The sequence below is a fragment of the Lampetra planeri genome, chromosome 17, assembly GCF_965212315.1.
Source record: "Lampetra planeri chromosome 17, kcLamPlan1.2.h2, whole genome shotgun sequence".
NCBI lineage: Eukaryota > Metazoa > Chordata > Hyperoartia > Petromyzontiformes > Petromyzontidae > Lampetra > Lampetra planeri.
In genome coordinates this window covers 7725889-7797977 of record NC_136123.1, presented here as the reverse complement: position 1 = coordinate 7797977, position 72089 = coordinate 7725889, and positions in this window count along the sequence as shown.

The window sequence follows — 72089 nt, the reverse complement described above, 5'->3', positions numbered from 1 at the left end:
AGATGACTCAGATAAGTCTTTCTTTTTTATTATCAAATTTTATATATATGGGTCTCAGAATTTGGCTCGATCTAATTTTTTGACAAACCAAAGCGGTGACCAGGCAGATACCATGAGTTTTTGTTTTTACACTTTGAAATCCTCCTTTTTAATCTCCAATGGGAAGCCTGTGATATTCACCAAGGATCCCAGCAGTGCTGACTCAGTGCACTGATATGAGCACAACATTGGCCCCCTGAGCCACGAAGCCAGAGTCACTCAGCCTGAGTCAGCCAGCCACCTCTCCTCAATCTGGTTTGAGTACCCATTGCATTCTTACTGGGAAGCCCAAAGACCCTGGAACTAAATAAGATGCAAGAGCCAGCATTGCAAGTGAGCCGACTGACTGTCAGTGTGTTTCTATTCTTGCTACGTTTGAGAAATCCAGATTGTCTATTCATGTCAGGGAAAACTGACACACACACAAATTGCTTGTCTCCTGTGATGGAAAAGTACAGTTAAACAGGAATATAAACTAATGTGATAAATAAACTAACACAAAAAGCGCAATGACATGCAGTCAACATGACTACAATAGTATAATCTCCCAACAGATAATAATACAACCGTACGGTATTTAGCGTGTGTATGTCTGTGTGGAGGTATTGTAGTGGTTAGCAAGCTGCGCTACGAACCCGGTGCCCCGAGTTGGATTCCCGCTCACGGCCAACATCGGTGACGATTATCTGAACCGGTCCTGGTTCTCCCCTAGGTCGACTTAGCCTCAAATGAGTACCTAATGTTGTGTGATGTTGGCCACCCACCTCCTCGTGTGCTGTGCCGGCCTTTATATGTGCTTGCGAACAGCACTTGCCCCAACAGTCTGTTCAGACTATAACGGGGGTTTGTATCTCTGTACGTGCATGTGTGTGTGCTTGGAATTGTGGGATAGTGGTTCATGCCTTTCGTTATAAACCCAATGCCCTGAGTTTGATTCCTGGCCATGGCTAATGTCAGTGATAATTATCTGAACTTGTTCCGGGCCTCCCCTAGGTCTACTCAGCATTACGTGACTATCTGAAGCAATGTGTATACATCTGTAGGGGTGTTAGAGAGAGAGCCCGTTATGCATGGCAGCCTATGGTAAACAAACACAGTAGGCGGGGCTACATGTGTGCACGAGCAGGTGCCCTCTGCGACGTCCGCGCCAGACACCCTGGGGGGTCGATTCGGTCATTATGATCCCCCGGGGCCCCACCCCTCAGGGAGGGGTTGGGTATAAAAGGGGAATGTATCGAAGGGCTCGGGAGTGTTGTGTTAGCTAAGAAGAGAAGACGGAAGACGTCCTAGATAGAGCCCTGGTCTCCCCCTGGCACGCCGTCCTTATCAGGACCGCGCAGGCTCGAGCCAGTGGCGTGGTACCAGAGCCAGAGCCAGTGCTGGTCTGGACTCTGGGTACCGGGCCCGACTGACCAGTGTCGGGCCAAGATAGCCTCCCCTAGCCCATTAGAGGAGGACTGAGAGGCAGGCTAGGGTTAGCCTAGAGGTGTGTCCTCAGATAGACGGGTGAGGGGTCCGATACCCCCTCAGTGTGTATGTCACAACGTGTGGTGTTAAATAAACAAGTGTGCCTCCAACTCCGGTGTGAACGAGTCATAAGCGTTACTACATCTGGCGTCAGAAGTGAAACAAAGTACGAACATGGATACACGCCGGACGACTCGAGTCGGGGTACCAGAGGCAGAAGACACCACTGCAGTCGGAGGGCCCGAGACGGCTGAAGATGCCATCGACCAGCCGGGGCTGGGCGCATCCACGCCACAGCAGCTGGAGGAAGGGGAGCCGTCGATGGAGGGGCTGAGGGAGGCGCACGCAAAGCTGACCGAGCTGCTGTACGCCGCAGCCGCCATGCTCGACACCATCACGCAGCTGGGGGCTGCGGGACCGCCACGGGGCAACGGCAGCCGACGATCACAGCGCCTTCCCGCCATTTCCACGGAGCAACATTTTGAAACTCCCGCCATCGCCGCAGCTGCTGTTGAGGGCGTGGCCGCTCTAAGCATCGCGTCCAACGGCGGGAGTACAGTACCTGCCGCGTCACCACCAACGGGCGGAACGTCACCACGGGTGCGACCGGCGATGCCATCGCTGGTTCGTGCCGACGCTGACTTGAGTGAGGCGGACGAGGGAGTGCGTTCTTCCTCTGCAGCAGCTGCCTTACATCAGCGGCTACCTCCACTCAAGGAATTTGTGGGCGAGGATGGCGACTGGGGCGGCTTCCAGCGGCGCTTCCTCGCTCACCAGGAGATGGCACAGTGGACAGACGCCGAGGCTCTCCGCGCGCTGCCAGCACTTCTCGACAGCGACGCCCTCGCCACTCTAACATCGGCTTCGAAGGAGAGGCGCTCCACGCTGCGGAAGGCGATGCAGGTGCTGTCGGCGGTATATGGTCCACCATCGGACTGTCGCCAACTCTTTTACGATCGCCAGCGGGGGACGAAGGAGTCGCCCCTGGCGTACCGCACAAGCCTCCTGGCACTGGCGAAGGAGGCCTTTCCACGAATGGATGACGAGGGTGTCGACGCCATGGTGACAGAGAAGATACTTTTGCTGGCGGACGACTTAGACATCGTCATTGTCGCACAGGACGATGCAGAGATGTGCTCCCTCCAAGCGGCCCGTCTTCTCCACGCAAACCTGTCCTCTCAACGACGGAAGGCCAGCAAGGCGGCGAGCGGGCGTGCCGTCGCTGCAGCCACCCTCCCGGCGGAAGAGGTTTGCGCCATCGACCATCAACGGCAGCATGGAGCGGGAGTACGGGAGGACCGGGCCGGTTCAAGCCGTCTACAACATCCATCGTCGTCACCAGCGCTTCCACGCTGTTACAACTGCGGCATCCGGGGCCACGTCGCCTCGGGGTGCCGCTCTCCTGGGCAGCGCAGGACGACACCTCAACGGGACGCCGGCCCTCGTCACAAGCTCCACCATCATAATCCGGCGAGTCGCGGCACCCCTCATGCTTGGCCCACGCACACGCCCGTCACACACTCAAACACCGCAGCGAAGGGGGGGCCAATATCGCGTACCATGGCACCAACACGCACCGCTCTGGGTACTCAGATTGAACCCAGCCAGTGGTCCGTGTTGGCCCATCGGGTTGTAGCCGCGTCGTCAGGGTCGTCGGCCGTTGTGGGCCACATCGATGGGGTCGAGGTGCGCATCCTGGTCGATACAGGAGCATCGGCGACCATTATTTCGGAGTTGATTTATAACATTCTCCCTGCCCAAAGCCGTCCTTTGATGCCTGTTAACGTGCCATTCTTTGCTGCTAACGGGGGTTCACTTGGCATCATCGGACAAATTCGTGCCCAAATTTGTGTCGGGGATATTAAATTGTCTGGGCCGATTTTTGTTTCCTCCTCGCTGGCGGTTCCGTGCCTGCTGGGGACGGACTTCCTGGCCAAAATGCCGATTAGGATATTAATCGACCAGGGATGCATTGAGCTCCCATCGGGCCGACGCATGGCGTTTCTGCCATCCCCCGCTACGAGCCGGACGGCGTTCGCGACGGTGCCGGCGTTCGTAGATAGAACGGTGCGCGTTCCTCCGGGGGCGCAAATGTTGATTCCTTTGAAACTTCGGCGGCCCTTCGCTAAGGGCATTGGGGCTCAAGGGGTTCTGTTGGGACCGTCTAGGGCCGGGGTCAGTGGACCTGATTTACTCCCGGCCCAGACCATAGTGAGAGGGGAAGGAGAACCCTTCATCGCGGTCCTCAATGTGGGCTCGCAGACGGTGGTGGTCCCACAGGGGACCGTGCTTGCTCACGCAACGCCGGTGCCCTGTGAGGAACCCGCCGCGAGTCATGTCGGCGCTGTCCCTGCACCGCGACCACATTCGGACAGCGATGAAGGGTGGCTCGAGGCGCTTTGTGCGGGATCGACGGACCTGTCAAATTTAGAGCGTCAACGTCTTAAGACACTACTAAGGGAATTTTCCGACGTTTTCAGTCGGGATAAATACGATTTGGGCTGCACTAATCTGCTGCGTCACCATATTGATACGGGTGACAGCGCGCCAATACGCCAGAATCCTTTTCGGTTGAGTCCCGCCGAAAAGGACCATGTCAAATCGGCTGTTGATGACATGCTAGCCGCCGACATCATTTCTCCCTCCAACAGCCCTTGGGGAGCGCCGATCGTCCTGGTTAAGAAGCAGGACGGTTCGTTGCGGTTTTGCGTTGACTTTCGGCGCCTTAATAAAATTACGGTTGCCGACGCATACCCGCTCCCACGGATGGACGAATCGCTTGACGCCTTGGCGGGAGCGCGATTCTTCTCCACATTGGACTTACTTTCGGGATTCTGGCAGCTTCCTCTGGACGATGATTCAAAGCCTAAAACTGCTTTCCGTACTCCGCACGGCCTGTTTCAATTCAACCGGTTGCCGATGGGCTTACACTCAGCGCCGGCAACTTTCCAGCGGTTGATGGAATTGGTTTTGGCTGGATTGCAATGGGAGTCGTGCCTGATTTATTTGGATGACGTTATTGTCTTTGGCAAAACTTTTGATGAACATCTCCAGAGGTTGCGGGCGGTTTTCCTAAAGATGCGGGCTGCTAATTTGAAATTTAAGCCCCAAAAATGCCATTTGTTACGCGAGTCGGTGCGTTATTTGGGGCACATCGTGGGACGCTCAGGTATTTCTACCGATCCCGCCAAAACGCAGTGTGTAAGCTCCTGGCCGACTCCCACCTCAGTGGGAGAGGTTAGGAGTTTTATTGGGTTTGCGTCGTATTATAGACGCTTCGTCGCTAATTTTGCGACTATAGCAAAACCCCTACACGCTTTAACATCAAAAGGGGTTCGGTTCTGCTGGGGTCAGGAGGAGGAAGCTGCTTTTTGCTCCCTTCGGGACGCTTTGGTAAACGCTCCTCCCCTGATTTACCCTGATTTTTCAAAACCATTCTTGCTCGACACCGATGCGAGCAACACGGGTATTGGGGGCGTGCTCTCCCAGGTGGTTGACGGCGTGGAACGTGTGGTTGCGTACGGCAGTCGGGTGTTGTCTCCAGCGGAGCAACGATATTGTGTCACCCGTAGGGAACTGTTGGCAATTGTCCATTTCATCCAACAGTATCGCCCATATCTGTACGGTCGGCATTTCACCGTCCGCACAGATCATGCGGCACTGCAGTACGCCCTGAGGGTTCAACAGCCATCGGGACAATTGTCCCGATGGTTGGAGGTCCTCCAGGATTACGATTTCCAAACCACATACCGTAAGGGCGTTCGCCACACCAACGCGGACGCTCTGTCGCGCTTGCCAACCACCTCCGAGTGTGCATGCCTCCTGGGGTCTGGACGTTGCAGACCTCCAGGGGACACATCGGTTCCTGTCTTGGCGGCCGCCAACGACGACGATACAGTAGTTACTAATTCGATCGAACAACAGGGCAAAGATTCCCTGTTGGGGTTGCCCGTCATTGACTGGGGGCGCCTCCAGATGGAGGATGTCTCCCTCCTCGGGTGGCGACGTCGCGTTGGCGGTGCGGCGGGGGGAAAAAGAGGTGGTTCCGACGCATGGGAAATGTGCCAAGGCCTGCTGATGCATTGGGACGGGAAGTCGCGTCGACATCGGCTGGTGGTCCCTACTGGGTTGCGGGGCAGGGTGGTATGGGCCGCTCATGAGCGCCTCCTACACCTGGGGACCCAAAAGACTCTCGCCTTGCTGCAACTTGATTTTTATTGGCCTGGCATGACGAGGGATGTTGGGGATTTGTTGGGATCATGCCCTCGATGTGCACAACGCAAACCGCCGGCACGGGAGTCTAACCCGCCCTTGCAATCGATCAAAGTGTCCAGGATAAACGAGCTGGTCGCTCTGGACATTTTGGGACCATTCCCCGCCACCCCCAGGGGGAATAGATATTTGTTGACTGGTGTCGAGTATTTTACACGCTGGCCTATGGCCTGGCCTCTGGCCAACCAGTCGGCAGCAGCCATCGTGGAGGCCTTTGTTCAGGGTTATGTCCTGGACAAAGGTGCTCCGGAGAGGCTGCTGACCGACCAGGGCAGAAATTTTTCCGGTAAACTACTCAGACAAGTCTGTGATCTCCTGGGCACAAAGAAAATTCGGACCTCCCCATATCACCCACAAACTGACGGGATGGTCGAACGGTTGCATCGCACCATCACGTCCATGTTATCACAACAAGTTTCGGACTCGCAAACGGATTGGGACCTACAAATTCAGGGGGTCTTGGCGGCGTACCGGATGGCACCCCATGCAGCTACGGGGTTTTCTCCCTTTTACCTCATGTACGGCCGAGAACCAGACCCGCCTGTTCGTGCCCAGTTGCAGATCCCCGTGCCGCAGGGAAAAACTAATCTGGCTGACCACGTTAAATTTAATCTGGACAAATTGACCGAGGCACGGGATGCTGCAATGCAAAACTCTGACCTCCGTCAGAAGGCGAATGAGCGCCTCAGATTGAGTCGAGCGCACATGCTGCAGTGGAAGCCGGGGGACAAGGCATGGCTGCACTGCCCCCAGGTGCCACTGGCAACCTCCTCTAAACTGGTGCGGCCGTGGCGGGGCCCTGTGGAAGTGGTGGAGGTGTTACGACCGCAGTGCGTGCGCATCAAGTGGGGGAAGCGGCGATGGTTCGTGCACCCCTCTAGGTTAAAACCCTTCTCTGCGGTACACAATCACACTTCACACGCGCGTGGCCAAGCATGTGGGGGGTCGGCCGACTCGCTGGGTCCGTCTCCGTCGCTCTCACCTAATGCCTTGCCGGCTGTGCCACCTTCAGGTGCATCAGGAGTGACGGGCTCACGCCCAATCACCCCTCCTGCGGATACCGAGGGTCACGCGGAGTCGGATGAATGCTCACCCCAAGACGGACAATTGCCACCTGATGGTCCGCCACGCGCGGTTACCCCGTGTGAGGGGCCCGCTGCAAGGACGCGCGCTAAAATGCGCAAACTGTTGTGAGGCCGGAAAATGTGTACATAGCTGTTGTGTTCATTGGATGTTGTGTGGGTGGTGTGTTCCCCACTCCTCGGATGTACATATGTTGGCTTCACCGTGTGTTGTGTGTGCGTGGTGGGTTCCCTGCTGATTGTATATAGGCTGTTTTTTTTACGGAATTCGTATTTATTCGGGGGGGGGTGCGACGGGTTGTTTTCTCATCTTGCTGTTGCGTTCTTGTTCTGGTTCCTGTTATTGTTCAAAAATAGTGAGGCACACGCGCGGTCAGGGGGTGAAGGCACCTTTATTGTCAAATTTTTGTATGTTGGCAGCCGGGACGGCTGCATGCTATGCGGGGGGGAGTGATGTAGGGGTGTTAGAGAGAGAGCCCGTTATGCATGGCAGCCTATGGTAAACAAACACAGTAGGCGGGGCTACATGTGTGCACGAGCAGGTGCCCTCTGCGACGTCCGCGCCAGACACCCTGGGGGGTCGATTCGGTCATTATGATCCCCCGGGGCCCCACCCCTCAGGGAGGGGTTGGGTATAAAAGGGGAATGTATCGAAGGGCTCGGGAGTGTTGTGTTAGCTAAGAAGAGAAGACGGAAGACGTCCTAGATAGAGCCCTGGTCTCCCCCTGGCACGCCGTCCTTATCAGGACCGCGCAGGCTCGAGCCAGTGGCGTGGTACCAGAGCCAGAGCCAGTGCTGGTCTGGACTCTGGGTACCGGGCCCGACTGACCAGTGTCGGGCCAAGATAGCCTCCCCTAGCCCATTAGAGGAGGACTGAGAGGCAGGCTAGGGTTAGCCTAGAGGTGTGTCCTCAGATAGACGGGTGAGGGGTCCGATACCCCCTCAGTGTGTATGTCACAACGTGTGGTGTTAAATAAACAAGTGTGCCTCCAACTCCGGTGTGAACGAGTCATAAGCGTTACTACACATCCATACAGAAACCCTCTCGTTGGCCTTAATAGGTGCTTGCGAACAGCACTTGCCTCAACTGTTGCTATATGGCTACGTGGCAAAATGAGACACGTGTGTGCTCATGCATGTGCACTTCTGAATGCAAGGTGATTTTTTAAATGATAAAAACACCTTAACTTTTTTTTTTGCTTCAAAGTGATACAATTTTACATGAAGACGGCAAGTATGGCATTGCAATGTGAATGGGTTAAACAGTTGAAAAGTGACAGGATCTTTCATGCATGGAATTTTCTAATTAAAAATAGTTGATGGTCATTATCAGCAAATGGGAAGGGAAGGTTTGAGGATTTAGGCAATACACTTTGTGCATTAAAATGCAAGGGAGATGTATTTCAAGGTTCATTAGCATTTACAATCTTCCTTTATACACTTTGCTAAAACGCACCAATTACATATACCTGCAATAAAGGCAATAAACTCTCAGCCACATGAAAGCTCTTCATTACAGAATCGCACATTTTCGTGCGACGTGAATGATGCACTGCTCTTGACAAATCGCATGCAAATATATACTCTCCGCACACTTTTGCATACATTGCAAATGGTGAATTAGAAAATTAACTTTGAGCAATGGCTTTCATTAATTCTAGGCAACTGTAATTCATTACCATCATTCAAATTTGCACATTTTTGTATTCCAAACTGTGATTATCGTAACGATGATGAAAATTATTATTTGCCTTTATTTATTTAATTCATTGACTTTGCTCAAGAGTTGGACAAGGTTGTTGGGAATCTTCGGGATGTGCTTTGTTTTCTGACGCTTAATTTTGTCACCACGGCCGCTTTGCGTTCCCAATGGGCGTATCAATGAGAAGCGAAGCGATTTCGCATTTTCTCTTGCGCGTACAGATATTGGCCGGCTCGCTGAATAGTAGCGGAGTTCATTCCGACAGCGTTAACGCAACTAGCCTGTGCCGCCATGTATTGACATTTGGGGTTCAGTCGCTTCGTACAAGAAGAGCATGTGTACTCAAGATGCTGGTGTTTGCTATGGTATGGGGCCGTCCATAAATGACGTCACGCAATTTTGGACGATTTTTGAACCCCCCCCCCCTTCGTCACATGGCGTCACAAAAAGTCAGACCCCTCCTCAAATATAAAACATGCTTCAAATCGCTTTAAACTATTGTCATTGTAGTGCGTATTTAATGTGGAGCTGCACTCTGATGTTGTAGGAGAAAACATTGATTAAAAAGTCTATTTAATTAACATAACTAGCTGTTGTCTATATTTATTTAAAGTTGCGCATTTTGATGGGACGTCACATTTCTCACCCCCCCCCCCCCTCTTCACACATCGTCACAAATGTCTGACCCCCCCCCCCCCTAGGTGCGTGACGTCATTTTGGACGGCCCCTATGCGAATTGTTAAATGCGTCCTCCTATTTGAGTGAGACCTGCAGCATCCCCTTGCTGTTGAGGTTTTTACATGGTTTTTTTTCTTTCTGGATGGGCATTAGAATGAGCAGAGGCAACATCTGCTGCGAAATATCTGTCAGCTTCGGTTTGGCATCGTAAGCTCTCGCGAAGATCAGCGTCTAAGAAAGGCTGAGGTTGAAGTTCCCAATCGGTGCGACTGAGAGAGGTGGTTTGTGAAAATGTAGTAATGGCGCATCGAGCCATTCGTACTTTAGATTCCATGGATGTGAAGAGAGAGGATAGTCGTGAAAACAAAGTGAACATTTCACCCAAGAAAGATCAACCAGTCATCGATATGTTGAGGCAATTATATTACATGCGATATAATTATATTTCCAAGAAAGCGTGGACTCATATTATCAATGTTAATTAAATACAATGGAAATGCGTATCCTCAATAATTGGTTACAGTAAATGCATTTTACCAAGTGTAGCCTGCCAATTAGACTGAGATTAATCCAAGTAAAATTATGAAATGTCTGAATGTATTGGGTATAGGTAGATTACAGCCATTTGTCAATCTTCTGCTGGATGAAGGCACCCCAACACTGCATTTGTTAGTCATTTCAGAATCACAATCTTTATTATCTCGTATAAATCTGATGAGCTATGAAGCTCTTTTTCACAGATGTCCACCATGCTTCACCACACTAGTCAGTGCAAGTTGTACATATATACATATATACATTGTACTGTGTAAATTTCGATTTAAAGCTTTCGTGACTGCATAGATTAATATTCTTGGTTCTTTCGGTAAAGTCACGTAGAAGGGAAATAATAAAAGCTTGCGTTGTGGCCGAAACGTCGTGAGAATTTTATCGTATTATGTTTCATTAGTATTATTATATTATTTCCCTTCTACGTGACTTTACCGAAAGAACCAAGAATATGTACTGTGTAAGTATGCATTTTACGAGACAACGCTGCTAAAATTCGCAGTCCAGTCATTGCTTCGTGCAGGCAAGACCTTGTACTGCAATGCAACCCAAGTTAAGGGCTTCTCATTATGCTAAAACTTACCTATTTACATTCTCAAGTGGCTGCTGCTGCTGCTGTGAAGACAATGTGGTTTTCGCAATGAAAACATGAATTTGAAATGTGTGATTCTCCGACGTGTGTAGGACTACCTGCAGCAGGAAAGGTGATGGCGATGGACAAATTGATGGGAGGAAGGGCCACGTAACATTTGATAAAGATATGAAAGCTGACAAATTGAAAATATTGGCTGTCACTTAGCCTCTCTGCAGAAGGTATTGTCGTTTTATAGTACAGAAAGGAAAGCACTTGGGCTTGCTCAAGGCAATAGGGGTTTGAACGGAGAGCAATGCAGTATCTCCCTTAGTTTGAAAGGCAGATGCCGCTTTGCTAGAAATACAATTCCGATTTGTTATGGGGCAGGGGGGTTGATTTAAACCGGCTTATACAGTCCACGGCAAATGAAATCCACGGATTAGACATGTTGCAACACAAAAGCTTGATTGTTGAGTTAATTGTGGGTAACGTTAAAAAACACACGTCCAAATTTTGGGTGGGAATTTTTTTTTATTACATACAAGGCAATAATGTACATTGGTTAATGTTTAATGAATAGGGTCTATTATGACTCATTTGACACTGATTAATGTGTGTACACTTAACATTGCCTAATTTGTCACGTATAAAACTGTGAACTTTTGAGTTAATGATCATTTAGAAAAGGAGTTCCCTACTTAAATTGGAAAAGTAACAGATGCATTCTCTTGGTTCTCTGCAGTAGCAGCCACAAAGACTGTAAACATTCATCATTAAAATGATAAAGAAACATTCAGATGACAATCGACATGATTGAATGTTCAACTGTTTTTTTTATATTTTTAAGAAAAGTAACATAACCTGGGGATCAAACGAAAGCGATTACCTGATTACGTTTAATAATTAACTTTTTTCATCCTATGGCTAAATACTCTTAATGACCATCTGTTACGGTCAGCACACGAGTGTGGTTTAAGGCTGCATTCCCCCCATGCTCACTCAATATTCGGCTGCTCCAGTTCGAAAAATCGGCACGTGGCTGATATTCAGTTCCCAAGGCAGCCTCATCTAGCAAAGCAAGCTGCAATCGGGCCACACGGTCCACTTGTACTGGGACGCGTCGTCAGGAATGACACGAGGCATATTCAAATTAAGCCAATGTTCAGGGCCCCAAGCAGCTCATGGGGGCCCAGGATTTCTAAGACAAAATCATCTTTAATTACAGAAACATTAAAAAAAGCTAATTAATGCTCATCTTGTCTGCCATATATTTACTTCACTGTTGTAATTTATTTGTTTACATTTTGGCAACCCAGGTCGTTCTTGCAAAATTTAACTTATCCTGGTCTCTTGAGTTCCAACCTGGTTAAACTAAAGTAAGCGTAGCTTAAATATTGACTTAAAGCTTTCGTGACTGTAGGAATTCATATTCTTTGGGTCTTTCGGTAAAGGCACGTAGTTAGAAGAAGAAAAAATAATAAAAATATCACGATGTTTCGATCGCAACACAAACAAATCGTCATTTTTTCACCTGACGACGATTTGCTTGTGTTGCGATTGAAACATCGTGATATTTTTTTTCTATCTACGTGGCTTTACCGAAAGACCCAAAGAAAATTAACTTAGCTTGAAACTCGTGCCATGATTCTCTCCACATCTCGCTCTCAATTCACCGCATCTGTCTCGTGTGTATCTTTATCTCTCTCTTCTGTCTTCTCATTTCTATTTCTGTTCTGCGCAGTTGCAGAACAAGCTTGACAACAAGCACATTCAATTGCTTTTGTTAATGTTGATGTTTCGTGTAAAACTAATTATTACTCGCCAAGACTAATAAGTGAATCTATTGAAATTGAGAGAAATAAAAAAATTTAACCGTTCTCATAGCTGCAGGCTTAGTGCTGCTTGGAAGCGTATTATTAAACAATACACTGTTTAATTGCATGCCTATGTAGGCTACCAAATTTCATTAACTGACTAATACAACCGGTATTATGTACTGTATGTTCTCATATTCTTTCGCACCATGCATGGCCAACTCTGCTAATCGGAGGTGCGGGGAGGGACAACACACTAAACATAAAAGCATCCCACTGTATGTTGATTAACTGTGAGTTACCCAACGAATAATGTGCTGCATATTATCTGATTAACATAATCCATTGTCACTTATTTTACATTTTATTTCAAACTACATTCACGTGAACGGGCTCACAGTGATGACATCACCTTCACTTTATTTAAACCGAAAACAGGAAGATTTCTTCACAATTCTCGCAAACCACCTTGTAAGCCATACATTTTAACAGGAAGGAATTTAATTGAAATGCTTGTTAGATGAAAAAGTGCAAATTAATAGTTTAACACGTAGGCTTTCGCGACCAATATTAATCCATAATAAAGTTTTTTGTTGGGTTAGATTGCGTAAATATAGATATAGTGTTAAACCTGCTACCAGCGACACAATCAATTCTGGATATTGCCTAATGAAGCTGGTTGTAATCATCAACTCAAATTGTACATGGTGTGGGTTTACTCTCCAACACACCGGTGTGCTGAAGTAATAACTATTTTTTGTTTACGTGACAAACCTTACTCATTGGCTGTGTTGGGTTGTGCCGGGTTATTTTTTTATTTTACGCAATCTAATTATAAAAACCTTTATTATGGATTATTCTGTACGCGTTCCATTCCTTGGCTGCCATTCCATCGTTCTTTACATTTTTGCCATATATTTTCCCATCAGTTACCTTATTTTCGAGCAATGTCTCATAGACGGTAATATCCACTGTTTTAAACAATTTATAATCAAAAACCTCCAGTCGTGGAGCGAAGGAAGGGGGAGTGGGTGGGCAGGACACAGGCGAAGTTCTGAGCTCGCCAAGATCATAAACGAGTCATGCACTTAATTCTAGATTTGAAGCTTTCGTGACTGCAAGGATTCATACTCTTAGTTTTTTCTGTAAAGTCACGTGATACAGCAAATCTAGCTGTGACGGTCCCACCTGATGACGGAGACTTGTGTTGCCTCCGAAAAGTCATGATTTTTAAATCCTTTATATTAAGTTCGCTTGCTTGCTTGCGTGCTTGCCTGCTTGCTTGCTTGCTTACGACCGTGCAAATCTTTCGGTCGTTTTTTAACCCACTTTCCGTGATCCAATCGAACTGACATTTTGCACACAGACTCGTTGTGCGAGACAATTAATGTTCGTGAAAATTTTTTTCAACAATTTTACACTTTTTAGGCAAAAAAAAATGTGTTTTACATTTATTCAAATAGAACTCATTCATGGCTTTGGCTGAACGTCACAGTGTAGGAGCCCAGAGCGTAACCCCTCCACAGGCCGTGGCGGAGTAGCACAGTTGGTAGCGCCCTCGCTTCCCATGCCAAAGGTCGCGGGATCGATATCCGTGTCCTCCACAGGCGAATATATTTTTAAATCCTTTATATTAAGTTCGCTTGCTTGCTTAGGACCGTGCAAATCTTTCGCTCGTTTTTTTAACCCACTCCCCGTAATCCAGTCGAGCTGACATTTTCCACACAGACTCGTTGTGCGTGACAATTAATATTCGTGAAAAAATGTTTCCAAAATTTTCCACTGTTTAGGGAAAATTTTTAAAATATTTAATTACCAATTGCTTAATGCTGGCAGACAATCATCTGACCCATACGTGGCAGCCATCTCAAGCCAGAGGACGAGAGGACTCTAGCCGCCACGCATATAAAGGATTTAGAGTGAAAAACTTTGTTTTTACGGGTTAATTTTTTATTATTTTATTTCTATTATTACGTTTATTAATTTTAATTTCATTGTTTTACCTACGTGACTTTACCGATAAAACTAAGAGTATGAGTCAAGCACTGACCGTGTTCAGGACCAACACGCCACTGGTCCGATCTGGTTTGTTAATGCTCGTGGAAACACAGTCCGTACTTTCTCACTCTTTCTTCACTAATTGAGCTAAAATGAGAGCTACGGGATGTACATTTCAGTTGCGGTTTCCACCTCGTCCATCTAGTGCAATCAGGAATCAAATATAGGTCGTGATTTAGTGCAGCACTTCAACACGTCACGCCCCTTCACGCCTGGAAGGACAAATCCATGTTTATTGTTATACACTGTTGGAACAAGTCTTTTTTTGTTTGTTAGCGAGCACCTATGTCTCCCCATAGCTGATGTTGGCACATTGTACCAGCTGCTTAATTTAGTCTGAGTTGATCAATGTCTGGCACTATACAGGATCTGGTACGAAGGGCCACTGATGCAGTCTCTTGAGTAGAACCCAGGTGACTGGTTCGTTTAGAGCACAGTGCAGGGTGCTGAAACCTTAGTCCTTAAATGTCATTTTGAGGTAAATGCTAATACAGCAGGAGTTGCTAGAAATGCACGATTGGTCAGTCAAAAAAAAACGAAAACTTTATTTCATGTTATTGTAGATCATTTTTACGGAGGTATTGAATTGTCTTAAAAGAGAAAATAAAGTTTGACGTTCTTGGCAACCTTGTATGATTTGTATGCGTGTAAAATCATGTTGGTTGCGCTCGCAGGGGGAAATGACCGATTTGTGCCCAAGCGATCAATATGCATGCACCTATCCATGAGCAGCATTGAATTACACGTGTGGATGCACCACACCACTTTAATTTCACAAACAATGCTCGAACGTGCAATACGCTGTGGCCCGGTCTCTCTCTCTCGGTCCACGGGGAAGGAAAAAAATACCACGTATAGTGGTGTAACTTTGTTTGAGGTGCTTTGCTTTTATAAAGTGGCGAATTTGTGTTGCGTTGGGAATGTTTGTTTGTAAAGCTCCAACGGATTTAATGCAAAAAAAAGCTTTGAGTTTACCTTTCTGTCGACTTCAAATAAATATCTATCAAAAATAATCTTCAGAATTTCTCTTTTCTATATTGGAAATTATGTTTCTATTTTTTTGCAATAACACGAGTCTGTATGGTGACGTGCGAGCAGAATATTTGCCATTTCAGTTATTTTCATAATGTGAAATGTGAAAATAGCAGTAAATGTAACTGACTGTAAACACATCAAACACCCAACCCGTTTCAAAAGAGGCAAACTGCTATCTGCAGTTTACAAATGTTTAATGAAATTTGAAATAAAATATGTTCCGCACAGTTTTCTTTCAAAATACATCACCATAATAGTAAACATAGCTTTTTTTCTCCAAGTTATACACAAATATAGCATACATGTTGCTTGTGTAGTGGCACTCGTCTGCAGACCGAATAATTGCAGTTAGGTTTGGTGAATCGTACGCAGACAGAGATCTCGTGAAACAAATTCACCTCATCGTTTAATCCACTGCTGGATGACGGCCTCCTCATACCATGTCGATCTTTGGGGGAAGAACTGGTTGGGATGTTACTCGCTGTGTGATGGATGTTGTTAGTCATGGCCTGGAATTGAACTCCGCAGGTAATTGAGTTCATAACACCATGTTTAGAAACTACTACGTCATGAAAACACATTCCTGCGGAGGGAGCTGGTAGGAACGTTGGGTTGCTCGGTCATTGGCCAGGGTCAACGGCGGCGTGGTGTATTCCGCAAATATGCCCGGGCGGGCACAAGCCGGCGTGAGTAGGTTAAACGTTGAGTTTTATAAGGGCACCACGGGGTGACCCTCCCACCCCCACCCAGCCCCCCCACCCAGCCCCTCCACACCCTCCCCACCCAGCCCCTCCCCACCCTCACCTCCCCACCCAGCCCCTCCCTGCACGACGGACGGACACAATAATCCCCTGTGGGCTGGTGGAACCAGTGGGTTCCTACCAGTATATGCACCCTGAAGGCTGATTTGGTGTATGCACGTGGCTGTCCAGCAAGTAGGTTTACGGGCTATAGACATAGTTTTGATGTCCTTGAATGCGTGCATTTCCTCAATTTATTTTCTCGTTTTCTTCCGCACGCAAAAAATACTTCCATGTATTTTAGGCAGGCATCCCAAACAACCTAAGTTGAAGGTGTTCAGTAAAGATATTTGTATATATATGTGTGTAACTTTCGTTTTTACAGAATGCATACATATGTCACGTATGTTGTTGAACCTTTTTTTCACACCATACGTAGCCGACCATGCTATTCGGACACTTGAAAGACGTTGTTGTAATTAAACACAAAGGTAGGTTACTATCAAATGCTGTACAGTCTTCATACATGAAAAAAAATGTTGCCCACTGATGAATGAAAAAAAAACACATTAGCTAGAGGGTTAAGAAGTGATTCATGAACCTAGGTTTCCTGCTACAGCTGGCTGATGGGCGCTGTGGACGGTCTCTTGCATGTTGTTGTGCTGTATCTTGTGCATAATGCGCAATGTGCCTTTGGACCGCGGTTGGAAAGCTTGCTGCCGTTGGGAGGCACACAACCATCCGAACGATTCTTTCCCAAAGGTCATGGCAATGAATGCAGGGGTGGTGCAGATGATGCTGGTTAGCAGTTATGCCGTGTATAGCCAGGAATGCATGGAGGTTTAAGGGCAGGGGTGGGGGGGGGAGGTCGCCTTCTGGCGTGACCAGGCTGCATTGCTTGCTTCCCGGACGTGACTACAGGAGCACATGTACAGCTTGAGCACTGGGCTACACCAGTCTCACTCCATCTGGCAGCCCAGTAGATAATGTTATTTTACCCCAATTATTTTCAAAGCTGCAACACAGACCAGCTTGAGCGATGCAAAAAAAAAGCAGTTTTGTCGTTGCCAGAAGAGTCAATTAAAAGTAGGCATTTGTGATAAGGTTAATTTACTGGGTGATTCTGAATAAAAAAAAACACATCATTTCGCTCCATGAAGGTGGTTGTTGGATATGAAAGTGTCTTACTCGTGTACACGATTAGATAAATCTTGAGCTACGCTTTTCAGTCTCCTGTTCTATGTTCTTCAATCATTTTGTGTAGTTTATTTTTAAGCAGTTGTGCTTACCATCATTTGGAAATCTAAGACGGTTAACGTTTCTCAATTTAAGTCGTGTTTTATTTCTCCATCTTTGAGACTCCGGATCGTATGGATATCACTGTGACGAACTGTGGCTTGCGGGTGATGTCTTGTCTGACGCCCTTTGTGATGTGTGTTTTGGTATTTGCACAATTCCCACGAAGCAGTTCCATTCTTGCGGGGTTTTTATCCCTTACATTAATAATGAAGGTCTTGGTTTATGAGAGTAACCAGTGGAATAAGAACGACTGGAAACAATTCAAGAACCGTTTGAAGAAAGCTTGCAAGCTTGGGCTCAAGATAAACACGAGCAAAATAAAGTCACCTGCAGAAAGTTCAAGAAACAGTTGAAGGTATCCTGGAGGCACGCACCTGAAATTTGGACCGGAATATTAAAAAAAAACTTTAAAATAAATAGGTGGGTGAGAGTAGGTTGAAATGCGTTAAAACAATTAATGTGGTAAATGAAAAGCAACATTGTTCCTCCATATACTTTTTTTTACCGGTGAATATTACCTGCAATGACATGGATCAGTAATATCGACGTTGACAAGGAAAATGTAACAACATGAAAAGTGTACAAAGAAGCATGGAGGGGTGAATGTTGGGGATTCCACTGAGACAGACCGAGGAAGACATGACTCAGAAGACACATACAAGTTATAGACATCGTTTACGAAAGGTGAGCTTGATCAGGATACACCGGGGATGATGGCAGGTGGCCGAAACTAACGATGGAACGGCAGCCAAAACGGCGAAACGTGCTCGAGAAGGATGCCCCATGGGGAGCTGGAGCAATGATTTCAGCTCGTGTGCAGGAGCAACGTGAATTGTTGCATCACGAGGCAATGATAAATGATGGTGGCTTAAGGGATGCCTTCATCCAGCAGTGGCTGCTGATGATGGTAAGACTATTAAAGGATGCTGTAACGGCCACTCCTTCACCTCATCTTGCATATATATATAAAAAAACATTCCATTACACATGACGTAAAAAAAAATAGTAATAACCAGAAACCTTTATTTTAAAAAAACAACCCTGATATAACACGTGCTCGGCGTTTCTAGACCTCATGCTGCTGCTGCGTACAGATGTAAGCACCGCATTAGTATTATGTAATGAAATAATCCGACATGGCAAACAATGCGAAGTGACTATGATTGTCTTCGCCTGCACGATGTGACTCGGCGCTTGTCAAGAGCGTTAACCCCCCACCCCCCACCACCCCCAGGCTGCCTTTGGTTTTGACAACCAAGCCGATTTGTGGAAAACGGTGGCTTGGGTCTTTTGATTTCTAAATATCCAATGCTGGGGAAGGACAAGCACCTGTGTGTCCCAAACCATCAAATATTATGAATCACACGTCATGCCGAAATAAATAACACGCTTCTTTATCAGACCACCTATATGCAAATGCACGATTTAGAAAATTAGTCATACAGCTGGTAATTTTTTTCAAAATATATTTATCTATCTATCTATATATATAAAACAACAACACCCGATATATATCGTATAAAATGCAATATTATATATAATCATTTATACTTTAATTTATTTTTTGGGTCTTTCGGTAAGGTCACGTAGATATAACAATAAAATAAAAATGAAAATAAAGTGAATAAACTAAATAAATATTCTTTTTATTTTATTGTTTTATCTAAGTGATTTTATCGAAGGACCCAAAAGAATATGAATGCCTGCAGTCACGAAAGCGTTAAGTCAAGATTAATACTATAAGTTATTATATATAATATTACAAGGCATTAGACACAAATATAATTATATAATGATGAAGGAATTGGAAAAGGCACTCATCTTTACTGTGCCAATTCAGATTTGCATGGCTACATTGTGTGCACATTCTTAGAGTAGTTGAGCATAGCACAACCAATGCATGGACAATGCTTTGTTTATATTTTCACACACTAATTATGGTCATAAACGCGATCATATTTGTATAAATAAATAATTGGAAAGCTCAATTGAATAACTGCTGTTTAGTTTGGGATTATTTTTTTTATATATTTGCCTTACAGAAATTCGTATTTGCATTCCTCATATTGACTCAATTATTTGTGTTTGATAATTAGTGCTCTTTAAAGAGAAATATTTTTCGTAGTAAATATTTCATGGTGGCTTTGAATGTAAGTTATTGAGCTCATAATTTTACATTTGAATGCTATGAGTTGGAGTGGATCGGTTTTTGGCTAATTAACTCAATGACATGTTCGAATTACGAATTGCCAATGTGCGTGGGTGTTATCCACATGATAAAGCAACAGTCTCGCCCGCTGTAGAGGTGCTTTGTAATATACAGAATGTAGCGCACATCCTGACGTAAAATTATGTTAATATTTGAAGGTTCTCATTTGTATGTTAGTTATGGAATGTTCACGCAAGTACTCTATGACCCAAAAGCAGTTACGGAGAAAAAACGCAAATTTAATCTCGGGAAACATTTAAAGTGCTCGGTGATTTAAAAAAAATGTCTTGAGAATGAAAAGCACAAAGACCCCTCACTCTTCTAGTTTTAGATAACTTTATAAGTGGATCAACCGCGCTGATAATTTAATGGCTTTTTTTTTACACATTCATATTAGTAGACCTTACTGCATGTGGGAAAAAGTAGCGGCCACGTGTTCAGTTTCCAATTTGATCACTTAGACGGGGCTGAGATCATTGTGCACACACTGACGATCTTATGATGTGGCATGCAAGTCGCGATGGGAGCTGTGTCTGCCTTGCTGATTGTGAGGACACCGTTGCGTATTTTAAAATTTTAATGCGAGGTTTTTGTGCAATTTATGACTAAGTATAGCATTTCTAAGCTAATTCCAAGGTTGTAAATAGATTTTTAAGGTTGAGATACTTGCTTCAAAATCCGGTGGGCCATCATGTGTTTTCATTGTTTGTGTGAAATGAGTTCACGTGATACATCCAGCGACTAGAAGCTGCTTCTGCTTCAGCTTCATTCGCCGTAATGTAAACAAATGCACACACACATATATATAATTCAAACGAATTGCATTATGAATTGGAACGATTCATTGAATTGGTTTGGGAGCAAATAGATGCACCCTAAGATTATTGTTCAGGCCAGTTAACACACAATGTCGACTACAATCAGTTTTGGTGCAAGTTTCTTAAATGCACCCCCCACCCCCCCGACTATGTCCATCCAGCAGCATAAATCCCTACACCACAGTTAGTTGTTCGGCATGGCACGTTTGGTGGGGTAAAGTGTGGGCTCTGAACACCTCTCCCAAAACAGAATCAAAATACCGTATGTATTTATGCTGGAGGAATCCGATTGTCTATAAAGCTCTTTTGCACAGACGTCCAGTAAGGGGGGGAGGTCAGAACGTGACAGCAACAAACAGCACAACAAGAACAAGACATTGGGCCAGTATTGAAAAACAGGGCAACAAAAAATACTTTTCACAGGGGCCTGTCTGGAGGTTCCTCGAGTGGAGGACCTTTTGCCAGCCAGTTTCGTGAGCAAGCAATTGCAGGGCACCACCACGTAACGAACTTCAAAGTCGGTGGAGAAATGTTCACACCGGATTACCCATCAGATGGGCTGAGAGACAATTAACTGAAATATGAGATTACCACTTTCCAGTGTTGGTTTAACCACAGCGCCGCCTGCATGAAAATAAAAAATAGTCTCTCTACAAATACAAAACAAGGAATGTATTTTATACTCTTTGTTTTTGTCGGTAAAGTCAAGTAGGTAAAAAAAAAGGAAACAAATAAATGTTTTAACCTATGTGACTTTACCGAAAAAACCAAAGAGTATGGATCCTTGCAGTCACGAAAACTTCAAATCTATAATGTATTTGAGTCTGTTGCTTATGGTGGCCAGTGCAGCTAGAATAATTCAAAGAAAAATAGTTTATGTTGCTTTGAACTCTTCTGGGTTCTGTTGAGTACAGTTCAATGCTGCGTACCTGGCAATGCTGCCGAGTGCATCCGGTTCAGCATGGCACATCGCCCAGATCTGCAGGAGTCCACCGAAACAGTCGTTCACACTCCCTCGTGTTTGTTGATGACAATCAGCCCTGGGCTGGGTTGAGATCTTAATAAGGCAAGTCTGCCAAGCTCCAATTTCGCAGCAGCCAGGATACACTTTTTTTATCGGCCCAGTGCATGCCAAACATATGGAAGGGCTTGAATGATTCGTTGGGGGGGGGGGAGCATACTGTGAACTTTGTATCAGGTCTACGGTCGCTCTCCGATGCGTTTTCAGGTTTCACCGCGTGTTGCTCTGCATGACCTCTGACTTTTCCCCATCACGTGCCGTGAATTTCCAGCCCTGTGGCGAGAAACAACGGGCATCTTGCTGAACAACAACAACAACGCTATGCAACCCGCAAAAGGCGTCGGAGCTGTACAGCACATCCGACAAAACCGACGCGGTAGTCACGTCTAAGAACACATCAACCCAGGTCTGAATTCAAGTTGGCGTGCGTGCGTGCGTGCCTGTGTGCGACCAGTGCTGGTTGAACAAATTGTCCATAAATGGCTGCGTTGTGCAGTCTACAACCCTGGACCCAGTGTGCCTGTGCATGCGTTGATGGAGAACACGGAGCAGAAAGATATCACGCGAGTTCTGTGGCCCTGCTCTTTAGACGGATGTGGTGGCACATGCCGATTTGGAGATGAGGTTATCGCTTGTGTGTTACGTATCTTTACGCAGTGCAAGAGGATACCCATAAGAGTATGGGCTACAAGTAGGTTTATGATATATAAGTACCATGTTTAAGCGTGGCTGTTCTCAGGCACTCCACTTTTTTCCCACGTGAAATAAAATAGCCTCTACTTTTTCCTCAGCATCCCAAGCAGTGGACCCCTTTAAATTCAGAAAGGTTTTTTTTTCAGATTCAGAAAAACCACACACATACGTGTCTCCACACCCAGTGAGCCTATAATTCCTGCAAAAGCAAATCCTGATTATGAAAATAATACAAATGCACAGAAGCACTCGGGCATCGGTAACATTCGATTGAAATGCGCTGGCGGTGGTAACATGATGACTCTTATTAAATGCGTGACGGGAGAATGGCGTGCGTGCCGTGGATGCGCGATTGAGGTGCGGTGAGACTGTGCGATGGTCGAGACTGATTGGAGCGGCAATGAAAGCTCGGTGACAGCAGAATGAAAGTGTGATGGCAGCACAGTGGCAACATGACAGAATTGCAATTGAAGAGCAATGCCTATGGGGAAGGCAGGGGGGGGGGGGTCATATTGTGTGTTTTTTTGTGGCGGCTGGAGGGAAATAATGATTTGAACTGTCTATGGCTGCCAATGCAGATCATATGTACAGCTAAATGCATCAAAGAGTGCCCGTGCTCAAAGATTCTCCTCCGTTGTTGATGCTGACCTAGTGGTGCAAATTGCACGTTCCTATGGTTGGGACAAATCTGTTTGAAAATTAATCCTTGATGACTTCCTACATAATAAAACTTGTGACTGTGATTTGAACTCTACTACAGCACAGTCTTATTGGATCAAGGCAGTAGCCATAGAGTCAACATTGGGGGGCACCAAATCTTCCAGGGCGTCTAGGGGTCCCAACCCAGAAAAATATCTAAATTTGAAAACTCATTTCCTGCCATTTCCTGCCTAAAATATTTAAAAAAATCAATAACAAATGGGTTTGGACTTTTTATTTATTTTTTACAATAATGTCTAATAGTGTATTGTATTACATTGCTGTTTTTACTTTTTTTTACCATTTCTTGTTTCATTGTATGTAATGTTTGAGATTAGGGATTAATAAAGTGCAACCAAAACCACAATCATATAAACAAAAATCTATGCATTGATTTCTATGAAGACAAGTCCAGATTTTGTGGCCAAGGTTGAGCAAATTGTTTTTATTTACATTGCATAGCAATTATTATTATTATTTTTATATTTTATGGCAATATATTGGGGGGAACATTTTGAGCATATTTGAATATTGGGGGGGATGTGTATTATAATTACGGCCTTGGATTGGATATAAACATACTGATTTTTGTCTGTAGTTTATTGTCCCTCCCTCGCACCTCCGATTAGCACGGTTGGCAACGTGTGGTGCGAATTAAGTTCAACATACATAACATATGTACTCGCCCACCATATATACAAACAAAGACGAAGATCCCCCTATAGCCTTAACAGACTGATGGGGCAAGTGCTGTTGGCAAGCACCTATGAAGGCCGGCAAGGCACACGAGGGAGTAGGTGACCAGCCTGGCCGCCTTTGTCTCCCTAGTGGCGATGTTTACACACTTTACCAGGTACTCATTTGAGGCTGAGTCAACCTCGGGGAGACCCAGGACTGATTCAGATAATTGTCAGTGGTGTTGGCCGTGAGATTGAATCGAACTCGGGTCGCTGGGTTTGTAGCGCAGCGTAGCACTAACCGCTTACACGACCGCTCCCCATGCATACAGTAACATGCACATCACACATGAGATATTGGAATATACCTGTTTTCTATTTATTTATTCTAACATGCTTCAGGGGCCGTGTTTGGCTGCCACAAACAACTCCTGGATATGCTAGTGTCTAAAATTTACCAAAACAACCCCTGGGTGAACACGCAACTTTTTGTGCAATGTCAAAAAAAAACATAGCTTTTTGTTTGACTTTTTGTTATCCTTTAAGGCAGCGTTATTGATGAACGTGAATTTTGTTGTTGTTGTTATTTGTGCTTGTGCACCACTGCCGACGCAGCAGCGTCGCACAAATATTTCGGCGGAGCCAGGATTTTTAGATAGAGGCGGCAACCCCTCCAGCAATGAAAAATGATAGTAGTTGTTAGAAAGTAAGGACTTGTCCCTTGCTTTTTATTCGACGCGTTTGCGGCGATGGCGAAGCCATCGATCGAGGGTCGAATTCGAACCGTGCGTGCTCGGCATCGCACTCGCTGAAGGTCTCGGACCGTGTTCGCGAACACAAGGCAGATTTGAAACAAGGCAGAACCAATACCTCTGCAGTGGCTGATCATTGTTATAACGCAGTGGGGTCGCACGATATTGTTTTTTCCGAGACCAAGGTACTCTGCAAACCTTCGGGCTACTATCAAAGATTTGTCCATGAAGCCATCCAGATATATAAACACTGAGACAATTTCAACCGAGAAGATGGGTATAAGCTGAGCAATCATTAGAAGGACGTTATTAACCAAGCAAAGTCGTAACTTGCTGTGGTGCTTCCATTCTTCCCTGCCGTTTGGCTGTCATCTCCGACTCTCTGGGTTGCATTGTTGGGTGCTTCTGCATTAACGAGCTAGGGTCTCACTAGCATGGCCACCGCTGTCCCCTTAGCTTCGATGTACCGATGGTTCTGGCTGTGTGATGGGCTGTGTGTCTCACTGGCGCGACCACCGTTACGGTGGTTCCCTTGCGTGGACGCTCTTGCCTCATAGCGCAGCTTGTGTTACACATAGACATGACATTAACTTACTAATCCCCCTAATTTCCCTGCCTAATCTATCCCATCAACATAGTGCTAATCTCCCATTAACACTGCCGTTGTGCGCATATACGGGGATGATACTATACTCTTTGGTTCTTTCGGTAAAGTCACGTAGGTATAAAATAAAATACATTTAAATCACGACGTTTCGAAGGAGATGATATTCTTAGGCGGCAACGGAAGCTAATTTCATGCTAATCTCTCTCCGCTAATCTCTCTCTCCCTAATCTCCCCCATTAACACAACTGACGTGCTTGCGTCCAGGGATGGAATTCCTTTCCAACTCAGACCCCGCTTGCTTGCCCATCGCCACATAAATAACCTCTTGTTGTAACAGCTCTCTCGCTGGCTCAGAAGTTCCACTGCTTTATTATATTTTTCCGCCTGAGGACGACCGCTTGTGTTGCGATCGAAACGTCGTGATATATTATTTTTCGTTTTATTTTTCTACCTTCGTGACTTTACCGAAAGAACCAAAGAGTATGGATTCCTGCAGTCACGAAAGCTTCAAATCAAAATTGATTATTCTATTATTAATGATGGGGGGGGGGGGGTGCAGCATGTGGAGTGACATCACGCGCGTTACACACATTTCTTGACTATTATATATTTTGTATAAACCCCAATGGTCCGATCGGGGGGTGGGGGGGGCGGCACGTGCCACCCCCACCCCCCACTGGCTCCACCAGTGCAAGGAGGCCTCGGGTCACGTGCGCCTTACGGTACGACGGTCACAGCGTGCCCCGTTTCGGCACGTTCGTTTTCACCCCTGACCGCGTCGTTGGGTGTTCGTGCGTATTTGGCCGGCTACCACCTAATGCCATCGAGCTCGGTGCTCTTGGTGCTCGAGTTGTTCTCGCGGAGTGATTGCGGCAAGCTCGGGCGTGTACCGCTGCTCTTGCGATCTCAGCATTTTAGTGCCCTGCTCGGGCTCGGCTAAGCATTGGGCTCCGTGCCATCTCGTTGATACACACTGGTATGTCGGCGTCGGCCAATGTTGTGCCACTGCAGGGAGCCTTTCAAGCTCGCTGTAAACTCTGCTGACATTGTCTCCTCATGAAAGGTATTACTTTTTTGGGATGTCGCTCATTTGCATTTGCTAATAATTTCCCCCACTTTGTGGACGTGCGTGCACGTGCAGCTATTTGTGGGCACGTGTGCATTCGCTTTATTTGTATGTTCTGTTTTCACGCCCGAAATGGCAACTGCTTTAATAGTCAGACATGGGGGATGATTGCCACTGAGATATCCTTTGTGTTGAAAAAATTGAAAGGACTAGCTAATGTTTAAAATGTCCCTCACCATTAGCCTAAAGAGGGAGACGATGCACAGGCGATATTTGTGAATTGTTGATGTCATTTTACATGCATGGACACCCTCAATTGTACTTGCCTCTCTTAAGTGTGTTCAGCTTTCAGACAATATTATTGTGAAGATGCTTCAAGTAACCTACTGTTGCATAATATGAAAGAGGCCTCCATTCTCCTCATTTAAAAACAACACATTTCTCTAATCTGTCTGAGAGTTAGAAGTATAAAATTAGTAAAACTAGTGAATAGTCACGGTTTTCACGTAGAATATTTATGAGAATATTTCCACTCATAGAATACCCATGAGGTAGGCGGAACAGCATAGCTTATATGAAAGAATGTAGTTTTCTTCCCAATCTTATATTAACTTCTAAAGTAACAGGATTATTTAAATTTACAAAGGTTAGTCACAAAATCTTTAGAATATTTTAAATACACTGCAGTCCTCCCAATGCAATATATATATTCGTACTGTGTATATTCCTTTTTTATTTCTGTGTTCCAGGTTATTATAGCAAAAGCACGAAATTGGGTTTTGTCAATTTTACTAAAACTATTTAGACAACTCTCTTTAGTTATGCAGTACAGTACATATATATTGTATGATCGAGTGCATCATTGTACATTCCATCTGCCAGTCATCTTGGTTGGTTAATCTGCAACATTTGAGTCGGTCTTGTGACCTCCTGCCAGCAAGCCTTCTCAACTTCGGTTGGGCTCAAAGTGAACCTCGTCTGGCACACGTGCTGTCGTGATGACACTGACAGCTGTTGTTGTACATGCATTTGTATGGATATTAATAGTGGCAATCCTTACTCTGAAGCAACTTGACATGTGTTTGTATTTCATTGATATCCATTGCTGTACAGTATTCCCTCGTTGTCTACGAGGGATAAGTCCCGTACTCGTGAATAGCAAATTTCGAATTACATACGCATTACCTTTGTAGGACTCGTACTCCGGTTGTCTTTCTCGCTCCGTTTATTCGCACTTTAGAGTTCACACCTTCTCCTCATCACTGCTCCGTGTCTCCCCGTTCGCTCCATTACGCTATCCGCCATCAACGACACTCTATGTCTCTCCGCTCACTCTCCTGCTCTCTCGAGGTCCGTTACTCCGCTGCTACCCTACTCTGTATTCTCTCTCTATCCACTGCTACCGTACTCTGTCCTATCTCTCTACGTTCTCTCTATCCACTGCTACCGTAGTCTGTCCTATATCTCTACGTTATCTCTATCCACTGCTACCGTACTCTGTCCTATCTCTCTACGTTCTCTCTATCCACTGCTACCGTACTCTGTCCTATCTCTCTACGTTCTCTCTATCCACTGCTACCGTACTCTGTCCTATCTCTCTACGTTCTCTCTATCCACTGCTACCGTTATCGTATCTTCTTTACTCACTGCTGCTCCTCTCTTCCCTGGGCACCGATCACTCCAACTCCCACCAAGACTCCGTCTCTCCGTTATGCTGTCCTTTTATCCCCACACTAATCAGTCCCAATCAATTACCTCACCCCCCGCTTCGCCACTCGCCCCCAGGCCCCCAGCCTCACGTGGCCTTGTTATTCCCGCCAGAGCGGCGCCAGTCATTAACCACTCACCCTCCTAACCAATCACCGGCCTTCGTCCTCGGTTACCCCTAATACCTGTCGCACATTTAACGACGTCTCCCTCACGCCCGACAACAACAGCCCCGTCCTCAGATACCCCCGCTGTGCATTGCTCGCTTGCATAGCAACAGAACAACAGAACGCGTGGCACGTCATATGTCAAGTCCAACACCTTCAATAAATACGTAGGTAAAAAAAACATTAATATTATCATAACACAAACAATTAATTGGTTATAATAAACATGAAGTAAATACAAAAACAAATATTAAAGTATTATATTCTTGGTTCTTTCGGTAAAGTCAAGTAGAAGGGAAATAATAAAATAATAAAAATATAAAACATTACAATTCTCACGACGTTTCACACCTAATGATGATTGCTTGTGTTGCAGTCGAAACGTCGTGAGAATTTTATTGTTTAATATTTTTATTGTTTCCCTTCTACGTGACATTACCGAAAGAACCAAGAATATTAATCCCTGCAGTCACGAAAGCTTTAAATAAAAAGAAATTAAGTATTAGTTAATAATTTATAAATTAACTTACCTCAAATTATGATCATGCTACGCATCATCACTTGAATTTATCGCTTTATCTCATCACTTTCTCGCATCACATTCTCTCTACTTTATCTCATCATTTTCTTTGTTTCTTTCTCTCTCTCGATGCATTTTTGCAGTTCCAGATGCAGTTCGCAGATAGCCAAAATTGCGGAGAGCAAGTTTGTGAATAATGAGGGAATACCGCATTCAAACAATTACATGATGCGAATATGGTGTAAACAACAAACATTATGCCAAGAGTAAACATCTTTTTTCGCGTAATATTTTATTTGGTTTAAAAATTTGTCGCTGTTCTTTCACTGATAGTGTAAAGCAACTCACGGCATTTGTATAATGCAATACACGCGGCGTGTTTGCCTTGAGTTTATCAGCACAGCCGTTGCTTACGTCTGCCGCTTCCCCGATTGGGAATCTGTGTCTCCCCATGAGCTCATTTTAGATTGTCCCGCTGTGGCCAGATGCCTTTAAAGCAAATAATTAAAAGCAACCTCGTCAACCAGTTCATCCTGTGAGCCGAACAGGATCTGCACTGCATGGAGCTCTGCTTTGGGTGCACGGCTTGTGCAGCGTGAGAGTTTAAGCAGTGCTCGCCTGTGTTTCTCGAGCGCTGACGAATCCACAGTTACTTTTACAAGTATCGTAGCGCCGGGAGGTTCATTCCTCCGCTCTGGCAGTTGGCGTTCTCAGCATACACGCGTTAAATGGTCTGCTAATCTCCAACAACCCAAAGTATGGCACCAACATTACTTACATCGTAAAGGACACATAGCCCGCATCTTTTCACCTAGTTAGCCTGCACGAACAAAGCTCTGATATCTTAATGAATTGGTTTTGCCTCCTGCCCCCCTTGGTGCCAGCCTATACTTTGAAGTAGGCCTGCCACGACATCACATCTCACGATTTGATACAATATGTATCTTTACGATGTGACTTATCGCGAAATGGGTTTTGCATAACGTTGTAATTGTAGTGTATTTAGCGTTTGTATCGTGTATTTTTTTATGGTGCTGTGCCATATTTCCGGTATGAATAAATTAAACCAAAGTTCTTCAGCTGGAGTTGACTTAACACAAGCCTGCCATAAGCCTGAGATTAATTGCACCTCAGGTTGGCTGAACGGACATGCCAAAAAGTGTGGCTTTAGGTTTAATTTGGCACAAGTAAAACCCACTGGGCAGTCAATTCTGATTTTCGATGTGGACCTGGTTTGCAGACACCTGGTTACAGCAGCAGCAACCACAACAACAACGTGGACAAAACAATCCAAAAATAACCAAACACTGTCAAATTCCGAATGGCAAGGTCGTGCATCAACAATGGTATGATCAGGACAAGAATTGGATCCCTGTCTCCATTTCATTTTTAGCACCAAGGCCCCCATACTGACTGTGTTATTCCGCTGCTTTCTGATTTACATTGTGCTTAATTTCTGTACTTTTATTTGATCTGTTTCGCTTTTGTCATTTTTGCTGACCGAGGTAACTCTTGCAAATTAGACTCATCCGATTTCTCCTGATTTCTCACCTGATAACAAAATAATAAATATTGGTGAATGGCGGTTTAAACCCCCATGACCAATGGTAGCATCAGCAGGCCTTGGCTTTACAAAGGGATGAAAAGCACATCACTCTTATGAATGAGTTAGCATCAGAGAGATTTGTCCAGAATTCCCCATTTCCTCGTATGAATTGATTTCTTTTAGGTCTGCTGCATGCAGAAATACACTCCACACTTAAGTTTAAGAATGGCCTCAACATTCAAAACAAGGCCCTCTTGAAAGAAAGTAATTTGTGATTTAGCAAGGTTTCCCTGGGTAAACAAAGAAAACTGTGTATCGTATGGGAAAGGTCATCGAATTTCAATCTCGAACACCAACACCGTATTGCTCCTGCTTTTTTTTTTAAGGGACCTTCATCTTGGGGCTACTTTACCGTGAGGCGTTCACTTCGCAAAATAACTCGGCGGTGGGTTGAGGCTCGCTTGGGCACACTCGAGTGCCCTGTGGTGGCAGGGAAATCCGCGGGTGAGATCCATTAATGCTGGAGCCGCATTCACGAGAGCGTGTATACGGAGCGCGAAGGGCTCCGTAAGTGCACTGCGAGATATGAGGGACCGGGGGGCGTGTGATCCCATGGCCTCGCAGGTGCATAATGTCACTTCCCTGTAACACCAATCTCCTGGGCTGATCATTCTGCCCGGTTGCCTCCACACGTATGAACCTGCCACTGCATACGTCGTACTGTTAACGTAGTTGTGTGTGTGGCTCTGGTATTATGCGTACGTGTTGATATTTGCTATTAATGATGCATTTTATATTTATGTCGGTAGGCATGTCTCTAAATATGTAAAAAAAACGTTTGTACTTTTATAAATTAAGGAATTGTTCTTTACCACTGGGTATTACAGTGATGTCTAGTACCAGACTAGCCCTGTAAAAATATGTATTTATACGTATTGTGCAGTGTACTATTTATGTGTGTATGGTAATAATAATAATGACTGATCACGAAAAATCGGAACGTGTCCCAGAGAGCATTCACTGGGGAGATGGAGTGATGATTGAACCAGGTTTATTACGTCGCAAGATTGAGAATAGACGGTGACAGTTTCAAGGGGCCATCATCCAGCAGTGGAAAGAGCATGGCTTGAAAGAGGATAATGTATAGCCGTTTGTCATTGCCTCCACTTCACTATGTAACTCACCATCGATGTAAGCCGTGGCCTGGAATTGAACTTATGTGACCAAGTTCGTAGTGTCGTGCAATAAAGACTGCACCATCGGTACCCCCTCCTATTTTTTTTTACGAATTTATGTTATTAAATTTGAGTTATTCAAGGTTATTCAATTTGAGTTTATATATTGTGCCATTTTCTTAAAAAAAAGGATTGATTTGTCTTTCAGAAATGCTTCATGGCCATGGTTTGTGACATTTTCAGATATACATACTGGAATGTATTATGCAAACGTGACCGCAGTTCAGTTCAGACTATGCATTGAGCATCACAGTATTACAGCGGCTTGTATGCATTCGCTGTTTTCGCTCATTGTTTTATTGTAGAGTGTTTGGCTGTTGTACCTTTCCACCTGATAAGCCACTTCGTTGAGCTGCCATTTGTGCCCAGGTCGCTTCTGAAAAAGAGCTACATAGCTCGGTGGGCCTTACCTGGGAAAATAAAATATATCTTTTTAAAAATGTCACTCACACTTCAATGAATGCGACTCCCGCTATTTACATATATTCATGCAGGTTTTACAGGTACATTTCACTGTAACGCAGTTCACAAGCTATGTATTAAATAACCCCTGTTTAATTTCGGTCCCAGCCCCTGTGAATTGACCTGTTAGGTCCAGCTGCTACAGCACATATCTCGCATTGTTCGGCGTGGTCACAAGCGAGTGCTGGCAACCAAAAACACTCCCGTAACAAAGCACTCTCTCTCCGCTGCTCACAACCTTTGTACTTCTCTCCGCAGGGGATTTCTCCACCTACGCTGTTATTTCACCATGATCGACAGCCGCCCCCTTGCCTGTCGTTTTCGACGAGTTATGTTCTATCGTCTTGCGTCGCAATCTCGGGGATAATGCCCACGTTATATCGTTCCACTGCGGGACTGGTGGGGGGAATTCTGGTTATTGGTCTTGCCAAGCCACTAGCGGTTAAGGCTGATCCATATTGTGATACCTCCTAACGATCTTTGCGCTGGTGCCAACGCCAACATTGGTGGCTCGAGGCCCTCCCCCGACCATCCCGTGTACCGTTAAGGACGCGAGGATTTGCTGTTAAAACTAAACGGAAGGGAAATGTAATGCATGGAGAAGCAATGCAAAGCATGAATCAGTTCCTGCCTTCGATAAGTATTGTCACGTTATTGAATGTTCACTCGTCAAACTGTTTACCATTAAAGCGCACTCTGTTAAAACCCGAGCGAGAATCCCGCTCATGTGTAAACGCTAGCGGGAGCTTTTTTGACTTTCCATGTTGGCAAAAAACCACAATAGTTAACATTGTAAATCACGATTTAAAGCTTTCGTGACTGCAGGGATTAATCTTCTTGGTTCTTTCGGTAAAGTCACGTAGAAGGGAAATAATAAAATTAAAAAAATAATAAAATAATTCTCACGTTTCGGCCACAACGCAAGCAGCCGTCCTCAGGTGAAAACCAGGTCTGTCGGGGAGATAGACCTGGTCATTCAGACGCTGTCTCCCCGACAGACCTGGTCTTCACCTGAGGACGGCTACTTGCGTTGTGGCCGAAACGTCGTGAGAATTATTTTATAATGTTTTATTTTTATTATTTCCCTTCTACGTGACTTTACCGAAATAACCAAGAAGATTGTAAATCACTTTGTAATGTGTTTTAGGTACGGTGGCACAATCCAGATGTTAACCGGTTCCACGACTCTCAAGGTTATTTAGGCGCCATACATCAGCACAAACAGACTCGCCTTAAATTTTGAGTACAGTATTTCACTCCCCGTTGAGACTCATACAGGAGGGATGTCACTTGATCGTGCCTGCTGCGAGTGTACATCATTTTCTGTTTAATTCCTGCGCGTACGATCTGCTCGCCAACATGACCAGCATGTATTAAAATGTCAATCCTAACGGGGCTTATTATTGTCCAAATATTCGAGCGACCTTTGTAAATACTCATTTGGGTGTCATGCTGCCTCCTGCTGGATCAGCCTTCCCGACAATGTAAAGTAATACGACTCTATGTTTAGTTCAGTGCTATTTTCAAAATGCCATAACATGCAAACATGCCTGTCACACTGCATGCGGCAACAATGTCCCACATTGGCCTGCAGTGACCTTGAGAGGCGTGAAATGTATTTATTTATTCTCGCTAAATACGGAAGTCTAATTTCCTGTATGTAATTTATTGTAAGTGCTACATTATGCCATTTATATGCAAACATTGCAGCGCAGCGCAGCGGCCGGCATGTTGACCCCAATTTTACCAACCTGCGATGCATTGTAAGATGGGCCATCGCTGCCTAGGAAGACATGCCGGCATTTTGGTTTCAAATTAATGGGTGAACAAAATAAACAAATTAAAGACTCTTCATTCTCATACATAGTGACAGCTGATGACAATTCGCGTCAAACCGAGAAAGCCATTGGGATGCCACCTAAAATGAGATGCCATTCATGATAACCTTGAGTAAATAAGAAATATTTGTATGAGCTTTCATTACCGATTTTAATTCCTTACCTGAAACTGCACTGAAAAAAAATCATTAGGGAATTGTGCAAAGAAACTCTGTTGGGAATTCCCACTGCCTTCGTGGCGTTGATGTGAATTGAAATTCAGAACCTTCGGCGTTCTCCTCCTGTGCATTTTTTACTGGCAATTCAGATAGATATCACGAATTGGAGCTTTCCAGGCTGCTTGCAGCAACGAATTTAAATTCACACAACGGTGTTGTGAAAGCCCCCGGGGAATTCTGCTTCGATGGGTCTGATGGCGTCATGAATTCAAAAGGCGGTGATGCTGTTGTGATCATGGAAAACCCCTCGTATGAGTCCCTGTCCCTGGCCAATACCTTTATCTGCACCGATGAAGCCCATTCCCGGGCGTGGGGGTGCGACTGCCAAATGTGTGGCACATGATGCATTAGCTGCACGCGGAGCAGTTAAATCGATGTCAGTCTGCATAGTTGGCCAGCTTCGCATTGCTATGCACATGAAGATCAAAAGCGGGGTAATGCTTTGGAAGTTGTTATTATCACGCAGCATGGGAGAGTAGGTTGAATGCCCTTCAGATTAGAGAGGCCTCTGCAATGGCGTGAACAGATCTGTTCAGTGCAGATATTTACATATCTGCGCACGGACAACCTCCGAGTTAGATAACACACTTGAAATAGATCGTTTCACATTTGACATTAGCAGCAGGTCTGAAGACGTCATTTAAACCACCAAGCCATAGCACAATCCTTTCTTCTCGAGTGCGATTTGCCTTTTGCAAGTGTGTAGCTTTCAAAATGTCTCGGCTTCTATTTGAGTCGGAAGGCACAATTCTCATGGAGCGCATGCGTGTGGAATGGACGAGGTGGCTTTGAAATGTATTTAATATTACATTTATTCTTCTAATGGTATGCTAAATAAAGAAATTATTTTAGTGATCGCTCGCTTGAAAAAAAATTCGCGGGGCATTTGACATCTCTGGGGATTGAAAGGTGGCAGAAAAGGCCGGTGGATTGTATTGTAAGGTGTGGATATGGAAAAAAGTGTTCAGATTGGCCAAGGTGAAAACCCCATCAGAAGTGTGGGGTGAATGAATGCATAAATGAAAGATATTGGTGAAAATGTTTTAAATCATATTTTAGTTCCAGTCTGTTTTTCAAGCTCACTCTATTTGTTTCTGGCAAATCGCTACATAATTAATGTGTGCCCCCGACACTGTAGTTGGACTGAGTTTAATAATACATCAGAGATTCTAATCTGTTTATACTTCGGGGTAATATTTAATAAGGTGTGTGACATGCATTCCAGACCATGCATATAAATGACAGTGTTAATTCTAATATCTCATGCAAATTAAGGGATGGGATGCCGATGCTTAAAAGATGAAAGTTGCATGCATGGGGCCTTGGCTGATGCTTAGAATATTTTCCCCCTGCGACAATACGAATGCAAAAATATGTCTGGAGGGCTAGAATATAATACTTTAATGTTTTCAATTAGATTGTTTCACGTGCACACTCACTTGATGGATTTTATATTTATTTTTTCTTAAAGTGTACATTTATTTGCATTCATATCTACTCATTAAAATGCTTAAAACGTTGTCTATTTTAATGTTATGCATGCGCTCAAAATGTTTATACCTGCACGTTTGAAAATATTGCGATATAATATAGATTAATGAGTGAACTATATTATGGCCAGTGTGCGAATAGGGCACTTAGAGATGTTCTCTCTTGGGAACATTGTAGCTATTGCCCTTGTATATTAAATATTATTTATTTACCAAACAATCTTGCAGTAATTAAATACCTTTGCTTCACATCCACCCTCAGTATTGCCGTAGCTGTAGTGTGTTTGTAATGCAAGCATTTTCAGCAAGGCCCTGCAATGGAAATAATGGTAAAGACATATAGTTTCATAATTTAGGTGAATTGATTTTGATTTGAAGCTTTCGTGACTGCAGCAATCCATACTCTTTGGTTATTTCGGTAAAAGTCACGTAGGTATAAAATAAAATAAATCACGACGTTTTGGGCGCAACACAAAAGAGTTAGGTGAATGAGTTTATGGTCAGGTAGCTTGTGGTGGGGTACATTGTGGGTGTGCTCACTTCTCTTGCACGATGTCTGTCCAGTGTGTAAGAGGAGACCAACAACCCTCTACTGGGGCTCTGGTCTTCTAGTGGAGGCCCTTCTGCCATCAGTGGTGTAAGCAAGCAATTTCAGGGCTGCATCTTTACCATTTTTGTGAAGATATCTGAGTGCTCTGATCACTTGCATCCACACATGAAGATTGCACTGCCACTCTACGTGAATAGAAGCCAGAATGCTATTTTCTGCACTGTTTAATGTGGTAACGTTTAGCACAGAGGCTTGTGTTGCCGTTTTGGAGTGGGTAGCTAATGCACATGATGATGGCTCCATCTCTGCATGTTCCACCAACTCAACACTGAGTGTCAGGATGGAAAGTGTGCATCACCCAGCAATAATGATTGAATTACCATGTTTAATTTACCCGCGTAATCCGCACACGCAGGGGCCGTCGGTGAATGAATGCAAATTGACATTCAGGTTATTTGCATAGGCATTATGGTTTTATTCTCTGATAAACTTGGCAGCCAAAATTGCTTTCAGAGACAAATGCCTTCTAGAAAAGGACAGACGAGTAAGACAGTATTGGACTGAGTTTGTGGCAACACAATACACTCAAACAAGAATTTAGCGGGAAGATAAAGGCAGTGGCCTCGCAGAATACAAATGTTAATGTGCAGAATTGTTAATTTGTTATTTTGCCAACAGCATATTTTGCGTTGTGCTCGCAATAGATTAGGGGACGTCATGTACGTTGGTGGTAAGGTTTCCAAAAATACATTTCATTAATAATTAACAATCTAATTATTTTATTATATTATGCTATTTTATTATATTATTATATTATATTATTATGTTTAATTTTTATTATTTTATTATTTCCATTCTACGTGACTTTACCGAAAGAACCAAGAAGAACAATATAATTATCTGGAAAAGTGTCATTGTATAGTTTTAGATGTCCAATGTTCAGTCCATGGCACCTCACTGTCACCTCACTATTGAGAGAATGTCAAGCTGATTTCCCTCAAACTTCATTATATTTTATTGAATCACACGGCCACCATTGTAGCGAGGGTAGCATCTCCAGTGAAGTTGCTTGCATACACTTTCAGAATATTAGGAGGCATTTTGTAAGGTTTGAAAGCTTCCTTTTAAATTTCACGAAATCCCAGTGGTGAATTCCAATGTAATATTTTCTTTTTTGCCTATTCGCCATTGGGATATTGCATTTCTCGTGGTAGAAATATGCTTTGTGAGGGCAATGAATATAAGTGAAGTATCGTAAACAGGCTTACCATATGGTTATCGATCGTATTAAATAACTTCTTTATTTAATAATAACATCACTTGGCAATGGACACATTTGTAAATGTCTCTTAAGCCATACTGAATGTTGCAATCATACTTGTGAATAATCTTTTGTCACAAAGTGCAAATTAGTGTTTGGCATTCTTAATTGACTGTTGTATCATTGCCTCGCTGTGTTAATGCCGTTGACTTCAGATAACCCACGGTGAGAAAATAAAATCTGCAGATATCGCTTTGGCACACATGCACATAAGGAAGAAAATGTAGGTTTCAGTGACCATCTTAGAGTTAATGTGTTTAAATTGGCAAGGAATAGCAGCCAAAAGGTTTATATCTTATGCCACTTAATTGCCATTTATTCCATACTTAAGCAGGAATTGCAGGCCTCAGAGAGTACCGATATGAATCCGTCACGAACGTTCACTTTTATTCCAACCTTCTTCCACTTGCTGTACTCCGAGCTAAACATCTTTCAAGCGACATTAAGCTTGGTCCAGTGAATCGTTGTTCATGCACAGCAGTTTCAGTTCGACCACACGATGCTCTTGAGCCGACCACAGAGCCATAAAAACCACACAATGCAAAAAAAAATCATAGCTCGTTAAGCCCGTGTCCTGTATTTTAAAATTGGGCCTGATGGGTTTTCTCAGAAGCATGACATGCGTACAGATTTTGATTAATTTCTACACTTTATTACCATTTGCTATGTTTTGTCGGGGTATACCTGAATTATATCTCATGAAGATGCTCTCCAAGCACCCAAACGGCAAATAAAAGGTCATGCCACAGCACTGGAAGCCCTCGCAGAATAAATACATGAATCTTGAGTTTAAGCATGAATAATGCCTGATGTTTTCTCGAATCTTGGAAAATCTATCAGTGGGGTGATCAAGGCAAGACTCATTGCAGTGCTGTGCTTTGACCTTTGCGGTGCTGAAATGAAGCAGCAGTGGGATAGAGAGAAAAAAAATCAACTACACGTGCGACGTTCCGTTTGATTGATCTAAATCGAACAAGCAAGTGTTAGTTTGGGATTTTGTTATGATCCTACAAGCTAAGAGGGCGTTTGTATAATTAGATCGCTCCCATGTACATGGCCTTGGGAAGCTTTGTCAGCATGAAGTATTGCATATGGAGTATTTCACTATATACTGCAAAGTGTATGAACATAAGCATACTTCCCGTATAAATGCAATCAAGTGTTTTGAGAATCGGGAACAAAAGCATCATATAAAACCTTGAGTGAAGCTTATTTTTAAACATCAGATTTTGGAATGAGAGTACTAACATCATAAATATATATAAATATATGCAGTGGAACAACTCTTTTCTGGACTCTTATTTGCAGACCCAGTCCTGAAATCGTCCTATTATCTACGGGCCGATTCATCTTATTATCTGCAACATTTCAAAGCTGCAAGGTGTTACCTATAAGTGGTTCTTGTGATTTCAGAACTCATCAACGTTTTCCACGGTGTCAGCGTATACTTAAAGCTGTAACAGGGGAGATGAGAGGCGCTCTTTTGCGTTATCTCATTCTCAAGAGAGCTTTGCGATGAGTGTGATGAAAAAAAAGTTCGCTACAAAAATGTATCCTGTTATCCGCAATTTCTGGCAGATAATGCGATGAACGTGGAGCTAAACTTCTGTGCAAATTCCATAAGTTCCATTCCATGTCAAAAGATCACTGGCGATAATGATGAAGACGCCGACGATGTTTATGGTAATGATCATTATCATCATCATGCGCTTGCTGCTGTTGCTGACGCTGATATTGATCATGCCATTGCTTCTGCTGCGACTGATGTTGCTGCTGCTAATGATGCCATTTATTTACCCGGAAAAGCCTCACTGAGACTAAAGGCTCTTTTAATGAGATGTTTGCATGTGGGAGGAAAGTGCACTGCATTGTTACAACCCACGCACGATGCAAGGGGATAACTCAAAGGTCTGCAGAGATGATTTGCGAATTGTCAGAGAATAACCACCTCGCCGCCCGGCAAGTATGGTTCTCACAACAGTGCACGCACGATGCACCAACCCCGTGCCCAGAGGTGGATGCAGATACTTCCCACTTCCCCACATCAATAACAATTGGAGCATTTTCTTTGGTAAAGATGAAGGTGTGTCACTTCGGCTGCCTCGTAAGTGCTGGATCACAGGTGTGCGCCTCCACAGGTGTGCCCCACCACAGGTGCTCGTCACCGCAGGTGCGCGTCACCACAGGTGTGTGTCACCACGTCTGTCTCAATGTAAAGCGTTCAGGGATAGGAAGAGTTTTCACTCATATTACCAGGGGATAGAGGAAGGCGGACAAGAAAAGTGGTTCTTGCATCCATCATTGTGCGGACCTTTCAGTGCTGTCTACATGTTAGGCGTCGGTGTCCCACCAGGAACTCCACTTTCCTCCCAATATGCTTGAAACTAAATTGTCCAAACAACCCAATGCAAGAAGCCTAATGAATGTGAGGATTTTGACCAATTTAGACTCTTTTGGAGAAATCACATTACAGTATTATATTTCGTACACTGTTGGTAATATGTTATGAAAAAAATAATTGCACGAAGTGAGTAATTATCGCTAACATTAGTAGTGTTAGGATGTTTCATTTCGGTTGTGAGTGCTTTTTTGGATTTTTGGGCTTTTTCACCAAAGTGCCTTTGGCTCACAATTTCTTGTCCAATGATAAAAATATATATTTTATGTATTGATTAAATTCGAGATAAAAATGTTTTTATTCCATTTAACGTGGCAGTATTCATATAACACGTAGATATTTTGATGCTCCATCAAATAGATTGTTCGTTTTTTGTATTTCATGAGAATGTTACTTCCAACTAAGCTCGCTTCTGAAGCCTTTGAAACAAATCAGTGGCATAGCAATGTAAGGGTTCTGTGATGACAGTCAGTCATTAAATTGGAAGTTCTTATTGCCTTTTGTCATTCACACGATTAAGGCGAAGATGAGTAAGTGTATTAACATGTGATGTATGGATAATTGCCTTCGAAAATTTAAAATAAAAAAAGCGTGAAGGTGTACAATCACATAACGTTATAATATTTTTCAGACGATATTAATAAATCAACTTTGTTACATTAAAAAAGAGCCATTTGACGTTTAGCTGTAGGTATGTTTCTTCCATAATGAGCATAGACTGCATTAATGGAGAGGGGGGGAAGGAAATCCTGAGCCGATAATGGTATTCACAGTGAATTGAGGTAAATTAACTTTCTGATCACCTGCTATGGAATTATGCATGAATTTTGACGCCATCATAATAAACTCCCACACAGACGGTGCACTATCGATACTTAAAATCCAAAAAAGCTGGCTGCCGTTTTAATGGAATATTTGATTACTTGCTGCAAGAAAATGGGTTTTCCACTCCAATGACCTAAGCAAATAGCTTTCTTTATTAATATATTGCATACCAAGTTGCAACTCAGCAAAAGATGGATAGAAATATACGAGTTTTGGGCCTTTGGTAAACATCGGTGGAGTGTTTCCCTTTTAAGGTTGTTTTCCACGTGTACTTTTTGAATTCCAAATTTCGGATATATTTGATACAATTAAAACTCGCGTTATAGTTAACTCCACATAACACTTGAGCAGTTGAGAAATATAAATATCTTTTGCATAGTTGGTTTTCCCCGATGTGATTTATGACAATACATAAAGTGTACAGATTTAAACCGTGAATAATTTCCAAGCAATAGCCGGCCCCTTTTATATTTGACACGGTTACAATTTAATACCATTTAACAATCACGGAAACACGCCAACTGTCATTTAACACGGAGGGCGCTATAAAAGCTAAATAGGCTTCAGACCATAAACTCGGAGCCTTGCAGGATTTTCTCTCACTGCCTTTCCCCTTTTTCGCGAACAAAAAATCGTCCCATTTATGTAATCAATCAAGCTTGAAAAAATATCACGTACAATGTGAGGTTAGCATTATCCATTGCACATCATCTTAGCACAGATATTCATGAACTCGCTTACACTTTCGTTGGCATGTATACACAAATAATGAATATCCCCCTTTATATCCTTAACAGACTGTAGGAGCAAGCGCTGTTTGCAAGCACCTATAAAGCCCGGAACGGCAGACAAGGGGGGTAGGTGGGTGCCCGGCCGCCTTTGCCTCTCTAGTGGCGATGTTTACACACCACACCAGGTACTTATTTGAGGCTGACTCGACCTAAGGGAGGCCCAGGACAGGGCCGCCGGTTTCGTAGCGCAATGCGCTAACCGTTGACACTACCACCACACTGCTACACATTCACGTCGTCACACACGTAAAGGCACCACACACACACACAGACGCACGTTTGAGCAAGTGAAATTACACATTAGTCTTATTCGGCCGCCTGATATTTGAACAGTAAAGCTTGGAATAAGCAGAGCGTGCCGGGGGTTTTCCTTTTGTTTCGCCACCAAAGTCAAGCCCCCGTTGTGACGTAACAAAGCAACGGAGAGTTTCATTCCGGCACTGGCAACACATGTTGAAAAGTGAACCCGACCTCATCAAACCCCTCCCCTCCCCTTCTCCCCTCTTCTTTCACTCGTCTGTCTTCACGCAGCTTAATCTCCTGTCAGGGGGGGGCGAGGGCGATGCTCTGTGATATGTTTTGATGCTGCCTCACCTCTTCTAAATAATGCAGAGTTGGGGTGCGAGTGTGCCGTCTGCCGTGGCACATTTAGAGAGTCTCGCTGCAATGAGCCGGAGCAGCTTGACATCTCGCCCCCCTCCCCCGCGCGCCTCCTCTCTGTGTGCCCCACTGCTTCAGCCGCTCTTGTATGACGGTGTTCAGCCTGTGCGCGTGGTTACCTTCGTTTGCCTGACTTCCTGTATACAGTGGTACCCCGGAGATCGAACTTAATTCGTTCCAGAAGGCCATTGGAACACCGATTTGTTCGAACACCGAATTAATTTTCCCCGTTGGAATTAATGTAAATGACATTAATTGGTTCCACACGAAATAAATATCTCATTATAAAGCATTTTTACACGACGTTTACAGTAATTACATGCATAAAATCATACAAAAACACAAGAAACACAATAAACATTGTGTATGGATTGACACCAAAAAACACTAAAATGAAGGAAATTAACGAAAAAGTTAAGGCACGATGTTTTGCGGGACTGCACTGGGTCAGAGATACGCGTTAACTGAGCCTCTCATACGGTAAAACCTTTGGGCAAGCGTCAAGCACGCTGGGTCATACGCGTCTCAGCCGTATACAGGTTCTTTCAAGTCGTGATTGCCCGTCCGACCTCTGAATTTCGTTCGGTTTCCGGGGCAAAAAATGTTCGGAAATATCGTTCGAACACCGATTTGTTCGAGTTCTGGTGCGTTCGATCTCCGAGGTTCTACTGTACAACGTCAGTCTACGTGCCGGTCCTGCATTAGGCAGTTCAACTCGTTCTTTAGTCTGCCCTCTCTGTGCAGAACATCGTCTGGCGAAGCTGGTCGTACTCCCTAGCGAGCCGTCGTACTCAAATTGTGAATGCTGTGGGTTTACTCTCCAGCAAAACCGGTGTGCTGATGTAGTAATTGGCCACCGTCTTGTTAACGTGACAAACTTTACTAATTGACTGTTTCGGGTGGTGGTCGGTGAACGACACATTTCTATTTACGCGATCTAGTCCAAAAACTTTCACCTTTATGATGGATAATATTTATTGCGAAAGCCAAAGTGTTCAACTATCTGCCCGTATCGTCCGTCATCTGTCCATCTGACCTCCTCTCTCTTTCTCTCTCGCGCACTCCTCTCTGGCTCGTGCTAACAAAAGGACTTCATTAATAAAATATAATGGTAAGACGACGCTGATTGCAACATAAAAGTGCAGCTGCGGATGAGATCGCGTTTCCAATGTGATAACAACGTAAAATAAGGTGAAATGCGCGTGCAAGACATGAATGGCTCTGAAAGATATATTTAATGCATTTATATGAAAAAGTTGAGACAACACATGGAGTCTACTTAATTACATGTGGGAGCATGTTGTATTACACATCACTCGGTGGTTATCTTAAATAGATTGTGAAAAAGGTAATGAATTTCAAATTAACTTGTAAATTAGGCTTGACAATTTTGACTGTTCAAGCAACGTTATTATTTCGGCCCTTGTATTTGCAAAGGAAATACACTGTGATGCAAAGGGTCACATGGGCAGATTCATGGCCAGCGGTTTTTTTTCACCTTTTTTCGGGATTCTGCATGTGTTTGTTTGTGGCCCAATTCAAACGTGCAGAACGGGTTCACAAACACAATGTGCTAAGCACTGCGCCACCAGTCTCTACATATATACAAAATACGCAAATATCAATGCAGTAGGACTGACAAAAGTTGATATAATCAACCGAATAATTAAGTATCTAACTGCATACTTTTCAAAAACGGAGGCAAAGGTTATAATTAAGTATCTAACTGCATACTTTTCAAAAACGGAGGCAAAGGTTATAAAAACAGCCTGCCTGGATAACATCATTGCATAGATGGATAAAAAGGTTGCTGATAGCCAAAGGTTACTTACCATTGTTGGTAATACTGTACAGTCATGTAATGTATAATAATAGCTTACGGACCTTTATCAAACGACGCTTCACCATGCAGGTCAATGCCATTGATGCACTGGGGAAACCAGTGCCAGTTCAGATATCGATAACCGCTGATGTTATCTGTGACCAGGACCCGAACTTGGGTCACAAGGTTCGTAGAGAAGTGCTGGTACCCTCCACCAATGTCACTTGTGTCAACAGCCTATGAGCCTATAGAGGGCGTTATTTCGCGTGTTTGTGGATGAATATTTGAACTGGTTCTGGGACTCCCCGAGGTCAATTCGGCCTCGAAATCCGTAACTGGTATGGTATGTAAACATCAGTATTGGGGAGACAAAGGTGGCCAGGTGTGGTGTTGGCCACCCACCCCGTCATGTGTCGTGCCGACCTTCATAGATGCTCGCAAACAGCACTTGCCCCAACAGTCCATTAAAGGCTGTAGGGGAGATATTTGTCTTTGTCAATGTGTATGAGTTTTTGTGATTCAAAGCCATCGCTTTGTAGCTAAGGATTGGTGGGTCGCGTGGTGATTTATGGAATATCTAAACCAGCTGGGTTGCAAGACCACCAGGAGCAGAAAGTTGAAGAAGTGGATTTTTTTAAATTGGTCTTCGTAGATGTGTGCGTGTTTCCCACGTAACCGTGGGTTCTGTCTGGGTACTGCAGTTTCCTCCCACATGCCCCAGCGCAGAGCAGCACTGGGACACTCTGACCATGTCATGGTCCACCTAATTCCTGCATAGAGGCAGAAACTAAAGCTCTGTAAACCTGCTGTGAGGACATCTAAACAGTGGACCAGTGAGGCTATAGAGGAATCGCGGGCATGCATGGACTGTACTGACTGGGATATGTTCACGACTGCTACCAATAGTCTGGATGAACTCACAGAGGCTGTGACGTCGTACATCAGCTTCTGAGGACTGCTGTATTCCAAAACGCACCAGGGTGAACTTCAACAACAACAAGCCCTGGTTCTCAGCAAAGCTCAGAAGGTTGAGGTTGGAGAAGGATGAAGCGTTTAAGAGTGGGGATAGAGACAGATTCAAGGAGTCGAAGAACAGGTTTAGCAAGGCGGTGAGAGAGGCTAAACGACTGTACTCAGAGAGACTAAAACACCAGTTCTCTGCTAACGACTCTGCTTCTGTCTGGAGAGGGCTCAGGCATATCACCAACTACAAGCCCAGAGCCCCCCACACCACTAACGACTCCCGCCTGGCCAACGACCTGAACGAGTTCTACTGCAGATTTGAAAGACAATTGGACTGTCCTGAACTACCCATTCCCACCCAAGAGGCCCCTATCCCGCCCCCCACTACAGAGACAACTATCTCCATCCAGGAGGGAGAAGTTAAAAGACTTTTCAAGAGGCAGAACCCACGCAAAGCAGCTGGGCCGGACTCTGTCTCTCCAGCCACCCTCAGGCACTGCGCGGACCAGCTGTCTCCGGTGTTCACCAACATCTTTAACACCTCATTGGAGACATGCCATGTACCAGCCTGTCTCAAGTCCTCCATCATCATTCCAGTGCCCAAAAAGCCAAGGCCCAACAGGACTAAATGATTACAGACCCATCGCCCTTACCTCCGTGGCAATGAAGTCTTTTTAGCGTCTGGTCCTGGCACACCTCAAAGCCATCACAGACCCTCTCCTGGACCCCCTTCAGTTTGCCTACAGAGCCAACAGGTCTGTGGATGACGCAGTTAACATGGCCCTCCACTTCACCCTACAGCATCTGGACTCCACAGCATCCTACGCCAGGATCCTGTTTGTGGACTTTAGCTCAGCTTTTAACACCATCATCCCTGCCCTGCTTCAGGGCAAGCTCTCCCTGCTGAACGTGCCAGACTCCACCTGCAGATGGATCACAGACTTCCTGTCTGACAGGAAGCAGTGCGTTAAGCCGGGATCACAAGTTTCTGCCTCCAGGTCCATCAGCACCGGATCTCCTCAGGGCTGCGTCCTTTCCCCTCTGCTCTTCACCCTGTACACCAACAGCTGCACCTCCAGTCACCCGTCCGTCAAACTCTTGAAGTTTGTGGACGATACTACCCTAATTGGGCTCATCTATGATGGGGATGAGTCTGACTATAGGAGGGAAGCTGACAACCTGGTGACCTGGTGTAGCCAGAACAACCTGGAGCTTAATGCTCTTAAGGCCGTGGAGATGGTTGTGGACTTCAGGAAGAATACAGCCCCACTCACCCCCATCACCCTGTGCGACTCCCCAGTCAACAATGTGGAGTCCTTCCGCTTCCTGGGCACTATTCTTTCCCAGGACCTCAAGTGGGAACTGAACATCAGCTCCCGTATCAAGATAGCTCAACAGAGGATGTACTTCCTACGGCAGCTGAAGAAATTTAATCTGCCAAAGACAATGATGGTGCGCTTCTATACAGCCATCATTGAGTCCATCCTCACCTCCTCCATCACCATCTGGTACGCTGCTGCCACTGCCAAGGACAAGAGCAGACTGCAGCGTATCATCCGCACTGCTGAGAAGGTGATTGGCTGTAATCTACCAACCCTTGAGGACTTGAACACCTTGATGACCCTGAGGCGAGCGAGGAAGATTGTGGACGATTCCTCTCACCCTGGATACTCTCTGTTCCAGCTACTCCCCTCCGGCAGAAGGATGCGGTCCATCAGGACCAAAACCTCACGTCATAAAAACATTTTCTTCCCATCCGCTGTTGGCCTCCTCAACAAGGCCAAGGGCTTAAAATGACTTTTACACTTAAAATGACTTTTACACTTACTATAACATATTATCTACATAATTACACCTTGTCATACTTACAACGTGTTATCTTATTTGTATTTTTGTATTCCAAGACTGTATATTACGGCTACTTCACATTTAACATTTCACATTTTATATGGTCTACTTATTCATAATTTTACATACTTTAGCCCGTTAGTATTAGTTATACCTTGTAACGTTAGTATAGTTAGACTGTATATCACCTATTTAAGTTTTTTAAGATTCTTACATGTTAAATGTATGCACCTTCCGGCCATAGTAAATTCCGTGTATGTGCAAACTTCCATGGCGATTAAAACCGTTTCTGATTCTGAGGGGGGGGGGGGGGGTTGAGAAATGTGACGTCACATGAAAATGCGCAACTTTAAATAAGAATTGTTATAACAACACTAACTGTTATAACAACACTCCTACAACATCAGAGTGCAGCGCCACATGAAATACGCACTACAATGACAATAGTTTAAAGCGATTTGAAGCACATTTTATTTTCAAAATGGAAATATGGTTTGGGGGGGGGGGGGTGCAGAGCTTTGTGACGTCATATTTGACGGGGGGGGGGGGGGGTCTGACTTTTTGTGACGCCGTGTGACGAGGGGGGGGATCAAAAAACGTCCAAAATCGCGTGACGTCATTTATGGACGGCCTTTTTCATCAGGGAAAAGTGCAGGAGAATGCTAGAGATGAGAACGACATTATGATAGAACTGCAAAGACACTTAACGGGAAGTGGCAGCCATGATGTTGATTGTATGATGAATGTGAACGTGCATTTGAGTATGGCTCGTATATGAAAAACATTAGAATAAAACAGGTGTTATAACAGATGTTCAAACACCAAATAGACGCTTATTGCAAGGCATCGACTCTGCATTAACCGCACATACTTGTGACAAAACATGCACGCAAACAAACATGCTCTGAAAATTATATCAATTTTTTTCAAGTTCAAGTTCATTTATTATGTATAGCCCTGTGAGCCATTCGGCTCTTGAATCACGTATGCATTGTCTTCGAAAATGATTGGTCTATACCAGAGACGGACTTCTTCATTGACTTGTCTCACCACTGTTAGACCAGAGAACGCCAAAGAGTGAACAGTAACAAAGGCAATACAAAGTATCAAAGTATTCATCGCTCAGATTGATATCTTCGGGACCTATTTGCCAGTGACAATAATACTGGCATCAAGGTTCCATAGAGATGGCTCGTGTAATACAATTAGCACACTGATGTCCACGACGGATGCTCTCTTTATTATAATAATAATAATAATCGGAGTCCACTTGATGTACTGCCACATTATAGCATCCCGCCGTCTCCTCGAGGTGAGCATCTCGTGCCCATGCTGATCTCCGCACGATCCGCTTACGGTAAAAAAAAAAACCTTCTGGGGGGTTACAAGTGTGCATCAAGAAAGAACAGTCGTGGTGCACAAACAGTAATTTCGTGCGAGTCCTCCCAATGTTTAATGCCCCATTGGCAACAGGTTTTGAATTATCTTTTTTGTTTTACCGCGCTTTATAGTTAATGAGAAAAACATGACCTTTTTTTTCTTAATGAAGCCAACCACTCTGCTCCCGGCTCGCTCAGCGTTTAGCGCCAACATCTGCACAGGGGGAGACTTTATGAGCAGAGTCTCTGGTTGCATGGACGGGTTTAATAACCAACTGACGTCAACATATCGAGTGCCGCCAGCACATAACTGGGAACAATTGTGTTTATGGACCTATTTATTTATATTCTCACTTATCTACTTACTCGGGTTGCTTATTACTGCCCGAGTGGATCTGGCACTTGGACGAGGAAGCGAGGGGATGGTGCTAATGTTTTGCTCATCTGTCCTGAGCTTTGAATTCAAGGTCACAGAGGTGCAGGGTCACCATGCGAGTGCACTCCATTAAGCCGCTAAGCCACCTAGCCACTTTTTTGATGTAGGGCCTTTTTCCCACTAAGACCTGTGTTTATCAATGTTACTGGGAGCTCTGAGAGGGGACGAATGGGTTCCGATCTTTACCCAGCACTCAGTGATCAGCAAACATTGCTTAAAAGCACTACCTCCTACGTGCCCAGAATTATTTTACCTTTGACCACTTGTATTCCGTATACACCAATTTATAAGATCTATAATAGAGGTTTTTTTGGGTTAGATGGCGTAAATATATAAATGTGTCGTTAAACCCACCACCACCCAACACAGCCAATATTAGAGCATACCTCTTCACACAGTCAGCCATCTGTACCGCCTGACATTCAGTAATATTCTGGCTAACAAAGTTACATATAAATGATTACAAAGACCAAGTAAAAAAAAACAAAAATATAATCAGCATAGTTTTATTTTCTCAAAATTGCAGTGGTTAGAGCTGCGTGCTTTGAAGCAGGTGGTCTGAAATTGGTGGTGAAATAATGGCACTGTGATCCTAGGTGCCCCTTCACGAACCCACACTAACCAGTAACGAATAAGTGTGCTCAAATAACAATAATAACGAAACACTCAAAGCCCGATATAACGAGGCCCATTACACCGTATATTTAGATATACCACAGGTCAGGTCGTCCCTCGAACAAAATCTACATGGGTGGATGAAAGCAGACAAATTTACGTAATTTGTTGAGCATGTAGATCGGTGCTTCGCAACCGGTGGCATGCCGTGACCAATTCCCAGGTGTTCAGTGAGCAATCCACGGCCCAGCCCCCAACCTCCCACCATCCCCTCTCCGTTGATCGCGGTGCTGTACGGCAATTGGCCGTCAACCCGAGGCCCTCTCGACTCCCTCAGTTGTGAATGTGCCAGTTGGGCAAACGGACAAGGAGACACACGTAGATGCACAGAGACACACATTAAGACACAGAGACGTGGAGGCACACACAGAGACACACATAGACACACAGATACACGGAGGCACAGACACGGAGACACACGGAGACACACAGATACACGGAGGCACACACAGAGACACGGAGACACATATAGACATACAGATACACGGAGGCACACACAGAGACGTGGAGACACACTTGTATTTTCCATTGTAATGTGGATAGCCTATAACGCGGGTGTTATTCATGCCCCCTGACGCCCGCGTTATATCGGGTTATATCGCTGTGATGATAACGCACACAGGCTTCGTTCACTCTCACGAGAGAGAGAATGACTCCGAGGCAAGAAAAGCCACAAACACTTTGGAAGGGAGCAGCCAGGTAGTGAGCCAGCATCAACGAATTGTCCAATCTCTGCCACCTTCTATATGATGGTGGATTATACTGATGATTTGTGAGCATACTGCAACATTGTAAATCTTTACTTTGAATACAAATGAGTTAATTTAGGAATGCGTTTTTTTTCTTTCATTTAAGTGTTTTTATTTTACTTAACATGTACTAGATTTAAAACGTAGGCTACTATTCACCTGTCAATAAAAAAAAAACATTATATCAGGAAAAATTGTTGAAATGAAATTCTTATCACAATGCAGACTCCAAATCATACCCACTCTACCTCTCTGGCCTCTCTATGTACTGTATGTGCTATGAAGAACTGCATTAGTCAAATTGTCACCTATTATATAATGTTCATTTTAAGGCGGTGTTATTCATGGATGTGAGTGTTCTGTTATTTGTGCTTATGCACCAGTGTCAATGCATTGCCACCAACTATTGTATATATTAAGATGTTTTCAGACAATTACCTGAATGTTTACATGTGGGAGTTAACTGGAGAAAACCCACATGTGCGAGGGGGCAACACTCTATCCCATGCAGATGAATATATGCAGAATTAGAAGGGGGTACAACAAGTGCATTGGTCTGCACTTGCTGTACCACCTTATCCTGGCAGGTCACGGGGTTATGACGCCTCAATACCAACACGGGGATAGAGTTCCTCCACATTTGTTTGACCAACCAACCCCTCACCCTCACAGCGGCCGAATTACAGGCGTGTGCCACCACCAAACAACAACGCTCGTGACTGACACAGTGAGGGGAGTTCTTCATCTCACCGCTGATTAACAAAGGACACCACAAAAAAACATATACACGTTTTGAAGCAATAGCATGTTGAGGAATTGTGGAAAAATGAATGTCAGACATCTGCGCCTCACTCTAATTCACACGCTCCTTTTGGGCACTCGTCCACCAGCGATGTTGGCTTCCCCACGGCACTTCCACGAGAATTACCTTCAGTGCTGTTAGGCTCTTAGAATTGAGATGCTGGGAACTCAGAGACTATCGACTTTGAAGAAGTGGCTGAATCTGATGCTCGGGCATCTTGGGGCTCTCTCACAGCGGCGTTAGTCCGCTGCCTGTCTGTAAGAAGATTGGTCGTGTTAAAATACTCTCGCATTTTTGTATGTGGAGAGACAGATGGGGGGGGGGGGGAAGTGCAGTGACTGCATATTTATTTTCTTTATGGAGAGGTATGATCCTATTTCGTTGACCTCTGCCTGGCTTGATCATCTAACCCTGTTGTGCACTGTTTGCCCGTCACTCTCACTACTTTATTTTATTAGTTTTGCGTCTCCCTTCTTTCCTGCCTGAGGATAAAGACTAGATTTTTTTTCTTTAAGATCCATCCATTTCAACCGGTCGAGGCAATCCCTTGTATCCTGGTTCTGCTTTTCTATGTTAACTTTTTAAAAAATATATAAATAAAATTAAATAAATGAGTTCACTGCACCAAATGAAATGCACAATAGCTCATCATGGTCGCACGAAGCATGTCCTTGAGTGAAAATGTTCAGCCATTCAGAGTCCAGGTGAGATGTGGGCAGTGTTGGGTGCAAATGATTTTTCTTCTTCTTCTAGATTTGAAGCTTTCGTGACTGCAAGGATTCATACTCTTAGGGTTTTTTGGTAAAGTCACTTAGGTAAAAATTTAATTAAAATTAATAAAAGTAATAATAGAAATAAAATAAAATTATTAGTTTTCTTCTTCTTCTTGTGTCCTGCCACCACAGTCATTTGTATGCAGTATTGGGCACATGATGATGACTTGGCATATAATGTAGTCATGGAATGGTCCTCCATAGTGCATGGCTCTTCGTGGAGCTAGTAGACCAATAGACGCTTCGGGGTCTGTGTCTCACCGCAATCACGTGTGTCGCCTTCCCATTCATCATGACGTCAACAACATCCCTCGTCATCGCTTGAAGTCACGCTGAGCCCTTATGGACCCACGCGCTTAACACTTCAACAATGCCAGTTCAACCCCGACGAGGCCTGGAGAGTTGAGTGGAGTTCAAAAGAAGTCACAAACAAACACCTTGTGACAGACTTCGATTTAAAGCTTTCGTGACTGCAGGGATTCATCTTCTTGGTTCTTTCGGTAAAGTCACGTAGAATGGAAATAATAAAATTAAAAAAATAAACATAATAAAATAATTCTCACGACGTTTCGGCCACAACGCAAGCTGCTTGCAAGCTGCTTGCGTTGTGGCCGTAACTGCTTGCGTTGTGGCCGAAACGTCGTGAGAATTATTTTATTATGTTTTATTTTTATTATTTTATTATTTCCATTCTACGTGACTTTACCGAAAGAACCAAGAAGATGAAACCTTGTGACAGACTTCAACGCAGAAGATCCCTGGTTTGGATCTTCCACAAAGCTCATGGTCCACTATACATCACATCCGCACAAACCATGGCAGATGCGAACACCTGATAAAGAACTATCCAGTGTGCGATTGTGGACATACAGAACAAACCATACAACATGTAACGACGCAACGCCTGATCCACAAATACGAAGGAGACATCACAGCGATAATAACAGCCCGCTGCTCCTGACGCGGTTATCTTGGCTTAACCACCTGACTGTGAAATAGTAGTTGTTGCTCTGCATCTAAATCAGCCAATGCGAAAGTAGAAGATCACGTCTGTCGGCGTTCTTAGAGTAGCCCCCCCCCGCACTTCCTCATGTTGATTGAAGCTGCCGACTCCCGTTCGAAGGCAAAGTTAAACACCTCCAGGATGACCGATCTTTCTCCGTGCTAGCTGCGAGTTGTTTGGCAATGGTCAATGGCGTGACCCACCGCTCCTCACCCTAAAAAACAGGGGTCTCGAAATATTGCGCGAAGTGTGGATAGACATGCGTTCAATATTGATGTCTATTCGTCACGCTTGGTCTTTGCACCTTGGGATATCTGGATTGGCATGTTTGGTCCCAAATTTTGTTTGAATCAATTACTCACCACATTACCCAGCACAGGTTGCATTAAAATAAAGCATTTGTCAAATCGGAACGTGCTATAAATATACATGGCATATTTCACAGGAAAATTTAACACAAGTGGTATCGACAGCCTGTTTCCATTCCTTTGTTAATCCACTGCTGAACCAAGGCCTCCCTGTACCGTGTTGGTCACGGCTGTTGTTTGTCCATGCTTCACCATACTGGTCGATGAAAGGAGAATGGAGAACGGCTGGCAGGGCCGGTATGAGATGTCACTCGTCACTAATGTTCGCCGTATTTGGGAATTGAACTCAGGTGACCACTGAGCCACTGCTCCAACCCAAATGGTATCTATACATGTTCGTGTACTTGTGAAGGTAATGTTTTACATGTACATGTATATTGTTTAACTTGTTTTGTGTGACGAGCTGTCTGGAAAGATATTTATAATGATGGATACGCATATTTCTTTATTTCGCGACCAATATTATCATAATAGAGGTTTTTTTTGGGGTTAGATCGTGTAAATATAAATGTGTTTAACATGTAGTAGACTTTCGCAACCAATACCATCCATAATATAAGTTTTTGTGTTAGATCGCGTAAATATATAAATGTGTCGTTAAAACCAGCCACCAGGTGGACTTCTCCACAAATCTGGCTGTCACCTGATGAAGCTAGTTGTAATTACTGGCGAAACGTCGTACTCAGATTGTAAATGTTGTGGCTTGGCTCTCCAACACACCGGTATAATGTACTAGTGACAAATTGGCCACGTTCTGTTTACGTGACAACCCTTACCAGTGGGCTGTGTCGGGTGGTGGTGGGTTTTAACGCCACATTTATATATTTACGCGATCTAACCCAAAAAACGTGTATCATGGATAAATGTGTTGTGAAACTCGCCATCACCCAGCACATCCAATTGGTAAAGTTTGTCACGTAAACAAAACGTGATAATTAGTTACTAGCTCAGCACACCGACCAGTGTTTTGGAGAGTGAATGTTGCGAGTTTACTCTTGAACATTGCACATCGGTGTGCTGATTTAGTAACTAATTGTCACGTTTTGATTAGCTGACAAACCTTGCCAATTGGCTGTGTGGGGTCGTAGCGGGGTTAACGACACATTTATAGTAACGCGATCTAACCCGAAAAAAACCTCTTGTGGATATTTTCTTAAGCTTGCATTTCATCACTTAGACGTTCAGTGAAACGTTTTGCTGTTGGATCGAGCTCCCCTCACCCCCCCCACCCCCCCTTACAAAATATACCAGGCTTGGTTATGGCACACTATTTTATATATGAACATGGTAGTAAAGATAATGGGCTCTTTTAGACACTGGCACACATATACTCATACTAAGGGGTTGTGCAAAAACTGTAGCCTTGGGCATTTCGAAATAGTTGTATAATTTCTGAAGCCATGAATCATGTGCAGGGATTTGCTATTTCATGACTGCAACTTCATCTGCAGTGTGCGTGTATAGTCAACTCGGTTTGTACCATGCATGTTGGAAATCCTTTAAGAATTATTGATGTTTACATTGGGAAATGTATTCAAGAGGTTATTTAAAGATGCTTGTATATAAATGTTGTAGTTGTATGAATGGAAAATTTTATAGAGTTATTTTAACACGTAGGCTTTCATGACCAATATCATTCATAATACAAAAAAATCTGTATTATCGTTAATAGAGTCATGTTATTTTATTGAATGAGAGGCGGGACACATTGCTCCATTGCTAAAAGGAATGATGGCCAGTGGACAAGATTAGTTACAGAATTGCAGTCAAATAGGGAAAACTAATCATGAGAGCATGGTGATGGAGCGATGTGATTAGCCGATGTGCAAGATATTTAAGACTCAAACAGGAGGATTTCTCCACAACTCTGGCTGTCGCCTGATGATGCTAATTGTAATTACTGGAGAAACATCGTTCTTGGATTGTAAAGTTGTGGGTTTACTCTCCGACACACCATTGTGCTCTACTAGTAACGAATTGGCATGTTTTGTTTACGTAACAAACCTTACTAATTGGCTTTCGGGTGGTGGCGGGTTTAACGATACCTTTATATTTATGCGATCTAATCCAAAACCTCTTTTATGGATAATATTGGTCACGAAAGCCTCGGTGTTAAATCGCAAGATGACTTTGGGAAGCCTTGATATAGCAGTGGATTCATCACGGCTGATGATGATGACATTTTCTTGCTGAAGTTAACAGAAGTATATTTAAATGCAATTTTTGTATCTGGATATGCTATGTCAGAAATGTATAATGCAATAATTAATATTCATACCTAAATATGTAGAAGATCAATTGCTGTAATAACATCCCAAGCTTACAAGAACCTTGCATACATCAACGGAATGTAGAGGAACTTAACTTTATACGTATTAAGATTAGATATTATCATGTTATGAGCAGTGCTATTAAGCTGGCTGCCATTCATTATCACTTGCTACTCTAATTTTCCTTCTGCAAGCTTAGGCATTGCACATTTAATTGAATGGGAAAAGGGTACCATTTTAATTGCACTACGTACGGCACTATTAGGCATAGGAGCAGGCGTACATTTATTTCTCCACCGATAATCTAGAGGGCCATAAATAGGCTGAGACATGCTTTACATTCGAGCATGGATAAATGGTTGCACACGTCCATTCGCATCCCATCAAGTGCCTTGTGAGCCTATTAAGGTGTGTCTGCTTGGAGATAGAGACAGCACCAGATCGAACGAGAGACACAAGCCAGCAGTAGCTTTCAAAGCCCCCACCTCACCCCTGCCAGGTGCGTATAAAATAGGATTGAAAATAATAGCTACTTTATATGTCTATATGACCTTTACAACATCACCCCCTCCCTCCTCCCCCCCTTGTATATGCAGGTGCTATGTGTTTTATTCCTTTCTTGTGATGTGCAGCCACAACGCATCGTTTGGTATGTTACGTTTTAATTTTATTTTTAAAAGGTGACCCATACCACTGTGTCATCACGGCCAAAGCCAGTGATGCCACCGTATGTTGCCAACTATTTCCACTTCTTTTTGCTAGACTCTGCAGCTGCTGCACATTAGACGTGCGACCTCCGCGATCTGCCAGACAGTCTCCCACCATCTGGCAATCAAGCCTTCCCCTTGGTTGCTGGATTTGTGGAGACCGGTCTAATGCCCGCTTCGGTAACTGTGCAAAACGAATACATTTTCTACTGCAGTTTAAAAACAACAACAACAACAACCCCGAAACAAACAACTATGCTGTTGTGTTGCCAGTGCTACTAAAGTAATGTTTTTTTCTTATTGCCTATCATTTATTCTAGGCATTTCCAGCAATGATATACAGTGTATGTGGGTATGTTCCATTTAATTCTCCACTGCATTCGGGAACAGATACTCAGCAGTAAAAAGCCGCATTGGCTATAAAAGTACAAGTGTAGGTAATAATTTCCATTTTGAATGCACAGCAGCCTCATTTCCATCAACATATTCTTCAGCGTAACAATTCTAGTCATATCTGCTGTGGAAATGTCAAGTTGTCATCTGTTCGCAGTACGTATAACTACGTCTGCTTGTACATAGACATATACCCCATTCGTGGAATTCTCACCAGGTATAAATTGGGCACAGATTTTCTTTTCCCTCCACATTCTTAGCCTGCTAAATGGTGCGTGTTATACAGAAATTACGGTAATCGGATAAATAAATTATGATTGCACCTGGCATGTGCTCTTCAGAAAACCCAAGGTGGTTAGTTCGTGTTGGTCTACAGAGTAACGGATTGACATTTATAATTATAGAACAACCTGGCCACCGTTTTATTGCACATGGGAGACTCAAATATGCATGACGGCAGGCGTAGATGACATTTATGGGAGTCAAATGAACACAAATTAAGGTCGTTGTGCTGTTTCACCTTACACTGGGTTCTCTGAAACCCATCTTTGTGCAAACATCATGGCCGGAAACTTTGCTGTAATTGCACTTGAAAGGATATATTTCATGGCTTATAAAACCGAAATTTCTGCACAAATTCGAATGCATTGCCTACATCAAGGAAACGTTTCCAGTTACCGAAGGAGCCTGGAGATGCATTTTGGTTAATTTTGTTCGGAGGGAAAGGCAGACAGTTGCATTTTTCAACTGAAATTAATGTAAAATTGTGATGGCCCACTCGAACGATGTTGCTATGCAACTATAACGGTTGTGCCTGAATGATGCCATGGACCTCCGGGAGATGAGGCGGGCGCACTTTAGTGTGCAGCATCGACACACAAGACACAATATATATACTTGTAAAACATCCTCCATTTGAAATGCACACATTATGACTGTATAATTTCAGTAAGTACCGTAAACGGATAGTAGTAATTATGCTCACGATGCCATTTGTACAAATATCTGAAGAATGTAATTTAAAGACATTTTCTGTCACAGTGTTTCAGAGTGCGGGCTATGGGCAGGTTGCGTGGGTTTTTATTTCCTGTTGCAGTTCTGTTATGAAGTTTGTTTTTTGCTCAAATTGCCGTTTCAGCCAAACTGAAACGGTAACCTTTGATAAGGCCTCGCTATCGCAGATGCATTAATTTGATGTTGCATTGAGCAGATATAACAAGGATACGTCTTGCTCGCAAACCGTTTATCACTCTAATCATTGCCAATCCCATTGCAGTAACATTTTCGTCGTTTTCACTTAAGGCTATTAAAGTAACGTGGCATATACATTGCCATTTTATTATTGATAACTCCATTTTAATTAGAAAAAAAAATCTGCTATATGAGAAATCAGTAAGCTTATTCTGTCTTTGACATTCAGAAATAGAAAAAAAAAACTGTCATAACTTAATGTAATTAATCGTGAAAATGGGTTTTTGTTAAATGCATATAAAAAAAGTTCTAGCCATAGATTCATAATAAACAATATAATTCCATGAGAATAAGTTTTCCCCAATTTCCTGGCAACAAAACAGGTGTTAAGATGTTAAAACACCAAACTCAAACCTGTTACAAGGAATCATGTCTGTGTAGTAGGTCCAACTGAGTCACAGACATCTCTCTTTAGAGGCAACACGTTATTGTAACATCAACACGTTAACACAAAGGGGTAACCGCCCCTTCACCAGATACATCCTAGGGTGGTGGCCACCCAGCTAACTATACGTAGGAGTTACAGCTACGAAGGGTCAGACCCTCACTCGGGTACCTGACCACATGTTGATGCCTCGTAGGACGTAGAGCTTACAGCTTGTAGATGTAGAGCTTCCAGCTTGTAGACGTGGAGCTTCCAGCTTGTCGAATGCAGCGACCCCGGTCCCTCTCAGGGACCCACCTTTTATCCTCCCGCGTCGGGGCTGCTCCACCCTCGGCCCCGCCCGCCTTCTCGAGCCTTCTAGCTTCCTCTTGACCCCCCTCGATTACCCCATAGCCCCTCCACCTGGGGCCTTCTCTGTGGACACTCCAGATCACGTGTCTACGGGGTCAACCAGAGTGCAATGGCCCGGGGCAACCCTGCCCCTGGGCCGACACTCTCCCACTCCCCCTTGTGGGAGCCCGCACTACACGCTATGTGTGGTGCCCGCACTATCCTAGCGCTCACCAAGCCCCGCTGGGGCATTGCACGCCGTGCTGTGCTAGAGCCGGCCTCACACAGCAACCTACCCAGTACTGTCCGCGACGTAGGAACATCGCACGCCACGACCCTCCCGGGCCAGCACCATACAGTGACATCCCTGACATCCCTGATGTCACTACATATGTATTAACCACAATAATATATGCATATATTATCAGAGTATGTTTTTTGTTTGCATTTTGACCACAAGTATTGTGGTTAATGCAGACATTATTCCTTGTAAGAGGTTTCAGTTTGGTGTTTTAACATATTAACACCTGTTTTGTTGCCAGAAAAAAGGGGAAAACATATTCTCATATTTTGGTACTGGTGTAGTGGTGGTATTGACGTGCGCCGACTGTGACAGTGATGGATCACGGGGCGGCGCGGGGTGCGGGGTTGGGCACGCGTTGTGGGCGTGGTGTGGACGCGCGCGCCGGGAGTGACAGATGACGGGGCGGCGCGGCGTGGGTGGTGAGGCACGATGAGATGTGGGAAAAGAGGATCGTAGCCAGCGCCCAGCGATTGGTCGAATAAGTGGGTGCTCGCAGCGACGTCCGCAGGTGGGGTATAAAGGGGGACGCGCGAGAGCACTCGGGGAGAGTTACCCAGTTGAAGACCCGAAGACGGAGCTGAAGACCTAGTGCCCCGAGACCCCTAGTCCCGCCGTCCTTGTGGGGACCGGGGCCCTGTGTGGCTCGGAGGCGAGGCTGTGGGACCCGGGGTCCGACGCCCCCGTGGGTCGGGCTGGGGACCCACAGTCGAGACGGATACCCCGGGCAGGGAGTGTCCCGAGTAGCTCAGTGGCGTTAGTCGCCGAGTAGCTAAGTGGATGTTGGTCATCCGAGTAGCTCAGTGGGCGTTAGTCGCTAAGTGGATGTTGGTCATCCGAGTAGCTCAGTGGCGTTAGTCGCCGAGTAGCTAAGTGGGTGTTTGTCACCCGAGATACTAAGTGGATGTTGGTCATCCGAGTAGCTCAGTGGGCGTTAGTCGCCAAGTAGCTAAGTGGGTGTTTGTCACCCGAGATACAAAGTAGGTGTTAGTCACCTGTAAACGAGTTTGATAAAATAAAGAGTGTGTTACCCGTGAAGTCGTCTCCCGCCGAGTTACTACATTACAACTGGCGTCAGAAGTAAACCTGTCTTCAAGGAGTATGGACACGAGGAAGACTACCCGTACCCACGAGCGAGGTCGGGACGACGACGGCGTACCGGGGACACCGACCTCGGGAGTAGAGGACGAGGAGTTGCCGCCGATGCAGCACTTCGCGGTGATGGCCGACGCTCCGCTTGCCTCCGACACCAGCCTCCAGGACGCGCACTCCCGGTTGGCGGAGTTGCTACTCGCCGCCGCCGCTGTCTTGGCCGACATCTCCGTTCCGGCGAGCGGAAAAACGGCTGCGGGGGTCGTGGAGGAAGCGACGGTGGAGGATTCCCGCCAAAAGGCGCTTCGCGCCAAAAGTCTGGAAGTTGCCGCCGTTTTTGGGGGGCCGCCACCGATTGGCGGGAAAGACGGACGCCACGTGGCCGGACACCTCCGCGCAGCGCAGCCCACGTCATCAGCGCGCGCCGGAGCCCTCCATTTTGCGCCTGACAACCGAGCCGACATTTTACACAACTACAGCGGAGCGCGGGAAAATCTCTCCGACGTCGACGACGATCGGGTCCTCCAGCAAAGATTGCCCGCGCTGTCGGCGTTCAAGGCGGATGGGGGCGACTGGGGAGCCTTCCAACGAAGGTTCCTCGCTCATCAGGAGATGTCGGGGTGGTCCGACACCACTGCCCTGCGTGCGTTGCCAGCGATGCTTGACGACGACGCGCTTGCAGCCTTCACATCTGCTGCAAGGTCGTCCCGCTCTACGCTCCAGGCCGCACTACACCTGATGGCGAAGGTGTTCGGGCCGCCCTCCACGTGTCGCCACCAGTTCTACGATCGGCGGAAGGTGGCTGGAGAAACGACGCTCGCCTATCGCACGGCACTACTCGCCTTGGCGGACGCAGCGTTCCCCCGTATGGATAAGGAGGGGAGGGACGCCATGGTGACGGAGCAGCTGCTGGTGTTGGCCCACGAGTTGGGGGTCCCCATCAACGTGGCGGACGAGATGGATATCTGCTCCCTGGCGATCGCCACGAGCATTCACGCGTACGAGGTCCTCAAACGCAAGCCGGGGGTTGTCTGCAAATGGCGGCACTGGCCGCCACGATCGCCGAACTTCAGCCAGCTGTGGTGCAGGAGCAGGCCTTCGCTGCATCGCGTCCGGGGGAGTGGAGAACGGGAGGTCGTTCGCCCACACGTTCGCCCCGCAAGCTGGAGCAACCGAAACCTACGACGTCCGTCGTCTGCTACAACTGCGGCCTTCGGGGTCACGTCGCAGCCGGGTGCCGGGCCCCGCGTCAGCGCGCCACAGGACCACGTCGGGACGACGACCAGGGCCACAAGTCATCCCAACAAAACCCGGCAAGTCGCGGCACCTCACACGTTCGGTCCACAAACACGGCACATTCGGGTCGCCGCTTCGCGGTGGGGGGTTCGCGGCTGGGTGCCGGGGGTTCATTTCGGCGAGGGGGGTCCGTACGCGGCCCGCAAGCAGTCGAGTGGTCCGAATTGGCCCACAGGATCGTGGCTGCGTCGGCCGGGTCGTCCGTGGTAACGGGGTTCATTGACGGGGTTGAGGTCCGGGTGCTTGTTGACACGGGTGCGTCGGCCACCATCATCTCGGACCTTATTTATAACATTCTTCCCGTCCAAAGTAGACCCCTTCTGCCAGTAGATGTGCCATTTTATGCGGCGAATGGGGGATCCCTGGGGATCATCGGCCAGATTCGGGCGACTATTTGCATTGGTGACATCAAATTGGCGGGCCCTATTTTTGTATCATCATCGCTGGCCATTCCCTGTTTGCTAGGTACGGACTTTTTGTCCAAAATGCCCATCAAAATTCTTATAGATCAGGCCTGCATAGAGCTTCCGTCAGGTCGGCGGGTTGCGTTCTTGTCGAGCCCTACCAAAGTGCGCACGGTTTGTGCGACGGTGCAGGCGCTGGCGACTCACACTGTACGGGTGCCCCCGGGATCGCAAATGTTAGTACCCCTTCGGTTCAGGAAGCCACTTGAGGTGGGTGCGGAGGCACAGGGGGTGCTGTTGGGGCCGTCTAACAGAGCCAGTAGGGGCCTCGACTTAGCGGTTGCTCAAACCATGGTGAGAGGGGACAGTGAGCCGTTCGTAATGGTCCTGAATACGGGGTCGCGGCCGGCCGTAATTGCACAGGGAACGGTGCTGGCTCACGCCGCGCCGCTACCCGTTGAGGAACGGCTCGTGGCTCAAGCAGATTTCACTGTTAAGTCGCATCCTCCAAGTGATGAGGGGACTGAGTGGTTGGACTCGTTGTGTGCCGGTTCTGCTAACTTGTCCGGGGTGCAATTGGGAGCATTGAGGGGTTTGCTAATCGAGTTTGCTGACGTGTTCAGCAAACATAAGTACGATATCGGCTGCACTGACCTGTTGCGCCACCACATAGCTACAGGGGACGCGCCCCCTATTCGTCAGAATCCCTTCCGGCTCAGCCCAGCCGAGAAGGAACATGTGCAATCGGCGGTTAATGATATGTTGGCGGCCGATATCATTTCGCCCTCTTCTAGTCCGTGGGGTGCTCCTATTGTCCTAGTAAAGAAACAGGACGGGTCCTTGCGGTTTTGTGTCGATTTCCGCCGCTTAAACAAAATCTCGATGGCGGATGCGTATCCGCTCCCCAGGATGGATGAGTCGCTGGATGCCTTGGCGGGAGCGCAGTTTTTTTCCACACTCGATCTGCTTTCTGGATTTTGGCAATTGCCACTCGATAACGAGTCTAAACCTAAAACTGCTTTCCGGACACCTGGGGGCCTATTTGAATTCAACCGTTTGCCCATGGGCTTACATTCCGCTCCCGCCACGTTCCAGAGACTCATGGAATTGGTTTTGTCGGGCCTCCAATGGGATACCTGTTTGATTTATCTCGACGATATCATCGTCTTTAGTCGGACTTTCGAGGAGCACCTCCAGCGACTGAGAGCGGTGTTCCTCAGGATGCGTTCCGCTAAGCTTAAATTTAAACCGGCTAAATGTTTTCTGCTTCGGGAATCGGTCAGGTATTTGGGCCATATCGTGAGTCGTTCAGGGATCTCGACGGACCCTGCTAAGACGCATTGCGTCAGCTCATGGCCAACGCCAACCTCGGTCACGGAGGTTCGTAGTTTCATTGGTTTCGCCTCCTATTACCGTCGTTTTGTCAAGCAATTTGCCACCATAGCCAGGCCCCTGCACGCTTTGACGGCTAAGGGTGTGAGGTTTCACTGGGGGGCGGAAGAGGAGGCTGCGTTCTGCTCCCTCCGTGACGCCTTGGTGCAGGCTCCCCCCTTGTGTTACCCCGATTTCACACAACCGTTTTTGCTTGACACAGACGCCAGCAATACGGGTATCGGGGGGGTGCTCTCACAGGTGGTCGGGGGGGTTGAACGGGTGGTCGCCTACGGTAGTAGAGTTCTTTCCCTCGCCGAACAACGCTATTGCGTAACTCGTCGTGAATTGTTAGCCATTGTGTTTTTTACACAGCAATTCAGGCCGTATCTTTACGGCCGTCATTTTACGGTCCGTACGGACCATGCGGCTCTACAATACGCTATGCGCGTGGCACAGCCATCGGGCCAATTGTCCCGATGGTTGGAGGTCCTTCAAGACTACCAATTCACGACGATTTACCGCAAGGGGTTGCGACACTCAAATGCGGACGCCTTGTCGCGGTTGCCTCCGTGCACGGACTGCACATGTTTGTTGGGATCGGCGCGGTGCAAACCCCCGGTCGCCGGCACCCCGGGAGTTGCGCTCGCCGCCACTGACACCCCGGGAGAGGACGCCCCCACGGGGAGGGATTCGCTGTTGTCGTTGCCCCTCATTGAGTGGGGCCGCCTCCAGATGTCCGACAGCTCCCTACTTACGCTACGTCGGAAGGTTGGCGCTCCCGAGGTAGGGGAGGCGCGGGTCGGTTCCTGGGTGTGCAGACAGGGCCTTTTGATGAAGTGGGACAACATGTCCCGGCGTCACGTGCTCGTTGTGCCTGTTGCTATGCGGGGTAGGGTTGTTCTGGCAGCTCATGAACGGCTCATGCATCTGGGTTTTCACAAAACGCTCGCCCTAATCCAGCGGGACTATTATTGGCCGGGGATGGGTAACGACGTGGCGAATATTCTTAAGGGATGCGTAGGGTGCGCCAAAAGGAAACCGCCACCATTGGCAGCTAATCCACCGCTGCAATCCATTCAGGTTTCGCGTATAAACGAATTGGTAGCGTTGGACATCTTGGGGCCCTTTCCGGCTACACCAAGGGGAAATAGGTTCCTGCTGGTTGGCGTGGAATACTTCACCCGATGGCCTATGGCATGGCCGCTCGCCAACCAGTCGGCTGCGGCGGTGGCGGACGCCTTTGTCCAGGGTTATGTTTTGGACAAGGGCGCCCCCGAACGCTTGCTGACGGATCAAGGAAAGAATTTTTCGAGCGTTTTGTTGCGCGAGGTGTGCGACCTGTTGGGTACAAAGAAAGTGCGTACTTCCCCCTACCACCCGCAGACTGACGGGATGGTTGAGCGTCTGAACAGGACGATTACGTCTATGTTGTGCCAACAGGTCTGCGACGATCAGGTTGATTGGGACTTACAGGTGCCGGGGGTACTTGCGGCCTATCGAATGGCCCCTCATGCGGCGACGGGGTTTTCCCCATTTTTTCTTATGTATGGGCGGGAGGCCGATCCGGCCATGGACGTCCAACTGGGGATTTCCCAGCCACGTGCAAAATCTAAATTGGCAGACCACATCAAATTTAATATCGCCAAATTGACTGAAGCGCGGGAGGCGGCAAGGTTGAATTCGCGGTCGCGGCAAATTGCGAACGAGAAATTGCATGAGCGGAGGGTGCATACGCATGATTGGAAACCAGGCGATAAGGCCTGGCTGCATTGTCCACATGCACCGTTGGCTACGTCCCCCAAGTTGTTGAGACCTTGGAGGGGACCGGTGGAAATTGTGCGGGTTGCACGACCCCAGAGTATACAGATTAAATGGGGGAAACGCCGTTGGTACGTGCACCCCTCCCGACTGAAGCCCTATGCGGCACCGTGTGACCCCGTTCTGTGCCGTGACGACCGGGCGTGTGATGTGACCGTCGACTCGGGGAGGGAGGTGTCGCAGGCTGATCCTCACGTGTCTCCACCTGACCCACCCCCAGGTGCCTCGGGCTTGACGGCTGCTGACCGTCGAGAGCCTGAACCCCGGGGCACGCACGGGTCCTCGATGCCTGGCCGATGTCTTCCTGAACCGCCGGCACCACCGGACGTTCAACCGCGTCTGGTGCCGTACGACGGACCGGCAAGGCGGACTCGGGCTAGGGCTCAACAATTTTCATGAAGACTTTTTTTTTTTCTCTACACCGAGCTCGCCCGGTGTTCCCCTCTGCCGGGGTAATGTCCCGTTGTAGGGACGCTCGGAAAAAGAAGGGGACACTGCACGAGTCGAAAGAAAAAAAAAAAAGATTTTTCCATTTATTTTCCTTTTTGCATACACATTGCTATTGTCACTCGCCGGTTTGTATATATTGTTCTATTGTCGCGGTGGCATTGGTTGAGGGTTGCGGATGGTAGTGTTCGCGTCGTGTTGTTAAGTTAGTTGTTGTTCTTGTTGTTGTGTTGTGTTACGGGGCACACAGGGCGGTTTGTATATTTTTATAGCAGCCGGGTCGGCTGCGAGCTATGTGGTAGGGGGTGATGTAGTGGTGGTATTGACGTGCGCCGACTGTGACAGTGATGGATCACGGGGCGGCGCGGGGTGCGGGGTTGGGCACGCGTTGTGGGCGTGGTGTGGACGCGCGCGCCGGGAGTGACAGATGACGGGGCGGCGCGGCGTGGGTGGTGAGGCACGATGAGATGTGGGAAAAGAGGATCGTAGCCAGCGCCCAGCGATTGGTCGAATAAGTGGGTGCTCGCAGCGACGTCCGCAGGTGGGGTATAAAGGGGGACGCGCGAGAGCACTCGGGGAGAGTTACCCAGTTGAAGACCCGAAGACGGAGCTGAAGACCTAGTGCCCCGAGACCCCTAGTCCCGCCGTCCTTGTGGGGACCGGGGCCCTGTGTGGCTCGGAGGCGAGGCTGTGGGACCCGGGGTCCGACGCCCCCGTGGGTCGGGCTGGGGACCCACAGTCGAGACGGATACCCCGGGCAGGGAGTGTCCCGAGTAGCTCAGTGGCGTTAGTCGCCGAGTAGCTAAGTGGATGTTGGTCATCCGAGTAGCTCAGTGGGCGTTAGTCGCTAAGTGGATGTTGGTCATCCGAGTAGCTCAGTGGCGTTAGTCGCCGAGTAGCTAAGTGGGTGTTTGTCACCCGAGATACTAAGTGGATGTTGGTCATCCGAGTAGCTCAGTGGGCGTTAGTCGCCAAGTAGCTAAGTGGGTGTTTGTCACCCGAGATACAAAGTAGGTGTTAGTCACCTGTAAACGAGTTTGATAAAATAAAGAGTGTGTTATCCGTGAAGTCGTCTCCCGCCGAGTTACTACATTACACTGGCAAAGGAGGTCCCGTGATGTAATATAATTCCATGTTACGTCAATAAAAGAAATTGTCCCAAAGTTTAGCTTTCAATTATTTGCTTTACAGAAACATCATAAGTCAACACACAGGCCATTTGTAATATTGTATAACATTTACAATATTACAAAACAAACACACGTTGAACTTAAGACTGTCGAACAGTGTGGTTTATATTTAATAGGTAACGCATTTTCTACGTGTTATATAAGATATTTTGTAAGTATAATTTCAAATGGAACATCTTTGGTGGTCGAACATGGTCACATTATACTGTGACAGGAAATGCCATCCTACACTTTTCATGTGTGTTTGCATGGCTCACTTCACATTTATTTATTGAAATTTACATTGGTTAAGAAATTATTAAAAGTATATGTGCTAATTTAAATACATTATTTTGTATGTAAATGCCTATACTGTATGCCTATCCAGCAGATCCCTTACAAGTATATTGTTGCAAAGATAATTATAGATTTAATTAGTATTACTCATTTTCAGGAAAACCACAATGAGTTAAATTACTTTTTCAGGAGTCTTTTGCATTGGGATGTTTGGCTAACACCAGATACATCGCATGTATGTTTATCTATGGGATCACACCAAAAAACCCATAGGAAACCCATGCTGAACTGGAGGAGAACAACACAGAAAGATGCCCGAGTCAGGAATCGAACCCAAGTGCTCCTTGCTCTCAGGCACATGTGGGTAACACTTGCACTACCCCTGCTGCCGAAAAACAGCTTACACCAAACACAGAAACAAACATTGGGGCAATGACAGAACACCATCTCTGTGAGTTGCGGTGATATGTGGGAAGGTTGGGCAATAATGGCCCAGTATGATGCAGTCTTTGACTCCATAGCCTTGTGATAGTTGCTATCCAATATAACCGACAATGTAACTGCTACCAGGTGCCTACTGCTTGTTCTCACACCCAACGAGAACAGCGAGGCCTCTTTGCCGGCACTGGGTTAGGATAAGGAAGCAGAGTTGGACCTGGTTGATACTTGAATGGGAATACTAAATGAGAATACTAAGTGCTGTCGGCTTTAGCTGCCAGGTGGACAGAGGATGTTGGGAGCTTTAACTATTACACCCTTGTATGTGTGGATTTTCTCCTGATACCCTGGTTGCATGCTACATGCCAAACACTCAGTAATAGCATTGGCTAAAACAATTTAGGGCATGATCCTCCTGAGAGAGTCTGAAGACTCGGTGAGGATTTCCTGGGTAATTGAAGGAAATTAACAGGAGCATGCTTAGGCAGCACAGGTCCCATTTAAGCACAAAAGAGAGCCTCCAAGACTCCCATATGAAACTAAAGTACAGTCTGTTTTCCGATAATGCGGTAGTTGCATTCCTAAAGAACAGCCCGTTATGAACAAATCGCGTTATAATAAATCATATGTAATATAGGGTAAAGTACAATTTGCGATAATACGTGAGATGCGAAGGCAGACTAAACAAAGACTGATGCGCATGGGTAGCATCTAGAAGCATCCAGCAGCATCCCACCTTGTGTGATGCTACGCTGAGGCAGCAGTATTTATTCCTACTCGTGTGACGTAGTTCCCATTCACTGGATCGTATCACGTCAATTCGCATCCGCGTTATAAATAAATGTGCTCCCCAATACATTTGTCGCGTCATATCCAATTTGCATTGTGGAAATACTCGCGTTGTCAGAGAACGGACTGCGTTTACATGTTTGGAGAACGGACTGCACGTGTGTCTACGTGTTAGGAGAACGGACTGTACGCGTGTCTACGTGTTAGGAGAACAGACTGTACGTGTGTTTACGGTGACGTCACTCGCCGTGACCTCACGGGGTCAATACAGAAATGGGATGAGTGTACCATGACTTGCCTCGCTTTATCCAATTACTGAGATGAGCTTTTTGCTAAAATATTACACGTTACAATTGCACAAACAATACATATGATTAACAAAACCTATGCATAAAACACTATTTGAACACCTCTATTTAATTTGGATCAATTTGAGATCTGAATTAACAAAAAATATTGGTTTAATCATCATGCGGTAGGTATTTCTCTCTCTAGTAGGGTGTGCGGGAAAATGCAGAAGCACCGGGTATCTAAACCAGGTCGGCTGAAGAGATCTCAGAAGTAGTTTTGGGAAATTACCTTTTGTGGACGTTCCCCTCTGTAGGGTGATGCACTGCTCTGCGGGAGCCAATGGATTAATAGTTTTTTGACATGACACGGGTTGTACAACTGGAATATAGTTTGGGGGGAAAAATAGACGAACAATCACTTTCTGACCCAGGATGAGGGAGGGGTGGCGGCGGGGCTAAAACCGAATGGGAAAAGCCCATGGAGCCTCAATGTTATTTTTTTGTAAAATTCAAGGCCGAAATGTGTAAATAAACGAAAAACAATACTTCACGGAAACGTCACGGAACACAGCGAAGCCCCCACCTCTCCCCCTCGCCCCACCCCACGATGAACAGAATTTTTTTAAAGGAAATGCCTAATCTACAACCTCAACCACCCTCACCACCAAACATAACCCCATCTGAAGCAAGATTTCACGGATTCGCAATTTCCCATGACCACCGTGGCCGTCATGACAAAATCGTAGACTTTACTCGTTGAGCGTAGGGCACAATGGGCCATGCCTCAGGCTTTGCACCATTGCTGGACCAGCAGAATCTCTGGTTGGCAGTGGGTATACATATTGCAGAGCATAAGTTAATGTTGGTACTGTGTGTGTGGCCATTTCCACTGAAATGTAATAACTATATCACTTGAATATGCATCGTTTCATGTAACAGCAATTCATGAAACCAGAAGCGTTCAACAGAAATTTGGGATAGAAGTAAGGTTTTCGTATAGTGCAAGTGCATATGCTCAGTGCTGAACAATGCTCTCTGTGTATTACATTATGGAAAATAAAGTAAAAACTGCATTGAGGTGTTTGTTATAGCTTAGTCTGGCAGACTTTATTCACCAGAAATTATGGCAATTTCAAAAGAATATGGTTGTGTTTTAAAAAATATATGAGGCATTGCCTTATAGGTCAAACAAAAAGCAAAGCAAAAAATAAATATATAACATGCAAATAGTATTTCACGGTCTAAGATAAATCACCAAGAATGTTTAAACCTGTAACACAGTGGTGAACTTTTAATAACTTGTGACTGTGTTGTGCATTCTATTTATTCAGTGTTAAGCAGCGACATTGCATTTGAATAATGTATGATATAAATCAACTTAGCATGGCAACTCATTTTAAAATAACGTGATGGAACACATACCTAATATAACACTGGATGAGAATAAGCTTCGTTGAGCACAACTTTAAATCATACACGGTTGATGCTGAAAAAAATACTTTGGACTGATAAACAGTATATCATATCAAAGTGCAGATAAATGTTAACGTCGTGTCTATGTTCTGAATCTGCATATCAGACAATAAAAAAACGCAGTAAAGTTCAGAACAAGCTGTATAATTGTAATTCGTCTATTGGTATCTTCATATATTCTCAATCCACTGTCTCTGCTTCCCCATAACAATTTTGGCCATGGGGTTTTTTTATGCTGTGGTGAGCAGTACCATGGTGGGAGGGAAATTTTCGATTGGCCATTCCCCTCATGGCGTTTGTTGCCACCACGGCGGGCCAAAGGGGGCTCTGGATGGGTGCGAGGGGCTGGTATCCCCTCCACCTTCAATCCAAGTGTAATGCGTGAATTAGACGCAGACTTGTACTTGGAGGCAACACTTTTTTTTAACACAACGGGTAACTCTTTAACAGGATTGTAACATAGGGTGGTGACCACCACGGCTAACTATTCTAATACTTTCCGCTATTATCTAACCGGACCCGGACAGTCAACGGGCTGCCTGGTCCACACGTGGAGACCGAAGGCCGAGGATCGAGGATGGAGGATGGCAACTTCATTACAAGGGCTGAACCCCCGGTCCCTCGCGGGACCCCGCTTATATCTCCCTTGGCCTGACTGGCTCTGCCGCTGGCCACGCCTCCCTTCCAGACCCCTCGTGGGGACTCTGGATCCCCATCACGTGATCCTCTCACCCCCGATTGGGGCCCCCCTGTCCCCTCTCTTCTGGTCACGTGTCCCCTCGGGTTTACCTCCTGGTCACGTGCTGGTGCAACCCCCTTCACGGCAACACCCGTGCTCCGCCCCTACAGTACCACCACACACACGGCACTGTCTCTGCACCATGGTGGCCCCCTTGAGGCAACCACACAAGTACCACTAAACCAAGAAAAACATATCTAACTAAGCTTGTGCCAGAGGCCCCGGGGTGTCAGGGGTCCATGACGTCTCCAGGCCAAACCCCATTTGGCGCAGCCAGGATATTGAATCCTTACCCTCGGGGTTCCTCCAGAAACAGCAAAAAGCCACCCCGAGTGGCCACGTGGAATGTTGGAATGCTCACTGCGGAAGAGAGACTGCCACTTCTCTGTCAGTAGCTGGACCGGTATTGCCTGGATCTCTCTGGTATTCAGGAGGTCAGGTGGACCGGCTCTGGCTCCTGCAACTATGATGAGTGGACAGTCCTCTACTCGGGGCAGGAGACTGCCAAACAACAGGGAGTGGCTCTTCGTCTGAACAAAATAATTAAGGGGGCGTGTGAGTGTGGCGGTGAGGTGTGTGTAGCTGTAAGCCTCAAGCTACTTTGGGCTCGCCTTCCCATGAACCAGAGATGAGTTGTGGTCATGGTTACTTATGCCCCAACCAATCATGAACATCAGTAGAGGGATGCAGGTGTAGAGGTGTTACGGAGGGCAAACAAACACACTGGGCGTGGTTATGCCCGTACGCCAAGAGGTGCTTACATCCACGTCCGCACCGTTTAGCCTGGGGGGCTAACACGGCGCTGGGATCCCCCACGGCCCCACCCCTCAGTGGGGGAGTTGCTATATAAGGCGGTGAGCCAGAGGGCTCGGGGTTCAGTGTTCAGCCTTAACCAGTGAAGCAAGAAGACCAGCTAGATAGGCCCTGGGACTCCACTGGATCGCTGTCCTTCTCAGGACCGACCAGGGCAAGCCAGTGGCGTGGCCCCAAGAGCCCAGAGCCGATGCTCTTGTAAGAGCCGGTCTGGGGACTCAGGGTGCCGTAATCCCAGCTTAACCAGAGCTGGGTTAGCTAGCCTCCCCTAGCCCTGTAGTGGAGGACCTAGGAGTAGGCTAGCCGTGACATAGATTGTGTGATCTCCCTGTTAGATGGGTGAAGGGGCCGATACCCCTTCGAGTGTTGTACATCTCGGCCTGTTATGTACATTGTGGTTATTAAATAAGTGTGCCTCCAACTACGTCGTCCAAGTCTCCTTCTAAGGATGGATACGAGACGGACGGCTCATACCAGGGAACCGGGGGAGGAGGAAACCTCGGCCGACTCAGAGCCCAAGATTGCTGAGGGCGAATCCGAGCAACCGGGGCCGAGTCCACCCACACCGCAACGGCAGGACGGGTGGGGACCATCGGCTGAGGGACTACGGCTGGCTCACTCCCGCCTGGCAGAGCTACTCTACGCGGCAGCCGCCACGTTGAAGGAAATCACTCGCCTGGGGGCTGGAGGAGCTGCACCGGGCGACGACGGACGACACGCGACGCCGGTTCCCTCCATTTCTACGGGCCTGGAAGTCGGATTTGCCGCCATCAGTACAGTGGGTGCTGAGGGCGGGGCCGGGCTACGTCATGTGACCGACATTCGCCAACCAGAAGCCGCCACGTCGTCAATAGCGGCCGGCACGTCACCAGAAGAGCGACCGCAGATGGCACCCGCCCTTCCCGCCGAAACTGTGCGGAGTGGCGGGAAAGACGGGGCGCGATCTACGGCTGCGGACGCCGCGTTACAGCAGCGATTACCACCCCTCAAAGAGTTTGTGGGGGAAGACGGTGACTGGGGAGCCTTCCGAAGACGGTTCCTCGCTCACCAAGAAATGGCACAATGGACGGATGACGAAGCACTACGCGCGCTACCGGCGATGCTCGACAGTGACGCCCTCGCTACCCTCACCTCGGCGCCAAGAGCGAAGCGCGCCACGCTGCAAATGGCGCTTCAACTCCTGTCTGCAGTCTATGGACCACCTTCTGACTGCAGACAGCTCTTCTACGATCGCCAGCGGGGCGCCAAGGAATCGCCTCTGGCATACCGCACAGCTCTCCTGGCCCTGGCGAAGGCGGATTTCGCTCGGATGGATGAGGAAGGGGTGGACGCCATGGTGGCAGAGAAGATACTGCTGTTGGCGGACGATTTGGACATTGTCGTCTTGGCGCAAGACGACACGGAGATGTGTTCCCTTGCGGGCCGCGCGGCACATCCACGCTAACTTGCTGTCCCAGGCGGCGGCCAGGCATACCGTGGCTGCAACCACCCTCCCATCAGAAGAGGTCTGCGCTGTGGATCGCCCGATGGAGTGGAGATCCGGCGGACGACCAGCTCGGGACGGACCGAGCCGCCAGGATCAGCCCAAGCCGTCTGGGGCACTCACGCGCTGCTAC